We start from the raw sequence: 72,089 nt of genomic DNA, 5'->3' as shown, positions 1-72,089 counted from the left end.
CCTTTTAAATGCCAATTCTGGGTTAAACACGGAGTTATCTTAGGGCATACTATAGTGTCCAAAAATGGGATTTCCACTGACGAGAGTAAAATCAAGGTCATTCTGGAATTACCCCCACCTACCAACTATAAGGGAGTCCAACACTTTATGGGCCACGTTGCCCCCACCTATCAACTATAAGGGAGTCCAACACTTTATGGGCCACGTTGGTTATTATCAAAGGTTTATTCTATTCTTCGTCGAGATAGCTCGACCATTGTATAAGCTTCTCATCGAATTTATTTGGACCGAAGAATGTGACCGTGCTTATGAGCTATTAAAGAAGGCCTTAGCAAGTGCTCCAATCTTGCGAATGCCTAACTGGGATTTAATCTTCCATGTGCATATTGATGCATCAAACTTTACTATTGGGTGTGTGTTAACTCAACCCGGAGAACACAAATTAGACTACCCCATTAGCTTTGCCAGTCGCCAGTTGAACGATGCTGAGATGAACTACACCACTACTACGGAGCGAGAAGGGTTGGCAATGATATATGCAGTAAGGAAATTTTGTTATTACCTCCTTGCCACCAAGTTTGTTTTCTATGTGGATCATCAAGCATTGTTGTATCTGGTAAACAAACCATGCTCCATAGGAAGAATCACACGATGGCTATTGATTCTTCTTGAGTTTGATTTCACTGTTGTTGTGAGACCTGGCAAAAAACATGTCATGTGGTTGATCATTTGTCTCGCATACCTAATGGTGAGGCTCCTACGGGAGTTGATGATGACTTACCTGACACTTCCCTGTTCATGGTGGAGACAATGCCTGAATGGAGTGAGATGATTGTTAACTTTTTGGTTAATGGCTTTCCACCCAAGGAGCTTCATAAAGATCTAGCTCGAAAGCTGATCAAAGAATGCGAACCCTATTGCCTGACAGCCGGGACTCTTTATAAAAGAGGAAAGGATGACGTTCTTAGGCGTTGTGCCCGAGAGGATAAGTATCTATACATTTTGCAAGAGGCACATATGGGCGTAGCCGGTGGTCACTTCTCAGGAGACTTAACTGCGCGAAAGATCTTACAATCAATGGGAGCGTACACTAACATCTCTGCAATTGGATGTGGCCACAAGGGTCATAAAAAGCTATCTGCCCACATCACAACCTATGACCCACTGGACAAATTGGTTCCAAGAGGCTGCAACATCATTGCAAAAAATATGATCTACCCAAGGAAAGGGGGAGCATGTCCTCACGCTCGACATTCTAATGCTTCCTCCTTAACCTTCTCCCCCCTGACCATGTAATTGCCAAATTCAAGGAGATGTATATATATAGCTTCATACACAGAAAAGAAAAGAAAAGAAAAGCAAAAAATAGTAAAAAGAGCAAGAGCATGTTAAGAGCAAAAATATCTGTATATACAATCAAAACTAGATTGACCTGTCTCATAAACCTACTGATGCTATATCTGTGTTTGCAGATATGGCAGATGCACGATCATCATACACTTCATCCACTCCCACCTTTGGTGAGAGGTATCATCTGTACCTTTCTCAGATATTTCACATGTGCTATCCTGTAATTGAAACTGAATGGGATCATATAGATGTACTAGCCAGAGAGGAAAATGTTGAGGAATTAGAATGGCTAATTTGCCTATTGACCATGACTGACCCCTACTCCGTAGAGGACATATCCCCGATAGCCCAATGCTTTCCTTTTCCACACAGGATGACTATCCTCGCATGGTTACATTCTTGATGAGTTTATGTGGATGGGAAAATGAAAAGGAAATATCTGACAATGATGAATGGACGGATGAAACTCATGGCACTACTGAGGTTGACTTTATTTATTTGGATGATGTGGATAGAGGCTTAGCATTAGGGCTAGAGCCAGGACTCTACAACATCCTCTTATCGTATCCTCAGTAGTAGTGTGGTGACTGGTAGGTAGGTTAGTGTTTTCAAGTTTTTTCTAGTTTGGATTCCTTAAACGAGTCTTTAATTTTTCACACTGATGTGCCTCTCGAGGTATAGTGCTTGTTAGTTGGTTGTATAGGTGGAAAATTTTGAGGTGGGTTCGCTTTCAAGTCCTGAGATAGACGCAACGCTCATACATAAATATCTCATCAAATTGCAGGCATTTTTCTCATCGAATAGGAGATCTCCAAAATACAGGTGTAATTCTTCCATACCCACTCTCTTTCATTTTTACTGTTCAATTAATTGCATGAACTGAAGGCATGACCACATGGAACTTGTCAAAGACTACTTAGTTTTTGAAGTTGCCTGACGTGCTAGTGTGAATCATTAATGAGTTTAACCTTATTGGATATATTCTTGAGAATGCATGCAGTCTTTAGTTAACCTTGGAATACGATTGTCTTAAGTCTAGGGTTAAAACCATCGTAATGTTTAAACAACCTGGCTGTGTGTGTGTTGACCTCTAGGACATAGCTTTTACCCCTTTGTCGAAAGGATGCAAGACAAATTATAGTCCAGGAGCGAAGATCAAAAGAAATAAATTAAAAAAAAAAAAGCCTACAATAAATGGCAATACAAGTCTATGATGTGCTTTAATGTTGGCCTATCGCCTTATTGATACTTGGTAGGCGAGGAGTATTCTACTCCAGACCGATGCCTTGGTTGGTAGGGGGTAGCCTTGCCTAAGATGATGAACTAATAGATTCCTAGATAATGCCTTGTGTTAAACATGGTACCAGAATCGATGTTAGTTTTGCCTTAGGAAGGTTGCCATTGTGTGTAAAAATTGTCACGTGCATAAAAAAATAAAGGCAAAAGGCTCCTGTAACTCTGATGTTTCTTGTGTCCCTAGGCTCGTGGTATTAACTTGTTCTTAGAGTAGACACAGTGTGGTCATCTGTTTATTTATTAAGCTTGGTTATTTTCCTTGACTTAGGCCAGTTATAAACCTTGATTAACCTTTGACACCTTGCTAACTCTTGATTTACTTTCAATAATTTTAAACTCCTGTTAATTTGCTACACTAGCTCATTCATGTGACCCCTTTAACTAAGTCTCATAACAACATCCATTGTGGTCTAACATGCTTGAATTTATACACTTTATATCTTTTGAATTCCAGCATACTTTCACTCTACTTCCTTGTTTTGCAGACGGTCTACCACAACAACCCTATCGAGCTTACCACACCATAGCTTCCGAGGACGGAATCTACATCAGGAAAAGGGGGCATCTTAACCTATGACGGACATTGAGACGTACTATATTTTACGTCATGTAATTAGTTTAAGTATTCTGAGTCATGGGCCGGGCTTGTCGGTACCATATGCAAAGGATAAAGGGATTGGGTGATCGTCGATGAGAGGCGCACCTTGAATATCAATAGGATAAGTGTTAGGAGATCGATCGGCCATGTATGGGCGCCCATGTGTGAACGACCAATCATTCTCATGTGTTGAATACAAGAGTGCTCTTGCCTTATCCTCTTAGTTTCCTTCTCCTGCGTCTGTGTGTGTGTGTGTGTGTGTGTGTGTGTGTGAGAGAGAGAGAGAGAGAGAGAGAGAGAGAGAGAGAGAGAGAGAGAGAGAGAGAGAGTGAGAGCGATCGAGCACTGTGTAGCGGCACGGTGGCGGCGAGGCGGTAGAGCGACGGCGGCGGCGGCTCCTCCTTCATCACTGCGACGCGGGAATCCTTCATGGCAGCGGTTTGAGCGGTGAGTGACACACCTTTGCATTCTGTTTGAGCTTGCTTTCCTGGTTGTATGCTTGCAGCCATTCGTGGCTCGCATACGATGTTCGGCAAGTCCCCAGCTACGACTCGTGCGGCAAAAGTGCACACACCCCTTTCCATGAGCTCAATGGAAGTTGCAATTTCATACCATAACTGCTTGTTGCTTCCTTGGACAAGTGTGCACCTTTTATGCTCTTTGTTTCCCAAAGGCAAAGAACTAGTCATCCACTCATCCCATCAACTAGCATCCCTTCTTCATATAGAACATTCTCTCATGCACAAACCAAAACTTCATGAGGTAAACAATCACAAAAAACCAACCTTCTTTGGTGTAATTGAAATTTGCACCTTCCTAAATGATGAAGCAGCTTCCAAGACTCCATCTTTGCTGAAATTTTTGGTCCAACCTCCATGGTAGCACTCCATGTTGCAAATCTCTCCTTGCAACTTTCATTGGCAACTTCATACTTTCTCAAATGCTTGAAAATCTTCAACTCAGATCTCCATGAGCAGCTTCATGAACTCTCTCTAATGCAATCTTAATGATAATAGAGTGTGCTTAAATTTTCTCATAAGAAAATGCTGAAAATATAACATATACTTAATTAAATAAACTCATAAACAAGAAAACTATACATAGATATGCTCTATGATCAAAAGCCTATCCTAGCTGTGATACCATGTTAAAAATTCGTATATGCGATTGATCATGGTGTTGTGCAGTATATATTAAGCATAAATTATGGTGGGTTGAACCACACCAAGAAAGCCATTACACTAGAGAGAGAGAGAGAGAGAGAGAGAGAGAGAGAGAGAGAGAGAGAGAGAGAGAGAGAGAGTAGCACACTCAACAACACTCTATTGCATATGTTGTATGAACCATACAAATGAGAGGCTTCTAATATAGATAGCCTCAAGCCCAAATATCCATGCATGTGTCCATCTATGGGCGGCACTCTTATCCATCCACACACTCAAGATAATATCTAGCACCTCTAGGATGCGTTCACATACTCAAGCCCAAGATTCACTCTCACACATTTTACATTACACATTTCAACAATAACTTCCGATGCCCGTTCACCCATGTACAAAATTTGGTCTAAAAAGTTCACTCTTAGGTCAATTTTTTTCTCAGGTGACCTGGTGGCTCCTGAACCTTCCAAAATAGTGACTCCATTAGCTCGAAGATAGGATTTATAAATTAATAATTTTTAGTTACAGAATACCCTATGTAGACTTGTCTACACCTTAGGGTAAGATTTTATTAGGGTTGTGTGACCAGAAAGGTTTTAATAGCCCAAATTGGCTCTTTTTTCCTCAAAGGCATATAAATTAGATTAAGGATGAGTATTTTATTAATTTTTTGAGAAGGGATATGATTTTTATACATATCTTAAAGTAGAGGATTAATCGAGCCTTATTTAGCAAATTAGTCTTAGCTTTAATTGGAGAATTATTCTAGATTTAATTGAAGAATAAATTATTTTATATACCAAATACAATTATGTATTTTACACCTAGATAAATTCAAGCTAGGGTAAGGCTAAGAGATTGACCCAACTAGGATTAAGAGAGCCTTGAATCCAAAATTGTAGAGAGATAAAATCCTAATGCACATGTAGATCAATTATAATTTTAGGATTTGAAAGGGATTAGTTTTACAAAGAAAATTAGACGTACAAGTGGCTTGGATTAGCTTATTTTTAATTAAATAAGATTAATTATGTAATATTTTAGAGAGAGAAAGTCACTCTTTGACTCATTAATCAAGAGCATGGATACACAAAATATTATCAAAGGGATGTGCAAATCCTAACCTTAATTTTTGGAAAATTTGACGAATTAAAGACCCATGTGAAACCAATTTATCATTAGCAAACCTTATTTAATTTGACTTCTTATCTCTCTAGAAATTAATGAAGAAAAGAGTCCAACCCTAGAAAGAAATTAGAAAATAAACACCTAGAATTTTTTTAACTTAAGTAGAATCCTAAGAATATAGACTTAGCACCAAAAACAGGCAAGAAAGGATCTTAATTTGACCTTAGATAGAAATTATAATGACCCTAGAAGACTACAGAGGAAAGAGAGTTGTGAGTTCTTGAGACGTGAGTGTGATCCCAAGAATGTCAAAAAGAAACATCTTGAGAAGACCTCACCACCACGATACATATGGCTACAGAAATTCAACTTATTTGGAATTTCTACTCGTGAGTCCTCGAACTAATGATGGTTTTTAGTGCATGAATTATGTGTATGGTGCATGTTGTTTAAAATGATGTCTTGAAATAACTATTTGGACTCTGTATTTATGTGATATATAAGTGTTGTTGTTTGTGGAAAAACCTGTGAAGGTACCACATAGGTTCATGAGTTGCCTTGTGGATATGTCATCCACACCACACAAAGACAACTTTCTGAGACCTTGACCCCTCTTGATCGAACGTGGGAGTGCTTTTGGTACAGTTGGGTGATGGACAAGGACGCAGCTGTGGATAATTAGGGCAGGGTGGTGCCAGATGGCTAGCTATGAGAATAGACACACATGGCCCCTATCACCAATACTCGAGTGTTCTAGCTTCTAGGATAGGTGACAAACTAGTAGAAGAGGCTCCTAGGATAGTGGGGTTTCATGATTATGGTGGATGTAGGACATGTGGGATCCTCTAGCTTGCACTAGTCTGCACAAAGATCTAAAAAGTGATCAGGTTGTATGGTGCATGCCATTGTCTTTGTGGATCAATGTTGTGGTGCAAGGAGATGACGTAATTCAATAATATTTGATTGTGATTATTGTCTAGATATATGAAACGTTTAGTATGATGTTTTGTTTTCATTAAAAGAACTATTTTCACAGGAGCATGTGTGTGAACTTTCTGTGCATGAGACCTTTGATCATCATAGCTAGTTGAGGTCAGAATTGGCCAATATTGTATACCACTAAAGTCTGTGACTTGTAGACTGCATCCATGTCAAAACATATCATTTAGGTGTACATATCAAATTTTCTAAAGTAAGTGGACAAATTCCCTAGTGGCTATGACTCAGAAGTTTGACTAAGTGTTCCACCCTAACCTACCCAATGCATGTTAGCATACCTCTACTACTCCTTTTGGGATGAAGCTTTGTAAGTTCAAAGATCTTATTATACTAAACATATGTGCAAAATGTTGCCTAATTCTGACTTCTGTAATGCCCACTTTAGACTAAACCAATGTAATTTTAGTTCAAACTACCTAAAAATAGCACTTGGAGCGATAAAATACCCTGCATAAATTGGTTTGACACATGGTTTCATTCATAGTAATTGCACGTTAGGACAATACTCCTTGCCAAATCTTGTGGTTTTTTGCCATGATTAAGATCCCTAAATTGCAAGACTCAAAAACAAGAAACTGTTTCTCTACATGTTGTTCTACTATGATTAAAATCCACTTGGCCAACTAGATGGTGGAAACATTATCTCCCTCAATACCATAAAGCATGAGACAAATTCACAAGACAAGAGTAGGCCATAAGCAAGATAACTTATGGAGGTATTATTGAAAAGTCATAAAAACTATACAGTTATGTTAACATGATTAAATACAATAATATGAAGAATCAGAATTTGAAAACACTTCTATGAAGAGAGTAAGGGTCAAATATCCTCTTCGATGTTACTTTCATCAATCCAAAAAGTTAAATTAGTAAATAAAACTTAAAGAGTTTTGTAGGCATCAAAGGGAGGGGATAGTCACCCACAAAATTCTTTATAGATAATGGATACCTTGGGTAGATAGGCGATGGTTGATGGAGACGTAGTCATATGGTGCTTGTAAAAGTAATACTAGAGTTATGGGCTATTGTGGCACTTTACATATAATGTTTCAACTATCCAAGAGCTTGGGCAGCATCGAAGGGAGGTGATAGTCACCCACAACATTCTTATAGAGAATATCCACCTTGGGTGTAGAGAGGAGCTCATGGAGTAGTAGCCAAATGGTGCTTGCAGAAGTAATACCAGAGCTATGGGCTATTGTGGCACTTCACTTGTAGAAGTAATACCAGAGTTATGGGCTATTGTGGCGCTTCACATATAGTGTTTTAACTATCCAAGAGCGTGGGCAATTTGTGTACATGAAGGATTCCATGATTTCCTCAAATCTACTATTATAAAGATGAAGCATCATGCCACTAATTAAATGTCAAGAAAATGCATGGAATTATACAAAGCTTGGTGGTTAGAATAACCAATTAGCCATGGTAGAAAAGGTGGTGGGCTCACTAGCTAGCATAACCAATGAGCCATGGTAGAAAAGGTGGTGGGGGCATTGCATAATAAAATAAGATAGAAATTAGTAGAATAAGCAGTGTTCTCTTTATGTTGATGCATGTAGAGCTATTGTGAAGCACACACGAGCATGGATCTTAATAACATCAAGCTACTTACAAGTTGCTTGGCCTAGAGAGAGAGAGAGAGAGAGAGAGAGAGAGAGAGAGAGAGAGAGAGAGAGAGAGAGAGAGAGAGAGAGAGAGAGAGAGAGAGAGAGAGAGCATGAAGAAAGAGGAGCTTCCTCATTACTAATCTATGTGTTGTGATAGAGGTGTTTTTTTATGTATGAGAGATAGAGCTCAAAAGTAGGCATGGAAAAGAGAAGGGATCAAGGAGTCCCTTTATAGCTTAGCAACCCTCTGTATGCATGAAGATGACCTTATATGGCATCTCAATGCAATTTTCCCATGTGTTCACTCTATTTACACATTTTACCTTTCTTCAAAAATATACGCTTTGTTATTTTTATACCAAAAATATTTTATTTAATAATTCCTTTTTACGCAAGTAGGAGGGATCTAACATTCTCTCCCACTTAAGCATCAACATGTCCTCATCTCACCAAATGGGGATAAACTTTGGCAAGATCCTCCTCGTTTTTTCACAAGCACACTAAGGAGTAGCCGATGGACACTTTGCAGGAGATGTTATAACAAGAAAAATACTCCAATCGGAGTATCGGTGGTCCATACTCTTCAAGGATTGTGTACTATTTGTCAGAGGATGTGATGATTGCCAACAACGTACCACACCACAAAAGAAGGACATGATGCCCTTACACCCTATTAAAGTTCTAAAATGCTTTATGAAATGGGACATTGATTTTGTGGGACCCATAAGTCCGGTTGCACGTTGCACCCAACAAGCAAGTTACATTTTAATAGCTATGGATTATGTCACGAAATGGGTTGAGGTAAGACCTTCAAGAAAAGCGGATGCTATGGGCAGAAGCTAAGTTTCTTAATTACCTGCTTTGGTTATCCTTTCAAGTTGGTGAGTAACCAAGGGAAACATTTTATAAATAATGTAATCCAACATCTCACCACAACGTTCATGATCGCACCTTGCAAGTCCGCTCCATACTACCCACCATAAACAAATGGTCAAGCTAAGCACCAACAAAGTCCTCATTTCCATATTAACAAAAATGGTTGAAGCTTGACGCAATGATTGGGAATTCAAGCTCACAATAACTTTATGGGCTTACTGAACCTCTTACAAAGTTGCAATGGTTGCACACCATTTAATATGGTATACGAGATTGCAGAGACTTGAGGGTAACATGTTGGCCGACCGGCTCTTCATTCTTTAACACTAGAGGAAGAAAGACAAATTGTTGTAGACAACATGTTAATTGAAAAGGATCGATGATGAAAAAAGTGGTTTGATGTTAATCTCAAGGATAAGGAAATTAATTGAGGGAGACCTTGTACTTCTGTATGGAGTTCGCAAATGAAAAAAAGAAACTAAAGTATACAGAAAAAGGACCATTTCAAATCTGCCGAAATAACACCTCAAGGTGCCATGCATTACACAAGCCTTTGTGGGAGAAGTTGAGAGGAGCACATAGCACCTCTTTGAATGTCCATTCAATTGCCTAGCCTTTATTGTAAAGTGCACTATAATGCATTGTTTGACATGGGGCTAGTCACAATTTAATTTCCTTCAATAAATGGAACCGATTGGGAAAACCTCAACTCGTAGATACCTCTTTAAAGGTGAAAGGTATCCATGTGGTAGGAATACCAAGGTTCTCACGACTACAAATAGAGACATATTGTGATGGCAACAAGCACACTGGTGAGAGGCTTCCTGGTTATGCTTACAAGATCATTACCTGAACTGGTAATACTTGGTCGCACATGGACAAAGGTTGTTGAATGTATGATTGACTGGTCAATGGGGCATTTCTCTGTGGGTGAAGCCACGGCTGAACATTCTACACATAAACCCCTGAAACCTCTCACATTTGTCAAGAATCATAACAAGGAGGAAGCTTCAACATCAACCAAAGCTAAGGAAACCCCCTCCACTTCATCGTCCACTATTCAAGGAACTCTCGATTCCTTTACCTTTATACGGCAAACACCTCCATGTCAAAAGGATGAGCAGATATGCCATGCTAAAAAGTGACAACCCAAATCTACTGTGAAATGGGTTCCCAAGATTTCTCCATCTGTACCACCTCAATTGACAAAGAAAATAAGGCCTCAACATAATAATTGATGGAGGAAGTCCAAATTACAGGTTACCCCTCTACAGTGCACTTGCTCTTGTGTTCTCAAATTTTGTCATCATCTCCGCTGCATATTCTTAAAGATACACCAAAAAGTAAATTGAAAATAAACTTCCCAAAGTAATGGGATTTTATCAAACTCCCTAATATGGTCCTTAGGCATGATATTGCTCTGTGTGCGCACACTTTCTAGCAATCATCGCCTTCCTCGTTAGAAAGAAGTGCTGATCTGGAGAGATTAAACGAGGTTTTTGTGGAGAAGAAAAGCGAGTGCTGATCTGGAGCGATAAGACGAGTCTCCTAGGTTATGTACAGAGACGACGGAGTGCTCAGGGTTGGACCCTTCATGCCCACTTAACCTTTTTTCAAATGCGGTTGATAAAATTTATCGAAAAAATCACACTGAAAGTTTAGTCTATGGCTACTATCATGGCCTAGGGAAACTCATAGCTAGATACTGAACCGTAGAGTTCATAGATTGGCATAGTTGTTGATTACATATCATCGGATCAACAAGGATTGGGTGCTGGAATGCCCTTGAGTTTTTGTCATAGTGCCAAAGGTTTTCCTTCAATTGAGGTAAGCACTTCATATAGTAAGTGGCTCAGCGTCTTGTAAGAAATGGCTCTTTTGGATATTTCGACCAAGAAGAGTATATGAGTACGAAGTTACTAATAGAAATGTATGAAGTTACTCGACCAAATCGAGAGAGAGATGTGGTGTTTTAATAGACAGAGTAAAGTGGACGTTGTTCCTCTTTACTTCACTATAGGAAAAAGAATAATTATACACATTTATGCTTGTACTATGTTTATGAAGTGCGTACAAGGACCCATTATTTTTTGTTGTCATCGGTTATAGTTGGGTAGTATATTGCCACCTACGAGTAGGTAGAGCATTGCCACTATAGTGAGGAGGCAACAAAGATTTTTTATATACTAAATTTTATATTAGTATTGAACACAAATTGAAAGTTGTGTTATTCATGTCAAAGCAGTCTCTCAAAGTATACAGAGGTTGATTTTGTTTGTCTATCAATGTAAGGTGTGTTGGAGGCATACCTAATCCCCATATCATAGCATATGTATATATAGACTAGTTTAGCGATAAAGAATTTCTCATTTATTGCTTTACAGTAAATCATTTCCCATAATTGAAATGGTTTACGATATTGTTTCACCTAGTAGACGTGTCCAGTGAGACAACACTTGTAGAGGTGTGTCTGGATGGTGTTATTAGCTTTTGGATATGACCATGGATAGCCCATAAAGATGTCCGTAGAGACATACATATGTATTGACAAGAAACCAAAGTGGTTGCAGGGAGAGACACGCGGATAGGTATGTATCTACTCGTGGGTTGGAAATGGTACTCTCATTGGTGCACGATTTTCTAGTAGTATGTAGACACTATACATCACATAGACACTGTCTATGTGGAAATCATCTTTGTTTTTGCAAGATGTGTAAACTGTTCTTGGAACAATGCAAGAACTCGTGGGTTGGAAATGGTACTCTCATTGGTGCACGATTTTCTAGGTAGTACGTAGACACTATACATCACATAGACACTGTCTATGTGGAAATCATCTTCGTTTTTGCAAGATGTGTAAACTGTTCTTGGAACAACGCAAGAACTTTTGGAGAGAGGAAAGTGTAGCTTTCCTTAAACTATGTGTAAGGTCAATTGAACTTTACCACATTATAGAACAATTTGCTAAAGACTTGTAACAGTTGCACAAATTTGTTGAATTAAAGTCCATGTGGTTTCTACCCACAAGAGAAAAACATATTTGATGTCGTAGAACATGAAAAATAATTCCTTGAATGTCAAAGCACATTTAGTACGAAGTTCTTGAGGATTTGAGAACTTCTGGCGTATACTAAAGGCATGATGTTATTCGACGCCTTATTAGCAATTTATGTTTTATTGGCATCTTTCGTAGTTACAAAAGGCAACTATGGTTGGGTGTTCTAGATGAAGCACGTGTTGCATGTTTCGTTGGTCGTTATACTTAAGGAAAATATGTTTTGTGTGTCTTGCTTTCCTCGTCGTAGAACGTAAGGAAATTACAGGCATAGACGACCATATGGTCTACACACAGACACTTGTTTACAAATTTCTAAACCGTTTTCGCGAGTGAAAACTTTTCTTAAAAGGAAGAGTAAATAGAATGACAAAGTTTCTTCTAACTAAAAAGATGTGAAAACATCTAAACTCACTAGGCTCTTTATCAAACATCTCTACAAACTATATGGCATGCCCACAAATATAGTGTGGTAGAGATAGAAAGTTTGATAGTCATCTTTAAAGAAAATCTTCAAAAAATAAATATCACTCTAAGTAAGGGTGAGGTCAACCATCCGTAGATTGATGGTGGTCAAACTAAAAACCCAATGAGGTTCTAGAGCATATGCTTGTGCATAGATGAAAAATCTAGTGGAGGAGTACCTCTCACCTTTGGAATCTATTTTTTATTGTTCATGACTAGATTTGCTTCATTTACGTTGTTTTATGAATTCTAGTCTAGATCTCTTATGGCCCATAGAGCTATGCAAGGAGAATATTCAACAAGTTGGTAGCGTAGCGTGGTAGCGTAGTCTATAAATATTTAGTAGCATAGTCTACAAATGGTTGTTTTGGTAGCATAGTCTATAAACTTGAGTTCTCAGAGAGATCTCAAGTACATCTAACTTTTGTGCTAATGGCATGCAAAAACCAAGGCACGTAGTTTGCCTTGAAGTTCTGGTTGAGAGATCGGAACACGAGATTTATTATGTATCGATAGACCCTTGTTAAGTGAAAACATAAACTAGAAAAGGTCTCAAGTGAGAACAACTAAATACGCTTACCAACAATTTTTCCTAGTTTTTTTTCAACGGATGAAAACTCTTTAGAAGGGGGGTAATGTCGTGTAGCCTGTAACGACATGCGTGTGTTGCCCGTATAGCAGTGGCAAAGCTTGACAGGACACAAGTACACACGTCGGAGCACGTGTGACGAGCGTGTCCAAGGTTGCCTGGGTCGAAAGTGAGCAGGCAAACCACTATATGAGCCCGACAGTGTGGACACTTACCACATTCCTCTATGGTGACCACCACGAGCTTGAAGCCCTCTCGACTATGATGGTATCTACGGATGATGTAATACTTTCCTAGGAGGAAGTGTCTCTGATGGGGATGAAATGAAGTCGTCACCTATCACATCAGAGAAAATATTATGGGTGACTATGATGACCCATGGAAGGCCAACTTTCACCTCCCACTAAGTCCCCATTACATCTATGTTGTGTGACGGGCTTATTTAGGGCTCTTGTAAAGAGTTCCAAGTTGTAGATGAGTGTGGGAGTGGGCTTGACAATAATCCCACATGGGAACTTTTGGGAGTTTTAGAGTTTTTGTATAAAAAGTGGCTCATTTGAGAGCTTAGAGACACATTGGGCTACACATGTTTGAGCTCTCTTGAGATTGGCTCTCCCTCTTTTTCCATAGAGGTGCAAGCTCTTCTCTCTCCCTATCTACATTATTGTATGAGCAATACTCTTTTTTAATTCAATGCAATGAGTTGATGTTTGTCTCTCTTCTCATGTCTATTCTCTAGTGTGCATGTTTCTTTGTTGATAGCTTTATGTGTGCATGCTAGGGAAGTAAGTGCTTGAGAATGAAGTATGCTTTGAGCTTGTGTATGCATTAGCTTAGCTTTCTTCTTGTATTGGATGCACGAATGAGTGGGATGATGAGTGAATGGGTTATGGCAAGATTGAGCTTGTGTGTGTGTTGTCTATGTCAATGGTAGTAGTATTCTTAGCATTCTCTCCATTTGTGGATAAGCTTTTGTGCACCGGTACGGGTTGAATCCCTAGCTCCGAAAGGGATGCAAATCCCATTGGATTGAGCTACACGTGGATCATACTACTCTTGCTACAAGTGAGAGAGTTTTTCGTCTCTCCATTGGCGCCGCTGCCGGGGATAAGACTCAAAACCGGTTGAGAAGCTTGCATTACTACCACTATTTCTTTTTGTTTTTAGGTTTAGGGTTAGCATGAGTGTGGAATCTCGGAGCTAGTGATTAGAAGAAAAAAAAATAGATTAGTACTTACTTGTGCGGTTGAGATCTACTCCCGCTAATGTTTTCTCATTCATGTATATGCTTTCCATTATTGTTTTCATCATTGTGTTCATGTTTTGTTCATAGATTAGAAACGAAAATCTGAATAATACATTAAGAACGTCAATCCCATTGCCGTCAAATTCACCGGCAAGAACTCGTTTGAACTGTAACTAATTGCAATTCAGTCATGTTCTCGGTTGAGTGCTAGTTGAGAGCGAGGGCTTCATCAACGTGATTGTTGTAGAAACTTGGCTGTTGTCGCCTTCTTATTGTTTAATTAACACCTTTTTTAAAAAAAAGGCGTCAAGCTAAGGTGGTCGGCGGGGCGCAGCAGGCGTCAGCGAAAGCAAAAGAACGCAAGGCGGTGGTGGCTGGCGGGGTGCTTGGAGCCAAGGAGGTTGGCTGCGAGCTGTAGAGTAGCCGACAGCGAGAAGGCAAAAATACGAGAAGAAGTGAAAGCAAGGCGTCAACTGCTGGCTGGCGAAGGCTGAAGAGAAAGTGAAGTGCGAAGAAAGCGTTGCCGTGGGCGGGTGCAAAGGCAAAGAGGCCCTCAGGCCGGTTGCAGTTGTGAAGAAGTGACTGGCAGCTGCTAAGCCGGTGAGAGGCGGTTGTTGGCGGGTGCGAAGGCAGTGGCCGGCAGTAGAGGCCGGTGAAGAAGAAAGAGGACGGGCTGCAGCTGTGGAAGGCGGCCGTGTGGAGAGAGATGGGCACGGGTCTCATGTAGCTGGTAGGCGGTCGAGTGGAGGTGAACGCGAAGGCGAAGAGGCCCTCACGCCGGACAAAGGTTGCGGAGGAGAAGTGCAGCTGAGGCGCCTGCAGCAGCTGGCGAAGGAGCAGGTGCAGAGGAGGAGGAAAAGGAAAAGAAGGCACAGCAAAGCCGAAGAACCCAGGCAAAGGCGGCAGCTACAAACAGCAGCAAAAGCGAGCAAGGAAGGAGGCGGCAACAGAAGGTCGTCGCTGGTGAAGGTGAGGTGGCCGGGGGCGCACCGGTATAGCTGGTTGTGAAGGGCATTGAAGGCGCGGCATCTGAGGTAGCCAGCTGTGAAGGGCCGAAGAAGGAACGAGCCAGCTGTGGAAGCGAACGTGCAGAGAACGTGGGGCTGCGAAAAAGAAGGCGAATCTACAGAGAAAGCGCTGAAAAAAGGTTAGTATTTTTTTTAATTTTTAATTTTTATTTTTTTTGTCAATTTTCATATTCTTTGCAATTTTAAAAAAATAAAAATAAAAAAATAAAAATAAAAAAAATAAAAAAAAATAAAGAAAAAAAATAAAAAAATATTTTTTTTAAAAAAAAGAGAAAAGAAAGGAAAGAAAATAAATAAATAAAATGAAATTAAAAAAAATTTATAATTTTAGGAGTCCACATTTTTTTAGGAGTCCATATTTTTTTCATAATCTGTATTTTTTTTAAACTTTTATAAATTTTTTGCATAATTAGTGTAACTTGCATCTTTTTAAATTTTTATAATTTTGTGCATAATTAGTATTTTTGTGTAATTAGTAAAAAATAGAAAAAAATAAAAAATAAAAATAAAATAAAAATAAAAAAATAGGATAGGTATTTACACATCTATTCCTGATAGTTGCATTTAGCAGTTAGGTAGGGTTTATAAAAAAATAATAAAAAAATACATATATATATATATATAAACAAAAACAAAAAAGATAAAAAAAAATTGACCTTATGTACTTGCGGTCGCGACGTCACATAGACACTACCATAGGGCCTAGGGCACATTCTAGAGTACCTACGCAGGAAAGTGGGACCCAATCGGTAGGAAATTTGGCAGATATTGCTGAAACCTTTTCCGAATCCTAATCTGATACCCTTTCCAGAACAACTAGCTCATTGTCCATGGACAATCTAGGGCCGTCAAATAGTCATCCCTTAGCCCCAAATAGGACACCCACAAGATCTTTTAATCCATTTTGAAGTCGACACCATGGGGTTACCACTCAATGTGAGACTTCAATATGTCTACACGAATGCTCAAGGAGCTGAGATCTTTAGGGATCCACAACAACGGTATCTTGTTAAGATCGCAGACTTTTTCTCAGAACTTGACAGAGCACCTCTAGTCAATGACCAGGGTAACATGTACATGGGTGGAGATGGTGTTCGTCGCTACGAAGTCACCTATCATCCAGAGAATGTAGACAAATTAGGGGAGCTCTCTAAAAGCGAGTTCTTAGACTTATCTAAGCTTTCCAGAGCAAGGGAGTCTAGAGATGATTGGCTCATTGAGCCGGACATGCCAGGACCATCCAATGCCCAGTCCTCAAAGCCATCCATAGATGATTTACTTCTTGTAGATCTAAATTTGAAAAGGGATAGGAAAGGCAAGAGCAAAATGGATCAGGGGGCTGAGAACCAATGGGAGTTTGTACGACAAATTCCAGTGACAAAGGTCTTACATGATGACCCACTTCAAGAGGTCTATAAGGACTCTTTAGAAGGATATTATGCCACAACTAGATTGCCAGAACTAGATCTTCCTCTAGCACTTGTGGTGGTAGTCGAGAAGCTTGCAGGACACATGAACCGAATCGTTGATAAATGGGCCAATGAATACCGAACCTTAGATTGGAAGGAGATTCGGGAGCTCACTTGAAAAGGACAACCATTATTCATGGAAGTGTTCTCAACAAATACAGCCAAACCAGGAGAGACAACCTTTCTTGGAGAAACTGTTGCTCCTCCCCTACGAGAGTTCACTAGAGAGGGACCTTCAACATCTAAGTGGACCACTGCTAGTAGCCCAACTCTAGCACCAAGATATCGTCCTACACCAAATGTGCGACCACCAGTCACACCACAACAACATCTTTCTCACTATGACAATCGGAGGAGAGGGGAGCCAACTCGGCCTCCCATTAATGCACCTCCTGAAATGCGGGTGACAAGATCTTTAGAGGGGGTTGGTGAGGTAGGTAATAGGGGACCCACACCAATTTGGGATGCATGTGGACCATCTTACCAAAGAGAAGAACAATTCCCACTGAGAGTGAGAGGTTGTAGGCCCTATGATGAGTATTCAAGACAAGTAAGGCCGTCAACTCTTCAAAAACTGGTAAAGAAGTACGAAGGGTCGGGAGATCCATATGACCATGTAGCAGCATTTAGGCAAGCTGTTCGAGCTGAGCAAGTGACTGACAAGCATACTCAAATTGAAGGATTTGGGCTCACTCTTGAGGGAAAGGCCCTTGCTTGGTTTCAGGCACTAGAGGCTTCAGATAAATCTTCTTTAGGAGTTCTGGAAGAGAGATTCATTGCTGCTTTTTCCTTGATGGGGATTCAACATGACACAGTAGCAAATATCTACTCTTTCAAGCAAGGCAAGACTGAGAGTGTTAGAGATTGTGTAAATAGAATGAAGCAGTACATTAATCGTTGCCCAGAAGATGAGAAGCCCACCCAGAGTCGATTAATTTCTCTCTTCTTAAAAGGACTCAAAAATTCAACACTGCATACACATCTCTATGCAAAGAAGCATACAAATTTCAATGAGTGTTGTCATGATGCTATGGATTTCACAGATAACTTCAAATTCCAACATGGTTCTGGCCCTGAGGTGAAACCTAGAGATCAGTGGGGTGATGACCAAAGTTCAGGGTCTAGTGCGCTAGTAAATCCAGACCAGATAGCTAACCTAGTACTAAGGAGATTGGGACAAACCTATCGCCCACCCATGCAGCCACAACAACAGCAGCAGCGAATGAGGAGTGTACTACCGACAGGTCCTCATCTTTGTGGAGCATGTGGCGGTAACCATAAAATCGAAGAATGTAATACCTTTTCTTCTCTAGTCACAAACCAACCCACAAAGAAGTGGTGCCAGGCCTGTGCTTGAAACTGTACCCACACCACACAGGAATGTACTCGCATTGCAAGAATGAGACAGGAGCGTGAGCAGCAAAGGGGTGGAGTGACTCCACAAATGCATCAACAGTATAAACGTAAGCCACCGATGGCACAAGAGCAAGCACGACCTGTTCTTGGAGCTCAACCTCCTGCTCCTGGGACTGCTCCTGTGAGGGTTGTTGACTATGACAATTCAAATGTGTAGAGACTTGGTAAACCCAGGCTATGTGGAGGAGGAATATGCATCATATTCATCCAAGGAAAAAGAACCGCAACAAGCGAACTAAAAGTGCATCCACTAGTTCTCAAGAAGTCTCTAAACAAAACATGAAGGATCAAGCTTTTACATCCCAAGAAGTGCATGAGGAGCATCAACCTCAACCTGGGCCTAGTGCTAAACAAGATGAGGCTAGTACGATCGAGGATAGTTCTGGGGGTTCTGTTTTTTTGTGGATAAGGTGAACGAGACTCTAGATGCCATCATTGATGCTCATAGAAGTCACATTGCAACTTTATCTGAGCTACCCAAGAAGCTTCAAGAATACCCAAACCCTCGTGAGGAGAAGATCAATCTAGCTGTACATCAGCAACTCATTAGGGAAGCTTAATCAATACTTGAGGGCCCACCTCCACCTATCCCTCGGGGCCCAACCTCTCTTAAGCCAACATTAGAAACCATACCAGAAGTGTCATCAAGTCGGGAAATGAAAAGTGAGCTTATCTCACAATCTCATAGCGAGAAGTCTGCACCAATTGCCACCCCATTGAAAGAAGGTATTCTGCCACCACCTAGCCTTGCCTTCCCATGCAATGATGAAGTTATTGATGCTAACGAGGACATGGCAAATGAGATGTGGGCAGCAGTTCATGAGAAAGTTAATGAGAATATGTCCTCTATCATTTCACCTCCATTCTCTGAGGTGGATTTTACCAGGGGCACAGAAAACAACTCTAGATGCCCAAGCATCCAGGAGGAAGTTCAAACAATTGTTTCTCCTAGAAGTAAGCATACAATGAAAACCTTACCATCATATTTGGGAGAATATGAGAACTGTTCTCAAACCTTGAGGATACCCTCCATGCATAGAAGGTTGACAAAGGAGATGGATATGGGTATCGTGCAAGCTATTTTGTCAGCACCAGTGGCTTGTACCTTACCTTTGCTTGATTTGATAAAGCTTCGACCTGAGTTGTGGAATGATATTGCCACATGTTTGTCAGAGCAGGTATTGCTACAAAAGGGTCACCATCATTGTATTATACACCCTGAGACAAAGCATGTTATGCCAGTTCCTATCAACAAAGTAGGAAAATTTTGTGAGGACGATCAGGGAAATGCTACCCTCCCATTAGAAGTGCGAAAAGTAGCTTCAACTGCAATACTTGATAGTGGTGCAGGAGTGGGCATTGTGACAAGGTCCATTTGGGAAAAGTGGGGCAAACCAACTATTAGGAGTACCAGAATGTGCTTGCAGCTAGCAGATGGAAGTTTAGAATATCCCCTTGGGCTGCTTGAGATTGAATATGAGCACACCTTTGCAGTAGTGGATTTTGGAAAACATCCAAACTATGAAGTGATATTGGGTAGACCATTCATGTGACAATTTCAAATGATTTAAGATTGGGGATACAATTATTTGTACCTCCGACATGATTCTGTCATCACAAGAGTCAACCTAAAGAATCACTCATATCGTGATGTAACAAGGTCTCCAATAGATGAGTTTGATTCCGCTTCATCTGAGGGCTTAAGAGTTACATTGTTAGATGGGCGAGAAGACCTGTGGATGTGTGGAGCCTCATGTAGGGATTTCAACACTGAGAGACTCAAGGGTAATCGAAGTGTATCAGATGAGGCATACATTCCACAACCCTTCCCTGAGCACTTAATTGATCCACTAGAATGGAGTCATGTCCTTGCAACATTATCGACATGTGCTTGACCTAAGCCAATTCAATTTTGTGACTCAGATGGATATGACATTATTCCTATACGAATGGTATAACCACGTGACCTTCTAGATGTTTGGACTATGGGGATGCATCCACAACAGCACTGCATGTAGAGGAAGTCTCTGTGGAGGATTTAACACTCGAATCTGCTAATGATGCTGATAAGGAAGATGGATGGGACTCTGATTTTGATAATGATGTGATAATCCCTGAGGAAGAGTTAGGAAAGGCACGCCTGCTCTTGAGAGGAAGGGAGGTTCAAGTAGAGTTCCCTCAAAGCCGACCTAAACATAAATGCTGTAAGAAGCATAAGAGAAAGCTCAAGAAACGTGGCCTAGGACCGTTTGTGATTAATGAGCTTACTCCAAGTGGTGCAATGCATTTAGAGACACTAGAAGGTGAGCAAATGCCTAACTTCATTAATGGAAGTCGTCTCAAGAAATACAATGAACCATTAACTGAAGCCATGCTTCAACAAATGCATGCTGCACACACACGGAAAGAAGCACATGACCTACTTAAACGTCAGGCTCAAGAAGAGGCTAAAGCTAGAGTTGCAAAATCCAAGGAGCGTCGCAAGGCTTCTATGTTGGCCTTACAGTTGGCTACTGATGAACAATATGTCGATCCTTTCAATATTCAAGTGTGTCTTCATCTTCATGAGACTACCTACTTTGTCTCTGCCTTAATTGACTCTGGTGTAGATTGTAATGTTCTCTCGTTTGACACATGGATAGCCTTGGGACAACCAACACTTGTGCACATTCCTATTGACTTACAAAGCTTCTCATGTGAAGATGACCCTATAGAGGGAAAATGTGTCATTATGATGTCCATTCAGGATCACCAGATGTCAGTTTCCTTTTATGTGGCAAGTAAGTCCAAGGCAGTGGTTGAGGTTGTTCTCGGTCGATCATGGTTAAGTGCTACCAATTGTTCATTAGATTGGAAGAATAGACAATACAAATTGCAAATTGATTCTGATTGCATCTTGGGATCTGCTACTCCACGAGCTTTATCATGTCAAAAGGGTGGTGTTTCTACCTGAATTATCAATTTGGCTACCCAAAGATGCATACAAACTTGTACCATCTAGCCAGTACAAATCTCCTTGTGTTGACCTTCCCAAAACATGTATTGAAACACCAGTTGTCCCAAATTATCCTTGTTACACAATTCTACCATCAACTTGTGTACCTAAGACAAGTTCAACTTTACATGAGTCTCCTTTGAGCATAGATTCTAACACTTCAATGCCTAAATCCTCTTATCTTGCCCAAATTCCTCGACAATTGCTAACCTTCCCACCTCTTAAGAAGGACATACCCAAAACCAAAGATAAGGCATTAACACTACAATTGAAGCTCTTTGGGGTAGATCAGTGTTTGAATAGTCTCACATTTACTAATGTGGTTCCTTATGCCTTTAGAGGATTGTGTTCTTTTTGAGATGATCTTATCTACAATGTTTTTGATTGGGATTGTAATGATGGATATGAGTGTTTCTAAATTTCATTGTTCTACGACCAGATACCTCCTAATGGATGCTTGGCGAGATACATGTCCACCATGCATTGACCCTGATAGTACTCAACCTGAACATCGCGGGGGTTATAGTGCTCCTCCTTTTCAAACTCATTCTAGGTACTTTTATGCTCCCTTAGGTGAAAATTGCTATGGGCATCACTTTGTCACTTTATTCTATCAACAGCATCACCCTTTTCCACATTGTCAAGAGTGTGCAGCACGACTCGTATTAGGAGAAGCTTCACACATTTGTTGGATATGCCGCTCTTACTTTAGACGATATGGCACGGGCTTAATGAAACAAATTGTGGAAATTAGACCCCAACGCCATAACCTTCTTAATGTGAGAGTACCAGAGAGAGGACCAAATCAACGTAGATTACCTGAGGAGGTTCAAGCACAACAATGGAGGGATACATGCATAAATGACTTGCAACCACCTATCTTGTAAGCCCTCCTTCCCCAAGCCTCAACATGTCAATTTTGGATCACTATAAGTACCTACATTGAGCAGTTCCAAAATCAAAATTGTCTGCTTAACCTTCCCATAGAACCAATGCCATATTTTAGCGAGGAAGCACTCCTTCCTCTACCACCTTCTCCAGAGGCCGGTTTTTGTACAGGGTTGTCCTTGCATCCTGAAGTGATTGATACCATCTTTCCAGCAGAAGTGGACACGGATCCACCACCAGTACAAGGGTAAGCTCATCGACTCCACAATAAGATCAACAAGCCAGGGCACTTTTCTCCCACTGGGTTCATGAAAGGTGATCAAAATGGTGTGAGAGCCATTAAAGGCTTTCATGTTGATTATGCACGTGCTGGTTTTCTAAAGAGAAACCTTGTGAATAGAAGAACCCTTAAGAAGATGGCTGCATGTTAAGAAGAAGAACATGCAAGTTTTTGAGCTCGATGAAGAGATTTGGTTTTGATACAAGAAATTTGAGGCAAGTCAGAGGTAGTGCAAGGGACACGCCAATGGAAAAGGCAAGAGATATAACAATTTATACCTTTGAAGAAGAAAGGTGGGCATTAAAATCTAGAAGAGAAAACATCATTGACCTTGGCATCAATAGTAGAGATATTATTGGCATCCTGGAAGATGCCATCCATGGTGTAGGGTTGGTTGAACGAGTAGTCCGTCTCCACCACCGTCAGCTTCTTGTAGAGAATGGGAATGACCTCGTAATAATCTATGGAAATGCCCTTAGAATAATCTATGAAAATTCCCTCACAATAATCTAAGAAGTTCATATATACGGAGAAAGCAAGCCATAGAGGGAGCAATAGAATGTACTTTGAGGCATGCATACCATGCAAGGAGCTGCACTCTCGATGGCGTTGAATTGCTCGAATAGGTCGTTGCCCCCTGTTTTCGCACATACATGGAGCTATACATAGTCGTTGTTGCATGACAAATGAAGATCAATGCAAGGATGCAACAAAAAAGACACTTAGGGCTCTTGTAAAGAATTCCAAGTTGGAGATGAATGTGGGAGAGGGCTTGACAATAATCTCACATGGGAACTTTTGGGAGTTCTAGAGTTTTTGTATAAAAGGTGGCTCATTTGAGAGCTTGGACACTCTTTGGTCATTTGGTTGAGAGGCTCATAGAGAGAGCTTGCTCCATAGCTCCTTCTCATGTGCTCTCCCAAGGCTCTCCATCTCCATTCTTGCTTCAATCTTGTACTCTCTATTCTCTACATTTTCAATGATATGAGGTTATGGTCTACACACTTGCTAATCTAGATTTCTTAATGATGCTTGGATGCTAAAATCTGATTTGTGAATTGTAGAGTGCATGTGATGAAGCTTGTGCATGAAATGATGTGTAGTTGAGGCTTGTGTGATAGCTCTTTGCATGTTAGATTCTTTGCATAAGTTGCATTTTTGTGCTTAAGTGTAGCCTAATCTTGATGCTTTGATTATGTTAGATTGAGAAGGAATCAACGATTGATTGCTTGAGTGTTGAAGAAGGATTGAGTAGGACTAGAAGTCATTAGTGTGTGGTTAACTAATCTTCTCCCATTCGGGATAGCCTCTATGCGCTAACCGGGTTGCATTCACGGATTGACAAAGTGTGTGGGTTGGAGTGTAGCCTCCGCTATGCTATGATGTCCCAAACAATGGCGCCGCTGCCGGGGAACGCACACCTAAGTTAGTGAAGGGTGTTAACCATTACTTCTTACTAAGTGCTCCATTGATTGCAAAATCGTGGATTAGGGTAGATTAGAATAGAGTTTGCAAGGGCATTGAGTGTGTGATCTCAAGGGCGCCTTGTGTGTTCGGTTTTTTTGATTAGAAGCAAAAAAAAAAATAAAAAAAATAAAACCCCATTGCGGTAGAGAAATCCCGCCACTAATCAGATTTAAGTACTTTCTGTTTTTGTATTTTTGACGGGGTTGGCGAGAGGTAGGTAGGAAGTAGTGGAGGCGGCCTTTTTTTTAATTGTTTTGTTGTTTTGTTGTTTTGTGGTGGGGAGGCGTCTCCATCAAGCACAGCAAAGAAAAATAGACATATATATATATATATATATATATATATATATATATATATATACGTGCATCTGCAAGGCGGCCAGTTGAAAGCCTACAGTGAAGGCGACTTTTAAAAAAAAATATATATATATAAATATATATTTTTATATACTGACGTGGCAGCAGCCTGCAGTGGGTGGCATTGTTTGCATTGAGCGCTGCATCGAGCGCTGCAGTGGGAGGTTGTAGGCTGTCGACAGTGTGCGGGTGGCCAGTTGGAAGTGAGAAGGCGAGGGTGTTTGTAGGCAACCAAGCACCAGCGGGGGAAGGCGATCTCAGTGGAGGTGGTGAAGGCGCTGTGTGGAGTGGGGGGCCGTAGGAGAGCTGCAGCTGACGTGGCGTTGAAGTGTTGGCAGCTGGAGGCGACTAAGGCTGCACAGCAGTGGAAGGCTGGCCGCAAGCAAAGCGAAGGTCGAAGGCGTGGAGAGTGGGCGGTGAGAAGGTAGTGGGGCGACGAAGGCGGAAGGCGTGGAGAGACGCGGTTGCGAAGAAGGGCTGTAGGCGGTGGCTGCAGACTTGGAAAAAGGAATGCGGCGGCTAGCGAGGTGTAGAAGAAGGGCTGTAGGTGGTGGCTGCAGACTTGGAAAAAGGAAGGCGGCTAGCGAGGTGTAGAAGAAGGAAGTGGCCGCGAGAAGATTTGAAGGCACCAGGCTGTTGAACGCAGAAGGCATTGAAAAGGCGACAGCTGCTGCAGCACGTGAAGGCGCAGCGGCGGCGAATCTGCACAGAGAAAGCGTCGGTTAGTGATTTTTTGTTTTTTTGTTTTTTTTATTTATCTTTTGTTAATTTCTTTTTTAATTACAAAATAATAATAATAATAAAAAAACCATAAAATAATAAATTTAAAAAAAAGAGAAAAAAAAGAGAAAAGAAAAGAAAAGAAAGAAAGAAAAAAAGAAAAAAACCATAAAACAATAAATTTAAAAAAAAGAAAAAAAATAATTTTTTATATTTTGAGTCCATTTTTTCTTAATTTTCTGTAAAATTTTGAATAATTAAAGTAGCTTGCATTTTTTATTTTTTATTTTCTTTAGAATTTTTGTAATTGCGTGCATAATTAGTAGATTCATATCTTGTGTAATTAGTACGAAATTTATTAGTATTAAAAAAAAACAACCAAAGAAAGAAAAAGGAAGAAAATAAAAGAAAAGAAATAGAAATTTTTTAAAACAAAAAAAATCTATAAATTATGTGTTGTTAGGAGTCCATATTCTTTGCATATTTTGTAATTTTTCATTTTTTTAATTTTTTGCATAATTAGGGTAACTTGCATTGTTTTAAAATTTCTGTGCATAATTAGTGTTTTGTTTAGCGTGATTCATATTTTTTTGTAATTAGGGAAAAAAAGAAAATAAAATAAAAAAATAAAATAAAAAAAAAGAGGATAGATAGTTACACCACACATACTCATTTTAGTTGCATTTAGTGATTAGGTAGGGTAAAATATATATATATATATATACACACATATATATATATATTTCTTTAAAAAAATAAAAAAAAACAAAGACAAAACAAAAAAAACACATAAAAAAACCAAAAAAATTTGACCTTATGCACTTGCGGTCGGGACGTCTTATAGATTCTGCCATAGGGCCTAGGGCACCTTCTAGAGTACCTACGCAGGAAAGTGGGACCCAATCGGTAGGAAATTTGGCAGATATTGCTGAAACCCTTTTTGAATCCCAATTCGATACCCTTTCCTCCAGAACAACTAGTTCATTGTCCATGGACAATCTAGGGCCGTCAAATAGTCATCCCTTAGCCCCAAATAGGACACCCACAAGATCTTTTAATCCATTTGAAGCCGACACCATGGGGTTAACACTCAATGTGAGACTCCAATATGTCTACACGAATGCTCAAGGAGCTGAGATCTTTAGGGACCCACAACAACGGTATCTTGTTAAGATCGTAGACATTTTCTCAGAACTTGATAGAGCACCTCTAGTCAATGACCAGGGTAACATGTACATGGGTGGAGATGGTGTTCGCTACGAAGTCACCTACCATCCAGAAAATGTAGACAAATTAGGGGAGCTCTCTAAAACCGAGTTCTTTGACTTATCAAAACTTTCCAGAGCAAGGGAGTCTAGAGATGATTGGCTCATTGAGCCGGACATGCCTGGACCCTCCAATGCCCAGTCCTCAAAGCCATCCTTAGATGATTTACTTCTTGTAGATCTAAAATTGGAAAGGGATAGGAAAGGCAAGAGCAAAATGGATCAGGGGGCTGAGAACCAATGGGAGTTTGTACGACAAATTCCAGTGACAAAGGTCATACAGGATGACCCACTTCAAGAGGTCTATAAGGACTCTTTAGAGGGATATTATGCCACAACTAGATTGCCACAGCTCGATCTTTCTCTAGCACTTGTGGTGGTAGTTGAGAAGCTTGCAGGACACATGAACCGAATAATTGATAAATGGGCCAATGAATACCGAACCTTAGATTGGAAAGAGATTCGGGAACTCACATGGAAAGGACAACCATTATTCATGGAAGTGTTCTCAACAAATACAGCCAAACCAGGAGAGACAACCTTTCTTGGAGAAACTGTTGCTCCTCCCCTACGAGAGTTCACTAGAGAGGGACCTTCAACATCTAAGTGGACCACTGCTAGTAGCCCAACTCTAGCACCAAGATATCGTCCTACACCAAATGTGCGACCACCAGTCACACCACAACAACATCTTTCTCACTATGACAATCGGAGGAGAGGGGAGCCAACTCGGCCTCCCATTAATGCACCTCCTGAAATGCGGGTGACAAGATCTTTGGAGGGGTTTGGTGAGGCTGGTAATAGGGTACCCACACCAATTTTTGATGCATGTGGACCATCTTTCCAAAGAGAGGAACAATTCCCACTGAAAGTGAGAGGCCGTAGGCCCTATGATGAGTATTCACGACAAGTAAGGCCATCAACTCTTCAGAAACTGGTAAAGAAGTATGAAGGGTCGGGAGATCCATATGACCATGTAGCAGCATTTAGGCAAGCAATTCGAGCTGAGCAAGTGGCTGATAAGCATACTCAAATTGAAGGATTTGGACTCACTCTTGAGGGAAATGCCCTTGCTTGGTTTCAAGCACTAGAGGCTTCAGACAAATCTTCTTTACGAGTTTTGGAAGAGAGATTCATTGCTGCATTTTCCTTGATGGGAATTCAACATGACACGGTAGCACACATCTACTCTTTCAAGCAAGGCGAGAATGAGAGTGTTAGAGACTGTGTAAATAGAATGAAGCAGTACATTAATCGTTGCCCAGAAGATGAGAAGCCCGCCCAAAGTCGATTAATTTCTCTCTTCTTAAAAGGACTCAAAAATTCAACACTGCATACACATCTCTATGCAAAGAAGCATACAAATTTCAATGAGTGTTGCCATGATGCTATGGATTTCACCGATAACTTCAAATTCCAAGATGGTTCTGGCACAGAGGTGAAACCTAGAGATCAGTGCGGTGATGACCAAAGTTCAGGGTCTAGCGCGCTAGTAAATCCAGACCAGATAGCTAACCTAGTACTAAGGAGATTGGGACAGACCTATCGTCCACCCATGTAGCCACAACAACAGTAGCAGAGAATGAGGAGTGTACTTCCTACAGGTCCTCATCTTTGTGGAGCATGTGGCGGTAACCATAAAACAAAGGAATGTAATGCCTTTTCTCCTCTAGTCACAAACCAACCCACAAAGAAGTGGTGCCAAGCCTGTGCTTGGAACTTTACCCATACCACACAGGAATGTACTCGCATTGCGAGAATGAGACAGGAACGTGAGCAGCCAAGGGGTGGAGTGGCTCCACAAATGTATCAACAGTATACTAATTTTGAACGTAAGCCACCGATGGCACAAGAGCAAGCACGACCTGTTCTTGGTGCTCAACCTCCTGCTCCTGGGACTGCTCCTGTGAGGGTTGTTGACTACGACAATTCAAATATGTGTAGAGACTTGGTAAACCCAGGCTATGTGGAGGAGGAATACGCATCATATTCATCCAAAGAAAATATCTTTGAAAGTCCCGCATACCCAAGCCCAGCACTGGAGACTCAACCAGGGGAACAAAACTCTTTGATATTGCTAGGCGGCTACCAACCTAGGACTCCAGGCCCCTCACGTCAATGGCAGCAAAGGAAAGTAGAAGCCAAACCAATGGGCCCCCGTTATGAGTGCGGAGAACCCCATTGGGCTCGAGATTGTCCACATCGCTCAAGGCAAGCATCTCGATCCAATACAACAGTACAACAGTTTCCACCAATTGAAAGATATTGTCTAGGGTGTTGTGTAGAACACTTCCCAAAGGATTGTTTATTGAAACCACATGAGGAAGGCACCTCTCAACCAAAGGTCTCACTCAACCTTGTAGGGGCAGTTCCATCTCCACCTTCATCTGAGAATGAGGATGTCGTGCCACTTAGAGTCATGACTAGATCACAGACACGAAATGCCGAAATACAGACTGATGAGACACCTCAAACTAGGGATGCAAAGACAAATCTAGTGGATAAGACCCTACAGTCCAATAGAAAAAAGACCACTAGGAGGAAAAAGAACCGAAACAAGCGAACTAAAAGTGCATCCACCAGTTCTCAAGATGCCTCTAAACAAAACATGAGGGATAAAACTTTTACATCCCAAGAAGTGCATGAGGAACATCAACCTCAACCTGGGCCTAGTGCTAAACAAGATGAGACTAGTACGACCGAGGATAGTTCTGGGGGTTCTGTTTTTGTGGATAAAGTGAATGAGACTCTAGATGCCATCATTGATGCTCATAGAAGTCGCATTGCAGCTTTATCTGAGCTACCCAAGAAGCTTCAAGAATACCCAAACCCTCGTGAGGAGAAGATCAATCTAGCTGTACATCAGGCAACTCATTAGGGAAGCTCAGTCAATACTTGAGGGACCACCACCCACCACCTATTCCTCGGGGCCCAACCTCTATTAAGCCAACATTAGAAACCATACCAGAAGTGTCATCAAGTCGGGAAATGAAAAGTGAGCTCATTTCACAAGCGCATAGTGAAAGGTCTGCACCAATTGACACCCAATTGAAAGGAGGTATTCTGCCACCACCTAGCCTTGTCTTCCCATGCAATGATGAAGTTATTGATGCTAATAAGGACATGGCAAATGAGATGTGGGCCGCAGTTCATGAGAAAGTTAATGAGAACATGTCCTCTATTAGTTCGCCTCCATTCTCTGAGGTGGATTTTTCCAGGGGCACGGAAAACAACTTTGGACGCCCAAGCATCCAGGAGGAAGTTCAAACAATTGTTTCTCCTAGAAGTAAGCATACAATGAAAACCTTACCATCTTATCTGGGAGAATATGAGAACTGTTCTCAAACCTTGAGGATACCCTCCATGCATAAAAGGTTGACAAAGGAGAAGGATATGAGTATCGTGCAAGCTATTTTGTCAGCACCAGTGGCTTGTACCTTACCTTTGCTTGATTTGATAAAAATTTGACCTGAGTTGTGGAATGATATTGCCACATGTTTGTCAGAGCAGGTATTGCTACAAAAGGGTCACCATGAGTGTACTATACACCCTGAGACAAAGCATGTTATGCCAGTTCCTATCAACAAAGTAGGAAAATTTTGTGAGGACGATCAGGGGCTACCCTCCCACTAGAAGTGCGAAAAGTATCTTCAACTGCAATACTTGATAGTGGTGCAGGAGTGGGCATTGTGACAAGGTCCGTTTGGGAAAAGTGGGGCAAACCAGCTATTAGGAGTACCAGGATGCAGCTAGCAGATGGAAGCTTAGAACATCCCCTTGGGCTGCTTGAGAACATATTGGTCACCACATGTGGGATTGAATATGAGCACACCTTTGCAGTAGTGGATTTTGGAAAACATCCAAACTATGAAGTGATATTGGGTAGACCATTCATGCGACAATTTCAAATGATTCAAGATTGGGGATACAATTATTTGTACCTCTGACATGATTCTGTCATCACAAGAGTCAACCTAAGGAATCACTCATATCGTGATGTAACAAGGTCTCCAATACATGAGTTTGATTCTGCTTCATCTGAGGGCTCAAAAGTTACAATGTCAGATGGGCGAGAAGATCTGTGGATGTGTGGAGCCTCATGTAGGGATTTCAACACTGAGAGACTTAAGGGTAATCGAAGTGTATCAGACGAGGCATACATTCCACAACCCTTCCCTGAGCATTTAATTGATCCATTAGAATGGAGTCATGTCCTTGCAACATTATCGACATGTGCTTTACCGAAGCCAATTCAATTTTGTGACTCAGATGGATATGACATTATTCCTATATGAATGGTACAACCACGTGATCTTCTAGATGATTTGTACTATAGGGATGCATCAACAACAGCTCTGCATGTAGAGGAAGTCTCTGCTACTCCACGAGCTTTATCATGTCAAAAGGGTAATGTTTCTACCCTACACAACCCACTTTCAAAATCTGCTCTTGAAGCTCCGACACAAATGATGTGGATAATTGATGAGTACTCAAGTGAGGGCCATGGCTGGCATGTTCCAACTACTCTAGTTGCTGCGCAAAGAAGGCCAGGCAAGAAGGAATTATCAATTTGGCTACCCAAAGATGCGTACAAACTTGTACCATCTAGTCCAGTTGCTAAGCCTCCTAAAAAGCACATCATTTCCAAGCCTAAACCTCGGATTGTTACTCGTTGGGTCCCAAAACATGTTCTTAAAGCACAAGGCTATTATGAGGGTGCAACAGCAATTTGGCTTCCAAAATGCCATGCTTTGCTAGGGGTAAAAGAGTGTTTCAAAAAGATTCCAAAAGCCACCCTTGATTTTCCATATCAGTGGGTGCAAAAGAAATCAACACAAACTCTTCAAGATAGGATAGGTGGCTGTGATAGCACCTACAAATCTACTTATGTTGATCTTCCTGAAACATGTATTGAAACACCGGTTGTCCCAATTTCTCCTTGTTACACAATTCAATCATCAACTGGTGTACCTAAGACAAGTCCAAATGAGTCTCATTTGAGCATAGATTCTAGCATTTCAATGCCTAAATCCTCTTATCTTGCTCAAATTCCAAGACAATTGCTAAAATTTCCACATCTTAAGAAGAACATACCCAAAACCAAAGATAAGGCATTAACACTACAATTGAAGCTCTTTGGTAGATCAATGTTTGAATAGAGTGGTTCCTTATGCCTTTAAAGGATTATGTTCTTTTTGAGATGATCTCCACCACCAGCGCAAGGGTAAGCTCAGTGACTCCACAATAAGATCGACAAGCCAGGGCACTTTTCTCCCATTGGGTTTTTCCCCTCGGCTATATTCGGTGATTGGCACCAATGGCAAATTTTATTCTTTTCTTTTCTTGTTTGTTAATAAAAATTTTGCAGAGATCTCCGCTACAAAAGAGCATAAAAAACGCCCCAATAGTCCACCTACCGTGCACACAAATTAGGAAGGGGGGAGACATGCTACGCCTACAAAGACCAAGGAGGAGCAATCTGCACAAAATCAGCAATGCATCAATGCAAACGAACAACATCAACGGGCACTACAACAGGTGTATTCAAATCTTAATCTTTTGCTCTTTATGTGCTTTTATCTTTTGGATATATGGTTTGCATGTTCACACAATGTTGGCTGGTTTAAGTTTTTGATTAGTTGTTAAAATATGGTGAGTGAATTCTAGATTCTTAGTGAACTTAGTAGAAGATATTTCTATCTAAAGACAGTGTAGGATATATACCAATGGAATATGCCAAGTTCTTATGCTTTCAAGGTATATTAGTTATCCCTAGTGGTAGCTACCTCTTAGATATGAGCTAGGTGCTAGGATTAATAAAAAAATTTATTAAAATATACCATAAAAAAATATATACAAAGTGAATTGAGACATGATGTGTCTACAGCCATGTGGAATGCTTGGTAGGACTTGGGGTAGTCGTGGACATGAAACTTTACAAGGAAGCTTTCGGAGAAGCTATACAATAGAGTGTTGTTGAGTGCGCTATATAACATATGCAATCGAGTGTTGTTGAGTGTGTTATATAACATATGCAATCGAGTGTTGTTGAGTGTGTTATAATCTCTCTCTCTCTCTCTCTCTCTAGCAATGGATTTCTTGGTGTGGTTTAACCCACCATCGTTTATCGTTAATCTATGTTGTGGCAACACCATGATCAATCCCATATTATGATTTTAATAGGTTTCTTGTAACAAGAGGGACAACATTTCCACCATCTAGTTGGCCAAGTGGATTTTAATCATGGTAGAACAACAAGTAGAGAAACACTTTTTTGTTTCTGAGTCTTTCAATTTAGGGATCTTAATCATGGCAAAACAACACAAGATTTGGAAAGGAGTATTGTCCCTGACATACAATTACTATGAATGAAACCACGTGTCAAACCAATTAGTGCAAGGTACTTTATCTCTGCAAGTGCTATTTTTAGTTAGTCTGAACTAAAATTTCATTAGTTTAGTCTGGCATTATAGAAGTTAGAAGTAGGCAACATTTTGCACATATGTTCAATACAATCAGATCTTTGAACTTACCAAGATTCATCTCTAAAGGAGTCGTAGAGGTATTCCACCATGCATTGGGTAGGTCAAGGTGGAACACTTTGTCAAATTTCTGAGTCACGGCCACCAGGGCATTTCCCCACTTTAGAACAGTTGATATATACACCTAAATGATATATTTTTACATGGATGCAGTCTTCAAGTCACATGCATCAATGGTATACACTATTGGCAAATTCTAACCTCAACAACTATGATGATAAAAATTCTCATGCACACAAAGTTCACACACATGCTCCTTTGAAAATAGTTCTTTTAATGAAAACAAAACATTATAATAAACTTTTCACATATTATCTATAAGTTTCATGTACCTATAAACCACATATCACTAAACGTTTCACGTAAAATTTGTAAGTTTCATATATGTAGGCAATAATCACAATCACATATCATTGAATCACAACGTCATCATAATGTATCTCCTTACACCACGGCATTAATCCCTAGAGAGGATGGCATGCACCATCTAGCCCAATCACTCTTAGATCTTTACATGGACAAGTGCATGATGATGGAGGATCCCACATGTCTTACATCCACCATAATCATGAAATGCCACTATGCTAGGAATCTCTTCTACCAATTTGTCACCTATCCTAGAAGCTAGAACATGCTAGTATTGGTGATAGGGGACCACATGTGTCTACTGTCATACCTAGACATCAGGCACCACCCTGCTCTAATTATCCGAAGCTCCTTCCTTGTCCTTCACCCAATTGTACCAAAAGCACTCCCATGTTCGATCGAGAGGGGTCAAGGTCTCAGATAGCTGTCTTTGTGTGTTGTGGATGACATATACACAAGGACACCAATGAACCTATGTGGTACCTTCACAGGTTTTTCCACAAACAACAACACTTACATATCATGTAAATACAGAGTCCAAATAGTTATTTCAAGACATGATTTCAAACAACATGCACCATATACATAATCGATGCACTATAAAGCATCATAAGTTCGACGAGGGCTCACGAGCAGAAACTCCAAATAAGTTGAGTTATTTATCCAACCATAAGTATCATAGTGGTGAGGTCTTCTCAAGACGTTTCTTTTTGACAGTCTTGGGATCACACCCAGGTTTCTCAAGAGCTCACAATTCTCTTTCCTCTATAGTCTTCTAGGGTCATTATAATTTCTATCTAAGGCCAAATTCAGATCCTTTCTTGCCTGTTTTTGGTGCTAAGTCTATATCCTTAGGATTCTACTTAAGTTAAAAAAATTTTTACGTCGGGTGTAACTAAGTCTAGGTGTCTATTTTCTAATTTCTTTCTAGGTTTAGTATGTTTTCTTCATTAATTTCTAGGGAGATAATTATTAAAATTAAACCAGGTTTGCTAATGATAAATTGGTTTCACATGGGTCTTTAATTCCTCATTTTTCCAAAAATTAAGGTTAGGATTTGCACATCCCTTTGATACTATTTTGTGCATCCATGCCCTTGATTAATGAGTTAGAGAGTGACTTTCTCTCTCTAAAATATTACATGATTAATCTTATTTAATGAAAAATAAGCTAATCCAAGCCACTTCTTCGTCTAATTTTCTTTTTAAAACTAATCCCTTCTAAATCCTAAAATTATAATTGATCTACATCTACATTAGGATTTTATCTCTCTACAATTTTGATTTCAAGCGTGTATTAATCTAAGTTGGGTCAATCTTTTAGCCATACCCTAGCTTGAATTTATCTAGGTGCAAAATACATTATTCTATATGGTATCTAAAATATTTAATTTTAGAATTAAATCTAAAATAATTCTTTAATTAAAGCTAAGACTAATTTGCTAAATAATGCTCACTTAATCTTCTATTTTTGAGATATGTGTCGAAATCTTATCCCTTCTCAAAAAATTAATAAAATACTCGACCTTAGTCTAATTTATATCCCTTTGAGGAAAAAAGAGTCAATTTGGGCTTTTAAAACCTTTTTGGTCACACATCCCTAATAAAATCTTACCTTGAGGTGTAGATAGGTCTACATAGGGTATTGTGTAAGTAAGAACTATTAATTTATAAAGCCTATCTTCGAGCTAAAGGAGTCACAAGTTTCAGAAGGTTGAGGAGCCACAAGGTCTGTTGAGAAAAAAGTTGACATAAGAGTGAAGTTTTTAGACCAACGTTTGTACATGGGTGAAGGGGCATGGGAAGTTATTGTTGAAATGTGCAATGTAAAATGTCTGAGAGTGAATCTTGGGCTTGAGTATAAGAACGCATCCTAGAGGTGCTAGATATTATCTTGAGTGTGTGGATGGATAAGAGTGCCGCATAGGTGGACACCTGTATGGATATTTGGGCTCTCATTTGTACGGTTCATACAACATATGCAATAGAGTGTTGTTGAGTGTGGTACTCTCTCTCTCTCTCTCTCTCTCTCTCTCTCTCTCTCTCTTAATTGCTTTCTTGGTGTGGTTTAACCCACCATAATTTATGCTTAATCTATGTTGCACAACACCATGATCAATCCCATATAAGGATTTTTAACATGGTATCAAAGCTAGGATGGGATCTTAAGCATGGTGCATATCTATGCTAGTTTTCCTGTTTATGAATTTATTTGATTAAGCATATGTTATATTTTTAGCATTTTCTTATAAGAAAATTTAATCACACTCTATTATCATTAAGATTGCATTAGAGAGAGTTCATGAAGCTGCTCATGGAGATTGGGGTTGAAGATTTTCAACCATTTGAGAGAGTATGAATCTGTCAATGAAAGTTGCAAGGAAAGATTTGCAACATGGAGTGCTACCATGAAGGTTGGAGCAATATGTTTAATAAGGATGGAGTCTTAGAAGCTGCCTCATCATTAATGAAGGTGAAAATTGCGATAACACCAAAGAAGGTTGGTTTTTTTATTATTATTTACCTCATGAAGTTTTAGTTCTTTGCATTTGGGCAACAAAGCGCATATGAGGTGCAAGCTTGTCCAAGGAAGTTACAATGGGCTGAAATTGTAGCTTCCATTGAGCTCACGCAAAGGGGTGGATCATGGTTAAGATTTCTCATGAAAGGTGAGAAAAATGGTGTGAGAGCCATTAAAGGCTTTCATGTTGATTATGTACCTGTTGGTTTCTAAAGAGAAACCTTGTGAATATAAGAACCATTAAGAAGATGGTTGTTTGTTAAGAAGAAGAACATGCAAGTTCTTGAGCTCGATGAAGAGATTTGGTTTTGATGCAAGAAATTTGAGTCAAGTTAGAGGTAAAGCAAGGGACTCCTCAATGGAAAAGGCAAGAGATATAACAGTTTATACCTTTGAAGAAGAATTTAAGGTGGGCAATGAAATCGAGAAGAGAAAACATCATTGACATTGGCATCAATAGTAGAGATATTATTGGCATCCTGGAAATGCCATTTGTGGTGTAGGGTTGGCTGGACATGAAACTTTGCAAGGAAGCTTTTGGAGAAGCTATGGCGGACTGTGTGTATACAATAGTGACAAAGATGTGAAGAAAGGCGCCTACAAGTCTTGGCGTGTAGCCGAAAGTAAGGCGCATGCTTTTAACATTAAAATTAAACCAAGATTTAAATCTTTGTCCATTTAAGGGAAGATTCACACGCAACCTTTTTCATTGTCAGCCCTCACTCACATGTTCTTTTGGGCTTAATATCCTATCCCTAAAGGAGAATCACACTTGTGTAATGTTATAGCTCTTGTTCAAGAGAGCTTGTAGATGGTATTTTGAAAACTCTCTCCATGTTCCTGAAAAATCCGGAAAATATCGTCTTTTTATTATAAGCCAAGGATTTTATTATTATGACCTCTTGGATTTTTTCAGGTGCTCTACCCTTGTTGTGGATTTTTTTTATTATGACCTCTTGGATTTGACGAGTGCTCTACCCTTGCCTTGATGCATAAAAAGGATTGTAAACTCTATCTCACCCATGCTATGAGGGTCCCTTGTCCGAGCCTGTGGGTGCTTGAAATGGTTTGTAATGTGGTGTGAATTGAATTATACACGCATGGTGATGCACTTTGTGGGTCAGATCCTTCTCTCGGGCACATGGGTGTCCAAAAAGCACTTGGGTGGCTCCTCCCGAGCAAAATGGTGCTTGAAACAGACTTGAGGTCTCTAGGTTGGCTAGATACATGCACACACACTTGTTGAAGACTCCAATTTATATTAAGGGGGAGTGTTGAGATTGGCAATGCCAAATTTTCGGGGGGAGAGTTGTAACTTGGTTGGAGAGATCATATGCACACACCCAAGTTTACATTGAGGAGGGGTGTTGAAATGTGCAATGTAAAATGTGTGAGATTGAATCTTGGGCTTGATTTTGTGAACGCACCCTAGAGGTGCTAGAGATTATTTTGAGTGTGTGGATGGATAAGAGTCCCACATAGGTGGACACATGTATGTATATTTCGTCTCCTGAGGCTATCTATATTAAAAGCCTCTCCTTTGTATGGTTCATACAACAGATGCAATAAAGTGTTGTTAAGTGTGTTATACTCTCTCTCTCTCTCTCTCTCTCTCTCTCTCTCTCTAGCAATGGCTTTGTTCGTGTGGTTTAACCCACAATAGTTTATGCTTAATCTATGTTGCACAACACCATGATCAATCCCATATTAGGATTCTTAAGAGTTATTTTGTATACCAAGACGAATAACGTTTCCACGATCTAGTTGGCCAAGTGGATTTTAATCATGGTAGAACAACATGTAGAGACACACTTTCTTGTTTTTGAGTCTTGCAATTTAGGGATCTTAATCATGGCAAAACAACACAAGATTTGACAACAAGTATTGTCTTGACATGAAATTACTATGAATGAAACCAGGTGTTAAACCAATTAATGCAGGGTATTTTTTAACAGGTGGAGAAACACTTTTTTGTTTCTGAGTCTTGCAATTTAGGGATCTTAATCATGGAAAAACAATACAAGATTTGGCAAGGAGTATTTTCCTGACATGAAATTACTATGAATGAAACCATGTGTCAAACCAATTAGTGCAGGGTATTTTATCACTCTAAGTGCTTTTTTTAGGTAGTTTGAACTAAAATTACATTGGTTTAATCTTAAGTGGGCATTACAAAAGTCAGAATGAAGCAACATTTTGCATATATGTTCAGTACAATAAGATCTTCGAGCTTACCAAGCTTCATCTCAAAAGGAGTAGTAGAGGTATGCCACTAGGCATTGGGTTGGTTAGGGTGGAACGCTTAGTCAAATTTCTGAGTCGTAGCCACCAGGGAATTTCTCCACTTTCTTTAGAAAAGTTGATATGTACACCTAAACGATATATTTTCACATGGATGCAATCTACAAGTCACACACATTAGTGGTATACAATACTGGCCAATTCTGACCTCAACCAACTATGATGATCAAAGGTCTCATGCACACAAAGTTCACACACATGCTCCTTTGAAAATAGTTCTTTTAATAAAAACAAAACATCATTCTAAAATTTTCTCATAGCATCTATAAGTTTCATTTATCTAGACAATCACATATCACTGAACTTTTCATACAACATCTATAAGTTTCATATATCTAGACAATAATCACATCAATCACATATTATTGAATCCCAATGTCATCGTAACATATCTCCTTACACCACGACATTGATCCTCAGAGAGGATGGCATGCACCATACAACTCGATCACTCTTAGATCTTTGTGCAAACTAGTGCATGCTAGAGGATCCCACATGTCTTACGTCCACCATAATCATTAAACCCCAATATCGAAGGAGTCTCTTCTACAAGTTTGTCACCTATCCTAGAAGCTAGAACACTCCAGTATTGGTGATAGGGGGCCATGTGTGTCTACTCTCATACCTAGCCATCTGGCATCACCGTGCCCTAATTATCCAGAGTTGCTTCCTTGTCCATCACCCAATTGTACTAGAGGCACTCCCATGTTTGATTGAGAGGGGTCAAGGTCTCAGACAGCTGTCTTTGTGTGTTGTGGATGACATATCCACAAGGCAACCCATGAACCTATATGGTAGTACCTTCACAGTCTTTCCACAAACAACGACACTTATATCTCACATAAATACAGAGTCCAAATAGTTATTTCAAGACATGATTTCAAACAACATGCACCATACACATAATCGATGCACTATAAACCATCATAAGTTCGACAAGGGCTCATGAGTAGAAACTCCAAATAAGTTGAATATCTCCAGCCATATGTATCATGGTGGTGAGGCCTTCTCAAGAGGTTTCTTTTTGACATTCTTAGGATCACACCCAACTTTCTCAAGATCTCACAACTCTCTTTCCCTATAGTCTTCTAGGATCGTTATAATTTCTATCTAAGGTCAAATTAAGATCCTCTCTTACCTGTTTGTGGTTCTAAGTCTATATCCTTAGGATTCTACTTAAGTTAAAAAAAATTCTACGTCCCTTTTGACTAAGTCTAGGTGTCTATTTTCTAATTTCTTTCTAGGGTTGGATTGTTTTCTTCATTAATTTCGAGAGAGATAATTAGTGAAATTAAACAAGGTTTGTTAATGATAAATTGGTTTCACATGGGTCTTTAATTCCTCATTTTTTCCAAAAATTAAAGTTAGGATTTGCACATCCCTTTGATAATATTTTGTGCATCCATGCCCTTGATGAGTCATTCAGTGACTTTCTGTCTCTCTAAAATATTACATAATTAATCTTATTTAATTAAGAATAAGCTAATCTAAGAACCTTCTACGTCTAATTTCCTTTGTAAAACTAATCCGTTTTGAATCCTAAAATTATAATTGATCTACATGTGCATTAGGATTTATCTCTCTATAATTTCGGATTTAAGCCTCTATTAATCCCAGTTGGGTTAATCTCTTATCCTTACCCTAGTTTGAATTTATCTAGGTGCAGAATACATAATTGTATATGGTATCTTAAATAATTAATTCTTGAGATATGTGAAGAATCACACTTGTGTAACGTTCAAGCTCTTGTTCCAGCGAGCTGCTAGATGGTATTTTGAAAACTCTCTCCATGTCTTTGAAAAATCAAGAAAATATGGACTTGATGATTATAAGCCATGGATTTTATTATTATGACCTCATGGATTTGATGGGTGCTCTACCCTTGCCTTGATGCATAATAAAAAGGATTTTTAAATTTATCTCACCCCATGTTATGTGTTGGTTCCTTATCATGGGCATATGGGTATCTAAAAAGTACTTGGGTGGCTCCACTCGAGCAAAATGGTGCTCAAAACAGACTTGAGGTGTCTAGGTTGGCTAGAAACATGCACACACACTTGTTGAACACTCCAATTTACATTGAGGGGGAGTGTTGAGGTTGGCAATGCCAAATTGTTGGGGGTGAGAGTTGTAATTTGGTTGGAGAGATCATATGCACACACCTAAGTTTACATTGAGGAGGGGTGTAGAAATGTGCAATGTAAAATGTGTGAGAGTGAATCTTGGGCTGCTAGAGATTAACTTGAGTGTGTGGATGGATAAGAGTGCAATATAGGTGGACACATGTATGGATATTTGGGCTTGAGGCTATTTGTATCATTTGTATGGTTCATACAACATATGCAATAGAGTGTTGTTGAGTGTGCTATATACTCTCTCTCTCTCTCTCTCTCTCTCTCTCTCTCTCTCTCTCTCTCTCTCTCTCTTGCAATGGATTTCTCAGTGTGGTTTAACCCACCATAATTTATGCTTAATCTATGTTGCACAACACCATGATAAATCCCATATTGGAAATTTTAGAGTTATCTTGTACCAAGAGGGATAACGTTTCCACCATCTAGTTGGCCAAGTGGATTTTAACCATGGTAGAACAACAGGCAGAGACACACTTTCTTGTTTTATAGTCTTGCAATTTAGGGATCTTAATCATGGGCAAAACAACACATGATTTGGCAAGGAGTATTGTCCTGACATGAAATTAATATGAATGAAACCATGTGTCAAACCAATTAGTGCAGGGTATTTTAACAGGTAGAGAAATAATTTTTTGTTTCTGAGTCCTACACTTTAGGGATTTTAATCATGGCAAAACAACACAATATTTTGCAAGGAGTTATTTCCTAACAAGAAATTACTATGAATGAAACCATGTGTCAAACCAATTAGTGCAGGGTATTTTATCGCTCCTCCAAGTGCTATTTTTAGGTAGTTTGAACTAAAATTACATTGATTTAGTTTGAAGTGGGCATTACAGAAGTCAGAATCAGGCAACATTTTGCACATATGTTCAGTATAATAAGATCTTCGAACTTTCCAAGCTTCATCTCAAAAAGAGTACTAGAGATATGCCACCATGCATTAGGTAGGTCAGGGTGGAACACCAAGTCAAGTTTCTCAGTCCGGCCACCAGGGCATTTCTCCACTTACTGTAGAAAAGTTGATATGTACACCTAAATGATATATTTTCACGTCTACAAGTCACAGACATCAGTGGTATACAATATTGGCCAATTCTGACCTCAAACAACTATGATGATCAAAGGTCTCATGCACACAAAGTTCACACACATGCTTTTTTGAAAATACTTCTTTTAATGAAAACAAAACATGATACTGAACTTTTCCCATAACATCTATAAGTTTCATGTATCTAGACAATCACATATCACTGAACTTTTCACATAACATCTACAAGTTTCATATATCTAGACAATAATCTCAATCACATATCATTGAATCACAACGTCATCGTAACGTATCTCCTTGCACCACGACATTGATCCTCAAAGAGGATGGCATGCACCATATAGCCCGAGATTCACTCTTAGATCTATGTGCCGACTAGTGCATGATGGAGGATCCCACGTATTAATTTCACCTTAATCATGAAACCCTACTATGCTAGGAGTCTCCTCTACCAGTTTGTCACCTATCCTAGAAGCTAGAACATGCTAGTATTGGTGATAGGGGGCCACATGTGTCTACTGTCATACCTAGCCACCATCAGGCACCACCCTGCTCTAATTATCTAAAGCTCCTTCCTTGTCCTTCACCCAATTGTACCAGAAGCACTCCCATGTTCAATCGAGAGGCGTCAAGGTCTCAGATAGCTGTCTTTGTGTGTTGTGGATGACATATACACAAGGACACCAATGAACCTATGTGGTACCTTCACAGGTTTTTCCACAAACAACACTTACATATCATGTAAATACAGAGTCCAAATAGTTATTTCAAGACATGATTTCAAACAACATGCACCATACACATAATCGATGCACTATAAAGCATCATAAGTTCGACGAGGGCTCACGAGCAGAAACTCCAAATAAGTTGAATTATTTATCTAGCCATATGTATCATAGTGGTGAGGTCTTCTCAAGACGTTTCTTTTTGACATTCTTGGGATCACACCCAAGTTTATCAAGAGCTCACAACTTTCTTTCTTCTATAGTCTTCTAGGGTCATTAGAATTTCTATCTAAGGTCATTATAGTCTTTTAGGGTCATTATAATTTCTATCTAAGGTCAAATTAAGTTCCTTTCTTACCTGTTTTTGGTGCTAAGTCTATATCCTTAGGATTCTACTTAAGTTAAAAAAATGCCACATCAGGTTTAACTAAGTCTAGGTGTCTATTTTCTAATTTCATTCTAGGGTTGGACTGTTTTCTTCATTAATATTGAGAGAGATAATTAATGAAATTAAACAAGGTTTGCTAATGATAAATTGGTTTCACACGGGTCTTTAATTCCTCATTTTTTCCAAAAATTAAGGTTAGGATTTGCACATCCCTTTGATAATATTTTGTGCATCCATGCCCTTGATGAGTCAGTCTCAGAGGGTGACTTTCTCTCTCTAAAATATTACATAATTAATCTTATTTAATTAAAATTAAGCTAATCCAAGCCACTTCAACGTCTATTTTCCTTTGTAAAACTAATCCCTTTCAAATCCTAAAATTATAATTGATCTACATGTGCATTAGGAGTTTACCTCTCTACAACTTTGGATTCAAGCCTCTATTAATCCCAGTTGGGTTAATCTCTTAGCCTTACCCTAGCTTGAATTTATCTAGGTGCAAAATACATAATTATATATGGTATCTAAAATAATTAATTCATGAGGTATGTGCAGAAAGCTTATCCCTTATCAAAAAATTAATGAAATACTCAACCTTAATCTAATTTATATTCCTTTGAGGAAAAAAGAGTCAATTTGGGCTATTAAAATCTTTTTCGTCACACAACCCTAATAAAATCTTACCCTAAGGTGTAGATAGGTCTACATAGGGTATTGTATAACTAAAAATTATGAATTTATAAAGATATGTTCAAGCTAAAGGAGTCACCATTTCAGAAGGATCAGGAGCCACCAGTTCTGCTTTGAAAAAAGTTGACCTAAGAATCAACTTTTTAGACCAAATTTTGTACATGGGTGAACGGGCATGGGAAGTTATTGTTGAAATGTGCAATGTAAAATGTGTGAGAGTGAATCTTGGGCTTGAGTATGTGAACACATCTTAGAGGTGCTAGATATTATCTCTTGAGTGTGTGGATGGATAAGAGCACCGCATAGGTGGACACATTTATGGATATTTGGGCTTGAGGCTATCTATATTAGAAGCCTCTCATTTGTATGGTTCATACAACATATGCAATAGAGTGTTGTTGAGTGTGCTACTCTCTCTCTCTCTCTCTCTCTCTCTCTCTCATTAGTAAAACGACTTTCTTGGTGTGTTTTAACCCACCATAATTTATGCTTAATCTATGTTGCACAACACCATGATCAATCCCATCTAAGGATTTTTAACATGGTATTAAAGCTAGGAAAGGCTTTTGATCATGGTTCATATCTATGTATAGTTTTCTTGTTTATGACTTTATTTGATTAAGCAACGACGAGAAAATTTAAGCACACTCTATTATCATTAAGATTGCATTAGAGAGAGTTGATGAAGCTGCGGATGGAGATTGGAGTTGAAGATTTTCAACCATTTGAGAGAGCGTGAAGCTCCCAATGAAAGTTGCAAGGAGAGATTTGCAACGTGGAGTGCTACCATGGAGGTTGGATCAAACATGTCAGCAAACATGGAGTCATGGAAGCTGCCTCATCATTAAGGAAGGTGGAAATTGCAATTACACCAAAGAAGGTTTGTTTTTTGTGATTATTTCTCTCATGAAGTTTTGGTTTGAGCGCTAGTTGATGGAATGAGTGGATCCCTAGTTCTTTGCCTTTGGGCAACAAAGAGCACGTTTGTCCAAGGAAGCGATAAGCGGTTATGGGATGAAATTGCAACTTCCATTGAGCTCATGCAAAGGGGTGGATCATGGTTAAGTTTGCTCATGAAAGGTGAGCAAAATGGTATGAGAACCATTAAAGGCTTTCATGTTGATTATGCACCTGCTGGTTTCTAAAGAGAAACCTTGTGAATAGAAGCACCCTTAAGTTTTTAAGCTCGATGAAGAGATTTGGTTTTGATGCAAGATATTTGATGCAAGTCAGAGGTAGTGCAAGGGATGCCTCAATGGAAATGGGAAGAGATATAACAATTTATAACTTTGAAGAAGAAAGGTGGGCAGTGAAATTGAGAAGAGAAAACAGCATCGACCTTGGCATCAATAGTAGAGATATTATTGGCATCCTCAAAGTTTCCATCCATGGTGTAGGGCTGGCTAAAGGAGTAGTTCATCGCCACCACCGTCAACTTGAAGAGAATGGGAATGACCTCGCAATAATCTATGGAAATGCCCTCACAATAATCTATGAAAATTCCCTCGCAATAATCTAACAAGTTCGTATAGAGGGAGAAAGTAGGCCATACAGGGAGCCAGTGGACCATACTCTGGGGCATGCATACCATGCAAGGAGCTGCACTCGATGGTGCCGACTTGCTTGAATAGGGCGCTGCCTCTATTTTCGCACATACATAGTTATGGACATGAAACTTTGCAAGGAAGTTTTCGGAGAAGCTATGGCGGACTGTGTGTATACAATAGCGAACGAAGAAGATGACTGACAAAAGAGGAAAGTGGGTCTCGACCTGCAGAAGAGCCACAGGTGAAGAAAGGCGCCTGCAAGTCTTGGCGTGTAGCAGAAAGTAGGGCAGGTAGTTTGGCGCATTGGAAGGAAGGAAGGCTGGCAGCCTGGCATGCTTTTTGCATTAAAATTAAACAAAGATTTAAATCTTAGTCCATTTAACGGAAGATTCACATAACCTTTTTCATTGTAAGACCTTATTCACATGTTTTTTTGGGATAATATCCTATCCTCCCTAAAGGAGAATTACACTTGTGTAACGTTCAAGCTCTTGTTCAAGCGAGCTTCTGGATGGTGTTTTGAAAACTCTCTCTCTCTCTCCCTGAAAAATCATTTTTTCAGGAGAATATCGGCTTGATGATTATAAGCCATGGATTTTATTATAATGACTTCTTGGATTTGACGGGTGCTCTACCCTTGCCTTGATGCATAAAAAGGATTGTAAAATGTATCTCACCCATGTTATGAGGGTCCCCTGCCCGAGCTCGTGGGTGCTCGAAAGGGTTTGTAATGTGGTGGGCGTTGAGTGGGCGATGCACTTTGTGGGTTGGTTCCTTCCCTCGGGAACATGGGTATCAAAAAGGAACTTGGATGGCTCCACCCGAGCAAAATGGTGCTTGAAACGGACTTGAGGTGTCTAGGTTGGCTAGATACATGCACACACACTTGTTGAACACTCCAATTTGCATTGAGGGGAAGTGTTGAGATTGGCAATGCCAAATTGTCGAGGGTAAGAGTTTTAATTTGGTTGGAGAGATCTTATACACACACCCAAGTTTACATTGAGGAGGGGTGTTGAAATGTGCAATGTAAAATGTGTGAGAGTGAATCTTGGGCTTGAGTATGTGAACGCACCCTAGAGCTACTAGAGATTATCTTGAGTGTGTGGATGGATAAGATTGCCAGATAGGTGGACACATGTATGGATATTTGGGCTTAAGGCTATCTATATTAGAAGCCTCTCATTTGTATGGTTCATACAACATATGCAATAGAGTGTTGTTGAGTGTGCTATACTCTCTCTCTCTCTCTCTCTCTCTCTCTCTCTCTCTCTCTCTAACAAGGTGTGTTGTTGAGTGTGCTATACTCTCTCTCTCTCTCTCTCTCTCTCTCTCTCTCTCTCTCTCTCTCTCTCTCTCACAAGGTGTGGTTTAACCCACCATAGTTTATGCTTAATCTATGTTGTGCACAACACCATGATCAATCCCATATTAGGATTTTTAAGAGTTCTCTTGTACCAAGAGGGATAACGTTTCCACCATCTAGTTGGCTTAATCATGGTAGAACAACATGTAGAGAAACACTTTTTTGTTTTTGAGTCCTGCAATTTAGGGATCTTAATCATGGCAAAACAACACAAGATTTGGCAAGGGGTATTGTCCTGACGTGCAATTACTATCAATGAAACCATGTGTCAAACCAATTAGTGCAGGGTATTTTATCACTCCAAGTGCTATTTTTAGGTAGATTGAACTAAATTCCATTGGTCATTATAGAAGTCAGAATTAGGCAACATTTTGCACATATGTTCAGTACAATAAGATCTTTAAACTTACCAAGCCTCATCTCAAAAGGAGTAGTAGAGGTATGCCACCATGCTCTGGGTAGGTCAAGGTGGAACACTTAGTCAAATTTTTGAGTCACGGCCACCAGGGCATTTCTCCGCTTACTTTAGAAAATTTGATATGTACACCTGAATGATATGTTTTCACATGGATGTAGTCTACAAGTCACAGACATCAGAGTGGTATACAATATTGGCCAATTTTGACCTCAACCAACTATGATGATCAAGGTTCTCATGCAGGCAATCCACTGGGAAAAGAGCATTCTCAGGCCCAACTATGCTTGCTAAAATGGAGGTCTTTCTAGCCTTTATTTACTACATGGAGTGATATTCGAGTAAAACTTTGTCTATACTTGATTTGTATCAGGCCCTGACCAATTCCAAAATCATTTGATGTTTTTTTCAAGAAGTTAAAGTGAGCTCGGGAAAAGAGCCTTCATCTAATAGTTATTCAACCCTATATCATTTGATGTTTTTGTATGTAGTATGCTTTTGCAAGATCCTTCATCTAATAGTTATTCACCCCTATATCAGGTTCTTGACCAATTCTGATCCATCTAGGCTAACCAAAAAATAATTCAAGCTCCAGAAGGCTGATCATGAAGCACAGAGGGCATTTGGCTTTCCACGCCTGCTATATGGAGTCCTTCCCAGCCTTTGTTGTTGCACAGAGTTATATGCTTTTGTTGTAGCACCACCAGCATCATACACACAACACACATTAGTCTCCCCACCAAGCTTAGATACCACTATTGTGGCCCAAGCTACGCAGGTATTATAGATTGTGTAAATCTAGCCTCAAGGACTTAAATAATTCTGATGAAAATGTCCTTTTCTACTTTTTCTTAGGAATTATGTATGACATTATGGCCTTAAGAGCTTGTAAATAGTAAAAGAATTTTATGCACACATACTGGAGTTTTTCTTTGAAAAATTTAAATGAAGCTTTTAAGGTTCCCTTAGTCTACGATCATTTTTAACCATCTCTAAAATAGATAGTTATCTTGTATGGGACTTGCATAGTTGAATGCACAAATAACATTGAGAAATATGAAAATTTTCAAAGATATGGATATATTTAAACATTTACCAAGCTCAACATATCATGCACGTAATGTGAATGCACTATCCACATATCCATGCATTTGCGTAGCTCAACATCATGCACATGATTGTTGGAATTAGGGTTGCAGGAATACGCGCGCGCGCGCCCACACACACACACACACACACAATGGAGAAGCTCAAGGGAGCACACAACGAGATGATAGATAGATAATGAATGTGTGCTATACAAAGATAAGACGTATACCCCAAGATAGGTGTATACTAGCATGGGGAAAAAAACCTCCTAAAGAGGGAAAAAGTACCCCGGCTGGTCTTAGTGTGTTCACACAAATCACTACCAAATATGGCTACAAATTTCCCATAAAGTAATGATGTGAACAAGGGGTGAGTTGGCACTGTAAGTACAGAGACGTGTCAAGCTCTTTGGACTATGATAGGGAGTCCAGACTAGTCCCCAAAGGGTAGTAAGTTTAAAGCTTTGTGAAAAGCTTCAAACTTCTCTTGTGGGAGAGCCTTCGTGAACAAATCTACCAAGTTGTCTTGTGTTGGCATATAACGCAAGTTGATTTCCCCTGCATCTCATATCTCCCTAACATAGTGATAGTGCATCCTTGCATGGACTCGTCTTCTTTTACATAGTGGTGGGAATGTTTGATGGGGTGGTGGCCTTGCCTCTAATTGGCCCAAGGGGTGTAATTAGCTCAAAATGTTTGGTGCACCTCTTGGATCCACATTGCTTCTGCTTGCCAAGATTCTTCTTGCTCCTTTTGCCTTTGCTTCTCTTCCTGCTTTCGCCTTTACTCCTTGACTTATCATCATGTTGCTTCTTTCTCCTTCCACCTCTGCCCCTTTGCTTGGTGTGTTGCTTCTTTTATGTCTTTGTTGTTGCTTCTTCCTTTTGCAAAACTCCTCTATCCTCCTTTTTTATGTCTCTTTGTCCTCCCTTCCCTTCGTCTCTTTGTCCTCCCTTCCTCCCTTCTTTTGTGCCTTTGTTGTTGCTTCTTCCTTTCACAAAACTCCTCTATCCTCCTTTGTTATGTCTCGTTATCCTCCCTTCCCCCCTCATATTTTCTTCTTGCTTCCTCTTCTTCTTTGAATCCCTCCTTTGTCTATGTAATTTCTCTGTCTGAGGTAGTCTTCTTCTGTTGTGGTCCTTGGAACCCTTATTCTACCTGCAATCCACTTAATTCTTTTTCAATGAATTCTCTTACCCATGATATTGCACTTCAATATTTTAAGATTTTTTATGGGCTCCAGTCCCCCAAAATATTTAAGATTTTTTATGGGCTCCAGTCCCCCAAAATATTTATAATATTTGGAAGGGGTAAAGAAAGTGGCAATTAGTAGATCGCTCAAGCCCCCAACAATAGGATTGATAAACCAACCACCATCGCCATCAAGTTAGGTTTAGAAAGAGGGATAGGGTTGGTAGGATTATGATTAGTTTAAACTAACCATGGGATAAGGGATACAATTGATGGCATTAGTTGACAAGGTTTTGGGTTTGATCATGGCTAGGGTTAACATTGTTAGGGTTAGACTCATGATGAGAGGAGGTAGTAATTGTGCTATTATTGATTGGCTCGGAGCCACTCATGCTTGGAACCTTGTTCATGCAACCTTCTTGGACCTATTAGGTTACGTTTAGGAAGAGGGTTAAGCTTGGTAGGATTGATGATATTTAAACCAACCATCTTGGCCATGGTAGGTTTAGGAAGAGGGTAAGGGTTGGTAGGAGGATTGATGGATTAGGGTCAAGGATGGAGGTTTGAGGGTTGATGGGATTAGTGATCGAGGTTTGAGGTTGATGGGATTAATGATACAATTGATGGGAGCAGGCATAGGGTTGATGAACTAGTCATGGCTAGGGATAACATCTGTTAGGGTTAGGCCTGCTAATAGGTAATTGTGCTATTGTTGATTGGCTCAAAACCACTCAACCTTGGAATTGTGCCATTATTTCTTGGAACCTTCTTTACAGAACCTTCTTTGTGCCTCACGAACAAGGGTCTGTAGCCTTCTACATTGTCCAAGAAGACCATTGTGCACACCATCACCCACAAACCATAGAAACATAGTTATATTTTGAAATAGTATTGGGATCATGTGGAGGCCCTCATCAAGATCTTAGGCTAAATAGTATTGGGATCATGTGGAGGCCCTCATCAAGATCTTAGGCTAAATGTACAAAGTCATGACCTTGTTGAAGCCCCCTTGGATGTTGGCCTTCATGATATCCTTTGGCATTGGAAGAGGGAAACTAGCTAGTTCAAAGGCTTGCATACTGATGGTCAAGTTCCATGTGTAATCTAAATTTAGGAGGCTTACTATTTAGATACGTCTTAGAGAGGTATTTTGCACTTTTTTTAAACTAAAGGAAGGAAACTAGTAGATGTAGGAGGGGCTTAAAAGCTTAGGGGAGTGATGTCAAATTTGTAGAGGCGTAACAAGAGGTCAAGTGGTGCTTTAGGACTTAACAAGGTATTACAAAGATCAGGTCATTCCACATAGCTTAGGAGGGTCATTTTTAGAGCTTAGGATGATTAAAGAGATAGATGGTGCAAATTTGATCAGTTACAAAGAACAAGGAGAGGAATTTCACAAGGAAAAGGCTCAAAGGAGTGATGTAGGAGATACATATGAGGGAAGGATGGATACTATAAAGGTGCACATTTAGAAAGCACAAGAAGGAGAGGAATGGAAAAGGCTCAAAGGAGTGATGTAGGATAATGTACAGATGAGGGAAGGGATGCTACGAAATTGCACGAAAGCATAAGGGGGAGAGCAATGACACAAGAAACAGGTATAGGGAGGTAACGTAGGAGAGGAAAGGAGAGTTGAGGAGGTGTACCAGTAGGTGAGAAAGAAGATATAGATGGAGGAGGGGTGGCTATAGCGGAGGAGGAGAGTAGGAGGAGAAGGGCTGAGAAAGAGGCAGAGAAGAATAAAAAAAATGAATTTTGAATTTAGGGGGGAATGCTTCTAGCATTTATAGGGACAAAGTGTGGAGTGGACCACGTGCTGATTAAGGATTGTCCATACAAGAAAAGCATGGAAACGTCAACTTCCACCAATCCGTCAACAAGCCTCCGCTTGATTAGTGTGCGACCAAGGCACATTGTAGCATCATTAAATGTGATAACACCTGCTCAAATGTGCTAACACATGCCCAAACCCACCAAATGAACAAATATAAGGTGGATGTTCACCAGTCATCGATTCCTACCCTTATTCATCGATTCCTACCTCAAAAAGGGGTAGAGGAGACGCCCAAAAAAGGTGGTAGGCAATGGTGACTCAATGGTCATGATCCAAGATGGTTAGGATGAAGGGACAATAGAAACATGATCAATAGGGTTAAGTCAAGAAAGAGCATTGGATATCAATGCTCCTCCCTCATATTGTATTGTCTAGGCACCAGCTAGCTCTTGTTTGTAAGGGTTGGATTAGATGTGGCACATTTCTAAACAGGCTACAATGCTACACTAGACAGTTATCACATAATGGTCCACGTATGGAGTAGATAGAGTTTACACCTTGTCCTGACATTGTGAGGCCATTGGATCTCTCTATGATGTCCACCATGAAAGTGAGAATACCATCTAAACTAGAATGTAAAACTAAGTATTCTCTTACGTTTGGGAGGTTGTTCTAGTCGTCATTTACTATAATGCGATGCATGTCATCTTCATGCACCATGATTGGAATCTCAACCTTTGTCTTGTGATGGTATTGAATATAGTTTCACCTTCTATAAGGGAATACGATTGTGATGTTTTGCTTATTTAGGTGAAACCTCACATTGATTTTCTCCTCAATCATTGAACACTTGAGCAAGTTCCCACCTTTGTATCCCAACCATTCAAAAGTAACCTATCAAATGCCTCGTTGCCATTCTCCTTGCAAGTCCAAATAGTGGAGAAAATAAAAATGAAAACATGAAGGTTGCATGGTGACCCACATATGCTTGCTCTACTAGTTATAAATCCATTATCCTTCATTATCATGAATATTGCTCGAGCACATGGATGCAATGATGGTTATAGGCATTCTACTAGCAGGAGGTGCCATTGTACAAGCTTTTGTGGTGTGGAGATGGAAAAGAACTCTTGGAGAAGGAAAACAAATACTAGAGGAGAATAAATGGGTGCAAAGGGGGAGTGAGGAGCACTGCAAAACTTAGAAAGGGTGCTATGGATATGGTTAGGGGATCGCATTGATTTCAATCAAGCCATCCGGATCCTAGGTATGGATGGTCTACTACTTGACGACAAAGTATACATCTTCACAAAGGCTCTTAGAGCAAGAGATAATGTTATTCACTCGACATTAGACCATATGCAGTTCATCTTCAAGCGTAAAGCTTATGTATACATGGCCCCATTGCAAGGAGTTGCAATGGTTGCACATCTTGCGCATCTGTCATCTTTGTACTGACATGGGACAATTGCACTACTAAAAATAGACTACATGCTTGCATGGGGTATTGTCCCCATAATGGTCACGCATGGGATTGGTGAAGTTTATTCTTTGTTACCCTAACCTAATGTTGTTGTTAAAAAGATGAGCACCTAGATGGTTTGGGTGGTCTTAGAGCCTATGAGAAAAACCATATGTTTGTTATGACTAGCATTATTGGCCAATAAACGTGGAATGGTTATATCGACCCAACCACACCACACCACATGATGATAGGACATGGCCGCCTAGATTGAATATGCATACATACATATAAATATATGTGTGTGTAGATATATATGTATGTAAAAAAAAAACCTTCACTTGTGACATATAACTGAGACTAATATTGTTTCGAGAAAAAATAATCAAATTTCAAATTTGTTTTGCAATGCTAAACAAGTTGCAAATTATCATTAATTTGCAAAACATTGACATAAAAAAGACAGGAAGATTCTTTTGTTATTACTTCAAGAGGTGTGAGAGAGATTTCAATCATTTAATGAAACCATCTTGTCTTCTACACTTATGGCAAGCTGAAGCCAATGCTTATTTTTGCAAGTAGGGTATGCTTTTTCTTAAAAAGGCCTCTTTCAAATTTGTCTTTCAATGTGAAGGGCATATTTTTTTCTTTGCACTTCAAGAGACGGCAAACATAAAGTTATCTTTCAAGTTCCTTGGTAAAACATTTATAAATGAAATGAAATTGTTAAGTCATTGACCCATTGTGGTAACAATATATCCATTGACCCACTGTATTACAATCACTTTGCTTATGAAGTTTGATTTTCTTGATCACCATGGTTCTGCTACAAAGCTTCATCAGTTTTCTCAATAAGCTATCAACGAATGTCTTAAAAAAAGAACTAATTAATGTGTAATGTGTATATAAAGAAGCAAGAAACTAATACCTACATGCCCTTCATGTGCAAGGTTCAAATTTTTTCACCCTTCCATGTGAAGGGTAAATTTTCTTTTATAGCACTTAAAAGAGCAATACTCGATTCTTTTTCATACTTCTTTAGCAAGTCAAAATGCCCTTAGAAGGGCTCTGCAACCTTCAAAAAATAAACACTGAGCTGCTGCCTGAAGCCATCATTAGCAGCAAAGCACATGCAATATTAAATGAGACATTAAGAACATAAAAAAATGCGAATAATTTAACAAAATAGTCCAATCTCAGCCCTTCATGGGGCTAACACATTTGACATAACCAGCTTTGACAGCCCAAGTTGTCTTGCAGGATCAGAATGCTTGTCTTTCACAAAGGCAAGCCTAACAAATTGATCAACTGAACAAATTAAGTTGCTCTTAATGAAATGAAAATCGAGGATTAAAAATGGAAAGTTCTTAATGAAATGCTTGGAATGGAATCAAAACTCCCTATTGAAATGCACGACTCCAATGATTTACATATACACGAGAGCAAGGCTAGACATACACGTAAACAAATGTCCTCTCATATTTGTGATCATTGCCACTGGTATTCTCGGCTGAGTCATCCTTTGTGTGTGGGCAGTGTTTTGAGGAACCCATGCTAAAAGACAAGTTAGATTTTATTCCTTAGTCTAATAAGAATGGGTTGTCCAATCCATTTACAAGGCTTATAGCCAAGCCTGGTGCTACCCAGCTGAAGAAATGGACAATGTCCCCGCAGATGAAGTGGGAATGTATCAGTATGGATTTTATTACTCAACTACCTTCACTGCAATCAAGTTACAACTCCATCTTCGTGGTAGTAATCAAGTTACAACTCCATCTTCGTGGTGCCCATGGCCAACGTACTAATTGATCATCGATTCATTAAGGCTTCATACATCCACTGGAAGAAATGGCCCATATTCTGGTCAACTAGCATCAATCATTGGTTGCATAATCTTGCTTCAATCACAAACATGACGTCAAATAAAAAATGCCTTGCATCTCTCATTATATAACCCAAAATCCATCCCCGACAACTGCATCACATGTGGCTTCCCTTGCCGGCATGCAGACACGACATTCCATCATGTTAACATGCTGTACAAAGGGTTTCAATATCGTGTCAAAAACTCAAGTGCTGGAAAACAACATTGCACCCTGACATTCTTATGTCATCCAACTTTTGTTGGCAAGCTGTTGGCATAGAGGGCTGCACAGTTCATGATCTCATCTTTGAAGGGCATGTCAAGGCTTTGAGTGCCCTGGAGGCCACCTTGAAGAAAGTCAGTTGGCAGCTCAGTGTTGTATGTAGTAGCTGGCTTGACAGAAAAAGCCGATTCGTCATGGATACCTTGAATAGGCATCGAGTTTGTGCTATTCTCCTGCAATACAAGCTGCTGGAGCCTTGATCTTGCTAGCTTCGATGCCAGTTCCGTATCGCCTACCTGCAGTATTTTTATCACATTACTGTTAGTAATGTGATTTTATGGTTTGCTTTCAAGTAAATAAGTGTTTTTTCACCAGTACATGTATCGTAGTTTTCAGAAAAAGTACATGTGACATGCTAGCATCCTTCTAATTAGCAGTGAAGCATTATCTGCTCATACCTCCTATGCGTAAAAAAAACTCATGCACGCTATTGCCATGTTATCCATGATCTTGGGGTACGTGTGACTTGTTTAGGGCAGTGGGAACATCATTAGGAGAACAAAGGCCCAAGCCCATATGGGAGGCCTGAATGGAACATTGGGAATGAGTGATGTGTGGGCGACGGTGCAGAAGGGGGGTCTGCATAGACACGGGGCTCATTTGACATTGACAGGATACAAGAGGAAGAAGCAAGCAGAAATCATGAGAAACAGAATGCAATATTTGCAGCAGCAGGTTCATCTCCATCTTTAAGCATGTGTGCCCACAGCAGCGCCGGGTAGCAAGAGCAGGAGTGGGTGGCCGAGGGGCAGGTCCAGCAGCAATGAGGCACAGCCTAGACATGCAACATAAGACCAGCATAAGAGCCATTTTACAGGCTTTGATGGAAAGTTAGGTCTGATCAAACAACTAACTGGCGGTTGTGGCATTACTTTGCTGCCTAGCCCCAGCCATAGCTTTCAGCTCCTCAGAACTGCATGGAACAGCAACAAATTTTCAGCCTGTGTCCTCCAAGCCATCTCACAAATGCCTGCTAGTATCTTGCAGCAGCAGCCTGGTCCCATTTGATTGAACTCTTGATTCTTGCAGTTGTTATAGCTTGTAAAGCTACCTTTTTTTCCCCGGAAAAGAGACTTCTATTAAGCATGAAAAAAATTTACAAGAAGGGAGATTTCAGCCCAAGCAAGGGGGAAATCTCAACAAATCTAGTGCCTTGTGCTGCCAGCAAGACCCCATATGAGAGAGAGCGAAAAAGATGCCATGATCCCATTCTCTCATGAATTGGCCACTTTTTCTCTCTGCAGCCCTCCAAGATCCCTGAGTGGCCATGAGCATGTGGATAATATCACACCAGATCCTGCAAATGCACTGTGTATCATAAACCAAAGTGCCCTCCATGGCCTCAGTGCATCTACCCTTCCAAATGTGCCAGACTGCGATGCTAGCAATGATCTCCCATGAAGTGTCCAATCTCTGTGCTGGAGGTACTTTCCCTTCAAACCTGATTTGCGGGCCCGACTGTGTCAAGCAAACAATAGCACCAAAAAGAATGTAGGCATCCCTCCTCATCCTTCCAAAAAGGTGTGCTATGGCAATCCAAATCCTCTATGCCTCCCTGCACTCCCATAAGCAATGGTAGACTGTCTCTGAAGCTCCTGTACATCTTGGACAAGCTGGGCTAGCACCACCGACTGATCTCCATTGGTTGGTGGCAAGGCCACCATGTAGAGAGAGCCAAATAAAAGAGGAAATCTTCCTGTACGAGTGCCACAACCTCTGCCAAAAAGCTCTCTGAATGTCCAGGGTGATCCCATAAGCCTCCCAATGCGGTCTAAAAGTAGGGACTCTCTGGATTTGTACCAGAACCAAGTGTTTGGCATTCCGCACAGTGTAGCTGAAGAAGGGCATGCTTTTCATGGGGTTAAAAGCATCCCTCCACTCCCACTCACCGTGGTACCAGTGCAAGTATCTGGATTCTGACAGGACACCCGTCATATAACCAAAGGCTCCAAGATTCTGTAATCATCCCTTGAGGGGGATCAATATAGATGTGCTTCCCTGCCCTGCCCACCACTCTCGCCAGCCGGACCGTTGAACCCTCAATGATATCCTGCCCAAGACTTCTCTCCGAGAGCCATCTATCCTGAATGGAGTAAAAAACCGGTACATCATCCTCACCTGAAGTGAGAAGGCACATGACCTGAAGAGGTACACCTCTCCCCAAAAATATGTTTTTATGTGTAAGAGTAAAGGGTTCTCTACCCTAGATGTTCCCTGAAACCTGATTTATATAATCTCGTGTGTTTCTTTTCCGGGAAAGAGATCTTTCTATTAGTTACCAAGCAAAAACAACTGTGCTGGCTAAGTACAAACTCAGCTGCATGGAAGGGAACGATAATCAAGAAAATTGAAAAAAAGGGGAAAGGGTGCTCTTCACCCCTGGCTGGCCGCTCTGGGAGGAGAAGACTACCTCATACAATCCCGGGGGGGGGGGGGGGGGGGGGGGGGTGGCGGTAGGGAAATCTCCCATCTCTGGTTGGAACTCGGAGTCCAATGATCAAAAGCGGGGGCTGGAACCGGGATTGCGGAGATACGGCGATGATCAGAGACCTGCAAGGCAAGCCCACCCCCCCCCCCCCCCCCAATCCTCCTCATATGCCATGGCAGCCTCAGCATCAATGGCCCAAGCAACTGTGCCCCAAGTAACTACGCAGGGGGGGGAGAGGGGGTGGGGGTTGTCTGCAGTGAAAATGCGGAAAATCCTCTACCAGACGTGTTGAGCCTTCAGGCAGTCTCAAAGGCAATGGCTCTGGGACTCTTGAAGATGGCCACACCTCGAACAAACTGATAACCTACCTCTGATGGCCAACCAAGTGCCAATCGCCAAGCTCCAATGTGCCAGCTGCCACAGAAAGAGTGTGATCTTTTGCAGTCAAAAACTATCCCATAGCCTCTTCAAGAAATCTAAAAGAAATTGTGGAGGGAGGCCCTGAGATTGCCAGTGCCCCCCGCTGCCATTGGAGTGTCCTCGATCGTCGCAGGCATCTCATTCCTCCGGCCTACCCACGTGTAGTGTAAGCAAAGAAAGGGGTGCCGGGAGCCTCCTCTCTCTATCAAAGGGATTGTGCCATGTCCACTCCCGTGGATCCCACTAAAGTTGCATGAGAGGGCGACCCTCCCATAGCCATAACCACCAGAATCCCTCTTTGTCCACCTTGGCCGGTGGGGGGTCAATGTGCCATCTATGCTCATGGACACCTATCACTCTCACCCTCTACAAGGTGCATCCACTAAAATCCTCCCATAGCGATAACTACTAGAATCCCTCTCTGGCCACCTTGGCTGGTGGAGGGTCAATGTGCCATCTATGCTCATGGACACTATCACTCTCACTCTCTACAAGGTGCCTCCACCATAGTAGCAGGGGAACGTCGTTTCCACCCTTTGGGAACGGTGGAACGCGTTCCCCCAAGGCTGAGATGCCTAAACCGGGTGGAACGTGCATGGGGGAACGATTTGGCATGGGAACGGTTTCATGGAACGTTTGGTTGCCGTTCCCCCTTTGGGGAACGTTTTTTATGTTTGGCCAAGAAAAAAAAAAAAAGAGAATAAGTGTACCTGTTGTTGCGAGCTGCCTGTGGGATATCCTTGAAAGACGTACCCTATTGTTGCCTGCCCGCATACTTCCTAGGCCCATGCGGCGTGCGTACTTGACAGCTCTGAGTCACAAGTGGGCTCCTCTCTCAAGTCTCTTTAGACTTCGACTCCTACTTTCCAAGGCAAGGCAGCAAGGCTACTTACTTTTCCCTCTCTCTTTCTCTCTCGTTCCCCCTCGTTCTCGTTCCCCTTGTGGCCCGTTCCCGTTCCCCTGATGGGGCTTTCGTTCCATTCCCGTTCCCATTCTGTTGCTACTATGGCCTCCACTAATGTGCACTGTAGTGCATGGTGACAAGATGGCTCATCATCATCAGTGCAACATTGTACATTATTAGTACCTTTTTAGGATGATATTTGTCGTACACCGTGACTCCATTGTAATCCTCAGTCCAGGATAAGTCAGGCACAAGCTACGTAGGTCATTCTCAGCCTTCAACAGTCAGTCAGTCAGTCCAAGTCCCTTAACCCACTTGAAGAGATGCATTCATGCATGTAGAGTCAGTAGAAGCCTTAGGGTTTGCATTAGAAAGCACTCTGCATAATGCATAGCATTCATCCACTACATTTAGACCATGGCAGAAGCCTTTAGATACCATCTAGCATTCATTAGAATTCATCCAGTATTATTCCCATAATTTACAACATTTTTTGGGCATGCATTTTTACATCATTTATTTATTTTATCCAAGACAGATGCAGTCGGCCAGCTCTGTAGCCAACCGACAAGCATCATCTATCCATATAAATAGCTGAGCATATAACCCATTCATTCATTCATATCATATTCAGCATTGAAGAACTCAACGCTTGGAGCCTTCAGCACAAGGAGCATAAGCGATTGTAGGATTCAGCACATCAGCCTTCAGCATTTTCCTCATCAGCATATAGGAGCATCAACGCTTGAGCAATTCAGCTTTCCTTCAATAAAACGCAGCATCTACAGCATTCAGCCCCTACAGAACCCCTTGCGTTTTTCAGCATTCATACAGTTTTCAGCATCCTCATATGCATCGTTTTGTTACAGCCACTTGGTGAAGGTAAAACTCAGCATTCATACATAGTCTCGAACATTCCCAATCAACCCCTTCTCTCAGCCTCAGATTTGCAGCCTTCCTACATCCATTGGGAAGAGTGCATAGGCTCGAGATTGGTCATCACTGGTGCTTCTACTGCTGTGTACAGTTCAGCCTGACTCCTGGTCCTCCGAGATCTTGCGTTTGGCTTATCATCAGTCCACCGTTAGTCTCTTCAAAGAAATAAAGCAAATACTATTTCAGTAACGGGATAGGGGGCCCTTCAGTGGGTAATTCGGGACCCCATACAGTGTACAGTTTCTCTCTCTCTCTCTCTCTCTCTCTCTCTCTCTCTCTCTCTCAAATCTGTTAAAGTTTGAAGTCCTAAAGTGAATTATGTAACATGCAGCGGAAGTATTCGTAATTTGAGGATCCTGTCACACAAATTGCTCACACCATCTTCTGTATCCTGAGTTTTGCGAGTTTGGCAATCCACTTTAAGACTTCAAACTTAAAGAGATTTGAGAGAGAGAGAGAGATAGAAACTGAACGCCGTATGGGGTCCCGAATTATCCACTGAAGGGCCCCCTATCCCGTTATCGGAATAGTATTTGCTTTATTTCTTTGAAGAGACTGATGGTGGATTGACGATAAGCCAAACGCAAGATCTCGGAGGACCAAGAGTCGGGCTGAACTGTACACGGGTGTAGAAGCACCAATGATGACCATCTTGAGGCCTATGCACTCTTCCCAATGGATGTAGGAAGGCTGCAAATCTGAGGCTGAGAAAAGGGGCTGATTGGGACTGTTCTAGACTATGTATGAATGCTGAAAATGAGTATGAATGCTGAGTTTTACCTTCACCAAGTGGCTGTAGCAAAACGATGCATATGAGGATGCTGAAAATTGTATGAATGCTGAAAACGCAAGGGGTTCTGTAGGCTGAATGCTGTAGATGTTGCGTTTTACTGAAGAAAGGCTGAATTGCTCAAGCGTTGATACTCCTATATGCTGATGAGGAAAATGCTGAAGGCTGATGTGCTGAATCCTGCAACAATCGCTTATGCTCCTTGTGCTGAAGGCTCCAAGCGTTGAGTTCTTCAATGCTGAATATGATATGAATGAATGAATGGATTATATGCTCAGCTATTTATATGGATAGATGATGCTGGTCGGCTGGCTACAGAGCTGGCCGACTGCATCTGTCTTGGATAAAATAAATAAATGATGTAAAAATGCATGCCCAAGAAATGCTGTAAATTATGGGAATAATACTGGATGAATTCTAATGAATGCTAGATGGTATCTGAAGGCTTCTGCCATGGTCTAAATGCAGTGGATGAATGCTATGCATTATGCAGAGTGCTTTCTAATGCAAACCCTAAGGCTTCTACTGACTCTACATGCATGAATGCATCTCTTCAAGTGGGTTAAGGGACTTAGACTGACTGACTAACTGTTGAAGACTGAGAATGACCTACGTAGCTCGTGCCTGACTTATCCTAGACTGAGGATTACAATGGAGTCATGGTGTACGACAAATATCATCCTAAAAAGGTACTAATAATGTACAATGTTGCACTGATGATGATGAGCCATCTTGTCACCATGCACTACAGTGCAGAGTGCATGTGACAACTAAAATCCTCCAAAGGGGGCTCTACTCTGTCAAGTCCACCCAATAGAAAAGGTGAGGAAGGCAGAGCTCTCATTAGTGCCATGGACAGCCATGTTGTGTCTAGTGAACACACCCAACCACTACCCGCCGGGGGGGGGGGGTCGGGGCAAGCCACGGGGTGATGGAAGAATCGACGTCGGCTAAGTTTGTCCCTGCCCCATATCCCAGTGAGGCTCCTCTCCTGGGCCTCTAGGGGAAGCTGTTTGAAAAAGAAGCCAATCTCTGAGTGACCGCGTTGGCCCCATAATCAAAGCTCCCCATGATACGTGCGGGTGGGCCCCAAAAATATGATCACTAGATAAACGGAGCAAGGGGTTCCATATCAAGGGTTGACGGAGGCTCTCCTTTGATAAATCTAGAGAGGACTGCTGAAGGGCCAGCTTGAGGTGGTCCCAAGCTCGCAGGAGGTTGGCTGCAAATTTGTCCTCAAATGCTAGGCTAAAGCCACGAGCCCTCATCTCCATGAAAATCCATCTCGTACTCTAGGACCAGGGACCTCCCAAAACCGGGGTGCGGGCAAAGATCCACGCTAGGAGAAAGTCCTTCCACGGCTCGCCGCCCGGAAGAAGTCCACGAACCTATCAACTTGCCAAAAGGACCCGGCTCTGAATAAAGGGGTCGATGATGCCCAGGCCCCCCCTGTGTTGAGGCTGGATGATCACTCCCCAGGACACGACCATCTCTCTTGTATGTCGCCAAACCCACTCACGCGAATCCATCACCGGAGAGGATGGTGAGTAGGGAATGGAAGATATCCGTGGAAATGGCTCACACCTGGGGGGGGGGGGGGGGGGGGGGGGGGGGGGGGGGGGAGTGGATCAGCATGTTGGAAATTATTTCATTCCCAGATGGACTTTCCCATGCACATTCATGCTTGTATCTGGCTCCATATGAAGCCCTGCATATGCATCTAGGCACTACATATTTTTTGCCTATTTTTAGACATTATTTCAGAATTTTTTGCATTGTCGGCCAGTCCTTTGATTTGCTACTGGCCGACTAGCTCCTCTCCAACCTATATAAAGGTGGCTAGGCTTAGCATCATTATTATCTCTCTTTTTAGCTTCTGCAGTGATAGGCAACATCTACGGGACCTCCCTCATGCTGCTCCACGTGATGTACTACCTTTTTTGGTGATATTCAGCAGTGATCTTCTTTTCTCCTTTATGCTTGCTGTCCATATACAGTGTTGTACAGTTCTAGCAACATTTCTTTGTGGGTATCACAGCATAGTACCCACTGTTCACTTGCTGCGTTTTCTTCATCAGTAACCTGCGTTTTCCTGTGGAGCTGTGTTTTCACTCGGGACTGCCTCAAGTGCTACAATTTCTTTCTACAGAGCTGCTTTACAGCCTTTACCACTGGAGAGTCATTTCTATTCTCTTCTCTTTCTGGTTCCGTCCCACCCACCCTCTCTTCTAGTCTTTCTAAAGGAGGCTTGGGCTCTTGAAGGTGATGGCTTCTGGAGATGACACTTTCTTCCTGAGATAGTCTGCTTCTTCTATTCTGAGATTCCCACCTCCCTTCCCTTTCTTTCTTCTTTCTCTTGTTGTGCACAGCTTGAGAGGAGGTACTTTGCTGTTTTTTACAACCCACTTGAGTAAGAGAAGGATTCTTTGTCAGAAGATAGGGCTACTAGAGTATTCTCTGCTCCCGTTACTTCTCCATACTCTTATGCACTGCAGCAGTGGTGCTTAGCAGGTTGTTAGCAGACCACCTGAGACAAAGGAGGATTATTTGTCGGCAGACATGGCTTCAGGAGACCACTTCTCTACAGCCATTCCTTCTCCTATCTCTTCTCCCGCTCCATCACAACCCGGATCACCTGCTCCCGCCGCTCCAGAGGTGCTTCCTATTCCCAATCTTTCTTCTCTCAGTTTCTCTCATCCAGGTCTTGCTCCCATCCCTACCCACATACCATCCTACAATCCTCCCCAAGTCACTGACTCATGAAGCATACAGCAACCAACTATCATACTTGGTCTTTCTACACTCAGTTGTTGCTGGAAGGAGCCAGTGTGTGGATGGCTATCTCCACACCTCACTTGGTGGACCTTGCTTTGTGAAGCATATTGGATGCTCGGGCTCGTCTTATCATCATTTATTGCATGACTCCATCCATATAGGCATAGCTTGTCTCCTCTCGGATGTGGACAGAGATCCAGAGGAGGTATGGGAAAGTTTCGACAGTGAAGATTACCAAATTAGAGTTAGATCTGGAGAAGCTTACCATCACTGAGTTAGATAACTTGATCAAGAAGATTGGAGAGTTCTCTCGTATCAAGCTGCAACTTGAGGAGTACGGGAGCACCATCAACAATCCCATCCATAAAATTCTTGGTAAGTTGCCTGCTTCCTTTGATTCTTTCAGGGATAATATTTATTTCCGTGATCCTCTCCCCCCTTTTGAGGAGGTCGTGAGTAATCTCCACGACAAGTGCATGATTCGCAGAAAAGGCAAGTCGGAGTCTGCTTTTGTTGCCTCTGACAAGGGCAAGCGCAAAGGCAAAGGCGGAAAAGGGAACCACAACAAGAAGCAGAAAGTCACCAAAAAGTCGTCTTCCGATGACAATGATTCTTGTGAGTTTTGTGGCCGACTTGGTCATTCAGAAGCCAAATGTTTTGCCCGACAAGGGTTCCAGGATGAAGGATTCTTGTGAGTTTTGTGGCCAACTTGGTCATTCAGAGGCCAAATGTTTTGCCCGACAAGCTGCTTCCCACAAAGCTAAAGCCAAGCATGAGTCCTCCTTCGATGGCTCAGATAGTTCACCCATGACAGATGGCTCAGATACTTTACCAACGACAGAGGAGAGTACGGAGTCTCATGCTAAGATGGCTTTTCTTGCTATCTATGATCCCCCTGTTCTTTTATCTTCACAAGAGCAAGATGAGTCCATCCTCGTGGTCACAGAAGAGACTATTCAGAAGTCAGTGCCCTATCCACAAAAGAGAACTGTTTATAGGAGTTTCTGACAGAGACCTTATCAGTTCCTCTAATCCCTTTGGATGACTGTTTCATGCTGATGCTATTATTGCAGATTTTCTCTGCTCTCTTTCCGAGGAGGATAATGGTTCTTCAACAAAGCAGATGGATGATTTTGTTGAGATATCCTCACATATTCTGGAGCTTCCTACTTTGGCGGCTTCTCTCCTGGCAATTGCTTCTCCTTCTTATGTTTCAGAGGAGGCATCTTCCACTATCTTGGAGCCTGTTCCTACTTCAAACTTGGCATTCGCTCCTCAATGGAGCGTAAGCTCTGCACGGGTTGTAGCCATTTGGGCCTCAATCCAGCAAGTCTGCTTTGTGTAGCCTCCTGCAACAACAAACTGTTGATCTCTCTAAGGCTTGTGTCCAAAGCCCCTGTGGCTGAACCATTGAGGAAATCCAGGCTCTCCCAAATCGCCTCAATCCTGCTGCAAATCTCGAAATCCTGTATGAGGCTATCTGGGATGATGTGGGTGCTCAAATGTCTATCTTACCTCCATGGGTCTTCTAGGGAGAGAATGACGAGTGCATGATTGGAGAAAGTAGTAATTTCCAGAATACCAACCATGCCATCTCGTCCACAATCCCACTCATCCATAGAAAACTAGTCTAACTTGGAAAGGTTGGAACCTGTACTCCTCTTGTCAAATCTCGAGAAGCATAGACTCCTAGGGCTGCGTCCAAACTCTAGTAAATGCCAAGGGTCCTTTCCCCTCAAAGACAGAATCAACTCCTCCCGGGCGGCAGAGTACTCCATGCTTGAAACTATGATTGTGCCACCTCTGAGTCTGTCCTCCACCATCTCTAATATGTTAATTCACCACCCCGACGTGCGGGAGGGACTGACGGACCATGCTCCAAAAAGTGGCTCTGCATGTTGTGGTGTTCGGTGCATAGAGGTTCAGGAAGCCCGCTCTATCCTCTCTAGTCCTAATGATCACCCACTGAGCTTTCCCAGTGACAATGGTGCCTGAATCGATCATTGTGGAACTGGTCATTGACGGAAATGCATACCCTGCTTGGATCCCGCATGCGCCAAAAGCATGTTCTTCTCGCCACTATATGCATACCCTGGGCTCCATCTGTCACAGTGTGATCTCTTTGAATTTCTTCATGTTTTGGTGGAAGTACCCCTCCTGTCACGTGCACCCATGCACTGTGGTACACGGTGACAAACTGGCTCATCAAAAGTGCAAAATCATGTACATGCGTAGTACCTTTCAGGATATATTTGTCGTATGCCGTGATCCCTTTGTGAGCCCCAGTCCGAGACATGTCAGGCACGAGCTACGTAGGTCAGCCTCCCAACCTTAGAGGTCAGTGTCAGGTTAGTCCTCTTAACCCACTGGGGAGAAATCAGCAAGTGTTCATCATTTAGATGCATGTAGATGTCAGCCATAGCCATAGGATGCACGATTAAGCATGTAGGTTCATTGCATGTAGAAGGGGCCAGTCCTAAGGCAGCCCCCAAGGTGGGCTAGCCTTGCAAGGGGGTAGCCAACCCCCTAGCCACATACCAAGGTCAGTCGATAGCCTTTTGGAGGCTAATGTGTAGTCGGCCAGGTCATTGTGGGTCTGGACAGCAGTCGGCCAAGTGCCAAACTGCTATCGGCCAGTTCAAATGGCAGTCGGCCAGTTAATGCAGCAGCCCGACCATGTTATCTCAGCCGACTAAGCATTTTATGCTTTGTAACAGACAAGTATATGAATAAGATTTTGAGTAGGTTAGGTCACTGCTTTCTCTCTTGCGTCTTTATCCAGTTGTTTGTGCATCAAGCATCCAGTGGGAGTGCTGCGTTTTCTTATGAGTGATGATCTGGCCACAGAGGCTTCCACATGTGACATTGGTATCAGAGCGCCAGCACTCAGCAGGATTTCTAGTGCTCCAAGAGCAGTCCCAAGAGAAGGTGCACAATCCGAGGCAAGGAACATAGCTAAGGGTAGATCTCCAAGGAGAATGGTCAGTGTTCAGCAAAGCCATAGGGAAAAGGCAGTCTGTGGGTGGATGCCAAAGGGCATACCGGTGAGCCCATAGGAATACTGGTTCCAAGGGATGGTAGTCATCCAAGGGTGGAGCGAAGATGCCAGTGATCAGCCTCAAGGAAGGACACCAAGACCCCGTGTTCAAGGGAAAAGGCATGAAGGCAGGGGGACTCAGTGGATCAGGATGCAGGTTCTTCAAGGGGAGCAATCGCGGAGGATAGCAATGTTTCCAGGTCAAGTCAAGTTGCCAGACATCCAAGGATGACAGTGAGGAGACACGGCAGGGAATGAGGGATGATGACAGTCATCCAAAGAGCAGGTTGGATCCCCGTCATCAAGTTTAGCAAGGGGGGATGTCACGTGCATGCCACGTGGACATGCTTCTTCTGATCTGGACAAGCAGTAGGACAGGGTCAGACACCTTTTTAGGGCTGAGTGGGACAAAGAGGACTGTAGCCAGTGACCAGCAGTAGTGGATGAGAAGGCGTGGACCAGGCGGCAGCCTCACGAGGCTGTGAAGGGCAGCGTGGAGCATTTAGTAGTATAGCCACAGTCGGTAGGCAGCCAACAGCAGCCCGACAAGAGGAAAACGCCCAGAAGTGCTGGTCGGCAGCATTAAATGCTGGTCGGCCAGGTTTGATCCAGTCGGCCAGATTATAAGGGCCTATATAAAGAGGGCCAGGTCTCTTAGTCAGTCGTTCAAGTTCCCACTTGGGACTTGGGTCATAGGTAGGAGTACAAGTGACCTTTTTCAAGGGAAGCTAAGCTTCCAACATGGCATTGTAACAAACAAGTATATGAATAAGATTTTGAGTAGGCTAGGTCATTGCTTTCTCTCTTGCGTTTTTATCCAATTGTTTGTGCATCAAGCATCCAATGGGAGTGCTGCGTTTTCTTATGAGTGATGATTTGGCCACAGAGGCTTCCGCATGTGACATGAAGGGAGATGACTAAGATTCCTAATCCTAGTTAATGGTGATTATGCAAGTGATTACGTGTATTTTATATTGTTTTTGGCTAACTCAACATGCTTCTAAGCTACCAATTCCAACAATGTATGAAAAATATCAAATACATGAACAAAAAATAACTTTTCACTCTTATCCACACCTAATGGAGCTCAAAGCTTATGTTTTCGGAGTGGATTCCACTTCTAATCCAATTTCTAAGCTTTTCCTTGGCTTAATGCAACAAGATCAAATTCTTGTGAGTAATCATGCAAAAAAGAAGAAGAAGAAATCAAGGTTTCCGAAAATAGAATGCCCTAATGCAACAAGCTTCAATAAAATAAAAAACAACAAACTAAACTCTCAGCTCCAAAACCGCATGACTTTTCGGAGTGTGACCTCCTAATCGACACTAGGCAATATTGGGTGATCCCAATAGCTTGGAATGGATGGAAGAACGGAGCTAAGCCCTAGGCTAGTCCCCGTTCGGCGGCATCAAATATGTTCAAGTCAAGAGCTTACCTTAACCTTGGAGAATCATGTGTCAAGAGTTTACCTTAGAGTTGGTGAATCTTGTGTCATTGGGTCTTGCCTTCGAGCCACAATGCAACTCCCCGATGTGGGTGTGCTTTCATCCACGTCCTCATTCCATTGTCACACCGGAATGCTCCTTTTCTCAGGAAGTGAAGATAGAGCTTCCCTTTTCTAAGAAGGAGATAGCCTTCACAGTGGTTCTCTCTCACAAAAGGTGGATAGGGAAGAAGCTAATGGAAGAGGGAAACGTACAATCAAACCTATATATCCGAGCAAGCAAGATTCAATAGCATACATACAAGCAAGAGTAGAGGAGGGAAGAGCTCTCAAGTATTCTATTCCAAGGGAATGAATGTCCATTGCTCAATGTCAAATATGACTTATATACAAGTGACGAGCTTTCATACTAGGCTGGACAAAACTTAAAAATAGTCCTAGGGCCACTTGTTCCATACAACCTTGTACTTTCACCATTCTCATATGAGTACAGGAAATACTCTGAGAAGAAGGGGGAAGGGGAACATCATGAAAAACATATAATATCAGGCTTCCATAGTTGGTGCATGCTTTAAATTTCCAATCGTCTACAAACTCTTTATTCTTCTTGGGAGGCATAAATTTTGTTTTTATTCTCCAGAGTAACAAAGACGGCTTACTTTGTTTGAAGCTGCCATTTCTACATCTCGGGAAGTGACAGTCCTCTTGATACGATCCCTCATGTGAGAGAGCTTTTGAGCCTTCAGTTCTTCCTCTAGAGCGACTTTCTCCCCTTTCATCTTATTAAGTTCAGCCAGTAGCTGGTTCACTGTGTTCATCAGATCCATTTTTTCCACGGGAATACGACCACTACGAGGTTGCCGTACCAAGAACTGCGAGGTAGAAAGAAGGTTTAATATACTTTATGAACATACATAACTGGAAGGTGAGCTAATAGGACAATTCAGTATGTAAAAGAAGGAGATTCTTGCCTTTTGACTGAGCTTCAGAGTTTCCAATTCAGCCTTTGTCTTCTCATTGTCCTACAAGAGTAGCAAGCAAATTGGTGTTCTTTTTTTTTGTATAGAAAGTATCCCCTAGATAAATATTTAATGCTGAAATACCGAGTTACGTAAGGATGAACATGCACAGCGACATATCCCTTCTTCCTCCAACACATGTGCATGCACACTTGCATGTGACTTTCCCCCAACACGTGCATGAGCACACATGTCACATATAGGTATCCATAACCATATGCATGTGTGCAATGTTGTTGGGATGTGAAGGTTTATGTGAGCTATGTTACTGACTAGGCTGTATCATATTGGTTATAAAGCATGACTTTGATGCAAGCTGACTTGCAATCCATGTCTTGATGATAAATCACATTCTTTATATATAGTAAGTGCCAATGTACCCTATGTTATGACCTCTCAGAGTTCACAAGGAGAATCTCAAGCCCTGGTTGAGCTCTTTTGGCCTCTCTACAACCTCCTCAAAAGAAAGATGTTGTCAAGGATGCTCCTATCCCACTCAAAGCATATTTACAAGTTTACTGTTATATGGAAAGCCTGGAGCAGGAAATGCTGACTCCTATTTTCAATTCTACAATGTGGTACCTTACGCAGTGTGAACAACTGTGAGACGAGCTGTGAGCGTGCAGACGTCTCCTCCTTAAGACTGGCCTCCAGAAAGGCCCTTGACGCCTCCACATGGCTAAGTTTGTTCTGCAGTTCAGTTAGCTCTTTTTGAACCTCCACAAGGCGACCTTGTCCATGCTGCTCTTCTGACTCATACATCTTGAGCTTTGCTTTCAGTTGACTCACTTCTTCATTGAAGAGGCCCTGCAAATTCACAACATTGTTCAGAAAACGAAGCTTTTGGGAGCTTCCTAAGACAGAGGTCACAATGCTTAGGGACTTGTCAGACATCTTGCCTGCCCATCCCAGGTGAGACCTCCCCTATTATCAGGCAGGCATGTGTGTAAAGCCCCTTACCTGCAAGGATTGCAGTTCTTGTCGAAGCATGATGTTCTTCTCGGCACATGTATCATCGCTCAATGGCATAGGAATGGGTTTGGTTTGTGGCTGTGAACTTTGCTTTGACTCTTGTGCTACTTGCAGCTCTGCTCTCAGCTCTTCATTCTCTTGTTTCAACTGCACGCAAGGCAAAGCATGCTCATTTTCAATGTATACTGCCAATACTAGGTTAACAGAAACACTTGCAAATATGTAAAATTGACCTTGCCACGAATCAGAACCAGAGTATCGTTTTTGGCGTCCACGATTACCCGAAGCAAAGTGAGACCATTTTCCAGCCTTGTCAACTGCAGGCATACAAGAAAAGGGCATATGTATATCACACAGTATTGATATGACATGTGTGAGATGAGATGAAGTGGCATGCAAAGTTCCAGAGTCACTGCTAGGAATGCCACCTGGTCCAGCAACGCTTTCCCCTCCATGACAATATCTGGGGACACTTTGATCGAAGATTTGTTGATCTCAAACCCTGTAGCTTTGAAAGTCGGGAGGACATGATTCTGGAAGGCATCCACATTGTCAGCGAGGGCGATTGCAAGGCCGAGACCAGTCTTGAATGCCTCCTCCAATGATTGCAAGCGCTGTGTGAGGTGACTTTCCTGTGCTGCAGCAGCTAGCTTTGTCTCCTCGAGCACCCTCGTGCACTGCTCTTTCTGGCTCCTGGCTTGTTCCCTCTCACTCAGAGCTTGCAGAAGCTGTCCTGATGTGCTTTGTAACATGCTTTTTAGCTGGTCTACCTCGGCCTTGAGTTGTGTCGTGGCTGACTGGACCATAGACGTGACCTCTGCATCCCTATGTTGCCGTAGTCGTTGAAGTTCAATCCGCTGTAGAATGTACATGATGCATTCTTATGTTCAGTAAATGTGCACATTTTGTTCAAAATGTGGTCAATTTTTTTGTCCAACCATTTTGGTGAATTGAACGAAAAAAGTAGGAACCTGGGCCTTTTCACGGGCTATAAGGTCATTCAGCTGACAGCGTAACAAGTCATTCTCATTCCTCAATGACCGATTAAGGACACTCTCGACCTCGGTAATGCCTCGTTGTCGCCGCTGTCATCAAACATGAGACGCTTTAAGAACAATTGCAGTATGTGTTGATTTCTTTTGGGTCTTCAAAGGTTTCTAAGTCTGAGTTCATCCCGCTTACCTCTGGAGAGCACGACATGCCCGCTGCACTTTTCCCTCCACCTGGATCTGGACAATGAAAAACAGGTGAGGAAATGTACATACATAAATACCTGCTTGTAATATCATAGTACCATATATACATATATCTTTATGTACATGTATAGTTTGTGTGTGTGTGTGTGTGTGTGTGTGTGTGTGTGAGAGAGAGAGAGAGAGAGAGAGAGAGAGAGAGAGAGATTATTGATAGCTGCCTCCTGCATAACTACAAAAGAGTGGTGACTGATGGCAATCCATTTTAGAGAGATTCTATTGTTGCATCATCTGCAAGGATGGGAGAAACGAAACCATGAAAGGAGTAGAGGACCTACAGAGAGTGGTGGAGAGGGCAGAGGTGGAGGTGGAGGTGGAAGAGGGAATCTCCGCAGCGGCGGCCGCTGCCATTTGGGCTGTAGAGGGCAAGGGTTAGCTAGTGGTAGGGCACCTCTCAGTTGTGGGTGGTTGAGAAATCGGACCGAAAGAACGAAGAGCGCTTTTCTCTGCCGAAGTAGCTGCACAGAGACAGAGAGAGAGAGAGAGAGACAGAAGGGGGAAGGGGGGGGACTGTGTGTGCGCTGTTCGCCCTGGGTAACGGTCGCGCATTCCCACCACTTGGACGTTTTAACCGCAGAAACAAACACTAAAATGAAAGTTGTGTTTCACACCTTGACTTTTGAGGGCCTGTCCTCACAAAGGAGCAGTTGGTTGCTCAAAAACCGACTTATAAAATAAATGGGTTGAAAAAATACTCCCTCATTTTAACATTGGTGCCAAAAACAGCTCTCACATGAGTTTTCAGAAGGGTTTTTTTGGGGTGTACCTAGAATGTCGAAGGCATTAAAGATAAAAAGAAAAATGCCTTGTTTTGGGGTGTTGTTAAAGATTGGGGATTATTTGTCTATGCAGTACAAGAACATAATCTTTTTGGGGCTAAAATTATAAGGATAGTGAGTTGACCTGTCCCTAACGGGCAAGAGTATTCTTATTTGTCGATCATAAATCAGTGCAGTAGAGAGAGGTGTTGCTCTAGAGTCCCAAGATCACGGGTTCAAGCCCTCATTTTGTGAAAGCGATGGCACGCACGGGTGTGTGTGTTTTTTGACTTTCTAATTCTAGACAATTGCATAAAAAAAGAAACGCTCGTCTTCGAATGGTAAGCCTTATATTTGAAGCCCATGATGGGCCCCATGGTCCCTAACTTGCCAACCTATATATAAATACACCATGCTTGCCATATATATATATGTAGAAGCTCCTAAAGCACTTAATTTCATTGAATAAAGCACCAAACTTGGTGTAAATAAACATCTAGCATTTCAACCCAAAATAAGGTTGACAATCTCAACACACCTGAACAAAGCTTTAAAACAATCTTCGGACAACTGGATTATCTCTCCTTGGAAGCCTATACTCCTCGCCTCCATCTGGCAAAAAATATTTAAGAAAAAAACATTAGCTATTGCAAGATAAACTTTTCGTGGAAAAAAAGAAGGAAAACAACAAAACCTTACAGAACTCATTTGGTGGATCAATATTTGAGGCGAATGGGGTTTGAACAGGCTTGTAGATAGTAAAAACTGAAAAATTATGTATTGTCCAGTGAATATGACTCGAAAATCTAACCTATCAGGTTTTTCATAGTCCACAAACATTACATGTACATGAAGTTGAGATCCGCGGTCTTTTGTAATCTAAGACTTTAAATTCCAAGGAGCCCAAAGCTCTCGTTGTAAGGGTCTTGACCATACAAACCCAACAATAATTTGGGTTCTAAAAAATAAAGATATTCCCTGTTGCGAAAAGAATGTATCAATAGCAATATAAATTTATCAAACAAAACGCAAAACCTACATAAAAAATAGGTTTCTATATATACCATAAAACACCGGCGCTCTCTAACAGTTTGATAATTAGAGATGCTGTTGCTTGTCCTTTCCAAAATGGAGGGTTTCCAATTCAGCCATGAATATTTTTTTTTCCGAGAAAAGATCCTTTCATTAGTTATATAATAAAAACGCCCGTAGGGCTACAACAGATCTCTCCTGCTCATAAGAGAAACAGAGCAGGAGAGAATACAGCATGGCAGCCCGGGAGACTCTCCCTAGGTGCTGCAAAATACAAGCATCAGTACAAAGGACTGAGAGGCTAAATCATACAATAGGGGGGGGAAGAGCCAAACAGGTGGCCTGTAGTGCCAAACGGG

At 41.4% G+C, this 72,089-nt stretch overlaps 1 protein-coding gene across 3 annotated transcripts; it reads right to left on the bottom strand.

The window, feature by feature from the left end:
* Positions 1-53,167: 53,167 nt before the first annotated feature.
* LOC147605236 (uncharacterized) lies at positions 53,168-69,947 on the bottom strand. 3 transcript variants are annotated; one of them, XM_086794047.1, is made up of 9 exons: positions 69,870-69,947; positions 69,659-69,772; positions 69,116-69,544; positions 68,921-69,004; positions 68,676-68,834; positions 68,298-68,522; positions 67,668-67,718; positions 67,356-67,568; positions 53,168-54,197 (listed from the first exon to the last, which is right to left on the bottom strand). In XM_086794047.1, exons 1-9 carry the CDS (start codon positions 69,885-69,887, stop codon positions 53,925-53,927), a joined length of 1,566 nt encoding a protein of 521 aa, XP_086650173.1. In that variant the 5' UTR covers positions 69,888-69,947; the 3' UTR covers positions 53,168-53,924. The 3 variants fall into 3 exon arrangements, with proteins under 3 accessions (XP_086650173.1, XP_086650174.1, XP_086650175.1); XM_086794048.1 differs by having other exon boundaries at positions 68,969-69,004; XM_086794049.1 differs by lacking the exons at positions 67,356-67,568; positions 67,668-67,718.
* Between the last annotated feature and the right edge of the window lie 2,142 nt (positions 69,948-72,089).

The sequence above is a fragment of the Cibotium barometz genome, chromosome 60 (genome assembly GCF_041138505.1).
Source record: "Cibotium barometz isolate CiBa-2024 chromosome 60, ASM4113850v1, whole genome shotgun sequence".
Lineage (NCBI taxonomy): Eukaryota > Viridiplantae > Streptophyta > Polypodiopsida > Cyatheales > Cibotiaceae > Cibotium > Cibotium barometz.
The sequence above is the reverse complement of the archived record's forward strand: the minus strand, read 5'-3'. Positions and strand labels throughout refer to the sequence as shown.

Excerpts from the sequence above, each read along its gene's own strand:
- LOC147605236 (XM_086794047.1), bottom strand. Across the intron at positions 69,005-69,115 it reads GGAAAGCGTTGCTGGACCAG|TTGACAAGGCTGGAAAATGG; the intron begins GTGGCATTCCTA and ends GTATGCCTGCAG. Across the intron at positions 68,523-68,675 it reads AAGAACTGCAATCCTTGCAG|GGCCTCTTCAATGAAGAAGT; the intron begins GTAAGGGGCTTT and ends GTGAATTTGCAG.